Source organism: Tribolium castaneum, chromosome 2, assembly GCF_031307605.1.
Source record: "Tribolium castaneum strain GA2 chromosome 2, icTriCast1.1, whole genome shotgun sequence".
Taxonomy (NCBI): Eukaryota; Metazoa; Arthropoda; class Insecta; order Coleoptera; family Tenebrionidae; genus Tribolium; species Tribolium castaneum.
Genome location: NC_087395.1, coordinates 13,028,615 through 13,089,562, shown reverse-complemented (window position 1 = coordinate 13,089,562; position 60,948 = coordinate 13,028,615). Strand labels below are relative to the sequence as shown.

The 60,948-nt window shown below is 31.4% G+C and overlaps 1 protein-coding gene and 5 long non-coding RNA genes across 9 annotated transcripts; 3 read left to right on the top strand and 3 right to left on the bottom strand.

The window, feature by feature from the left end:
- The first annotated feature begins 4,823 nt into the window (after positions 1-4,823).
- sit (stuck in traffic) lies at positions 4,824-26,527 on the top strand. Of its 4 annotated transcripts, none has more exons than XM_064354832.1 (5): positions 4,824-4,945; positions 25,277-25,365; positions 25,414-25,601; positions 25,653-26,033; positions 26,165-26,527. In XM_064354832.1, exons 2-5 carry the CDS (start codon positions 25,299-25,301, stop codon positions 26,378-26,380), a joined length of 852 nt encoding a protein of 283 aa, XP_064210902.1. In that variant the 5' UTR covers positions 4,824-4,945; positions 25,277-25,298; the 3' UTR covers positions 26,381-26,527. The 4 variants fall into 4 exon arrangements, with proteins under 4 accessions (XP_064210902.1, XP_968563.2, XP_064210901.1 ...); XM_963470.5 differs by lacking the exon at positions 4,824-4,945 and adding an exon at positions 9,332-9,584; XM_064354831.1 differs by lacking the exon at positions 4,824-4,945 and adding an exon at positions 20,066-20,317.
- Positions 20,324-21,354, top strand: LOC135265380 (uncharacterized). Its single transcript, XR_010333021.1, has 2 exons — positions 20,324-20,738; positions 20,808-21,354. It is a non-coding gene; the product is annotated as an uncharacterized LOC135265380 (long non-coding RNA).
- A 1,440-nt stretch (positions 26,528-27,967) lies between the features above and the next one.
- Positions 27,968-34,240, bottom strand: LOC135265379 (uncharacterized). The gene is made up of 4 exons (XR_010333020.1): positions 34,123-34,240; positions 32,900-34,057; positions 31,448-32,770; positions 27,968-28,199 (listed from the first exon to the last, which is right to left on the bottom strand). It is a non-coding gene; the product is annotated as an uncharacterized LOC135265379 (long non-coding RNA).
- Positions 34,241-44,826: 10,586 nt separating this feature from the next.
- Positions 44,827-48,443, bottom strand: LOC135265442 (uncharacterized). The gene is made up of 3 exons (XR_010333100.1): positions 48,358-48,443; positions 48,124-48,305; positions 44,827-44,977 (listed from the first exon to the last, which is right to left on the bottom strand). It is a non-coding gene; the product is annotated as an uncharacterized LOC135265442 (long non-coding RNA).
- Positions 45,046-49,843, top strand: LOC135265440 (uncharacterized). The gene is made up of 3 exons (XR_010333098.1): positions 45,046-45,501; positions 49,455-49,533; positions 49,712-49,843. It is a non-coding gene; the product is annotated as an uncharacterized LOC135265440 (long non-coding RNA).
- Positions 48,445-49,263, bottom strand: LOC135265441 (uncharacterized). The gene is made up of 3 exons (XR_010333099.1): positions 49,088-49,263; positions 48,874-49,032; positions 48,445-48,820 (listed from the first exon to the last, which is right to left on the bottom strand). It is a non-coding gene; the product is annotated as an uncharacterized LOC135265441 (long non-coding RNA).
- Positions 49,844-60,948: the final 11,105 nt, after the last annotated feature.

Genomic DNA, 60,948 nt, shown 5'->3' with positions numbered 1-60,948 from the left:
CAGCAATTTGGAGGAAAAATCGTTATACGGTGTGAAAATTTTGTGGTGTGATGCCGGGATGGCTATCGCTAGCTCATGCATTATATCTTCCAACACATAATCGTGTCTTTTACTATTATCATCAAGAAATAATCAAATTTTACTTTGCATTAAATGAAACTGACATCAAATGTGACAGCATTGACAGCTGTGTCATTCGTAGTGGACAGTTTCCAAGGTAATGGTACGCTCAAAATTTATTATCCGTTCACGATTGTTTTAAATTCTCAGCAGGCGTAGATATATTTTTGTTAGGGTGGCCTCAGGTCCTGTCAGGTACTGTCTTTATGACGTTGTCTTGTCAAAAATTTGCTGTGTTGTCAGTTCTACTGCTTATTAATTTAAAATGTCGAAAATAATTTCTGTTGATAAGAAAGTGCATCATATCAAAGAGTGTCTTTGTGTCTCCTGACATGCAAAATTTCATAATAATCGCATAAACGATAACAAAAATATTTTCAAAAAAACAAGTTTTGAAAAATGTAATTTTTCAATTTTTTGAGGTGGGTCAGCAAATGCTATTCCATCTATTTTCATTTGTAGAAGGGTATTCGTGGTTAAAACAGGAAATATAAACTAATAAATGAGTTTATATTCTCACCTTAGGACGACCACTTTGTAATTGAAACGCGTAGTGTTTCAAATAAAGTTTTGGTGTGTCGGGTTTTTAAACTTTGTTTTATTTAATAACCGTTCACAAAATTTCTACACTATTCACTCCTTTTATGTGAAATAATTTTTTCATGGCCAACTGCTTTCAACTATTTTAAATATATTTTTTATTAAAAGAATATAAAAATATCAAACTGTATTTATATTGTTTTCAGTTCTGAAAAAAATAAGCCTTTCAAAAATGTCATTACCAACTGATTCCTATTTAAAAATACACCTTTATGTTATTACAAAAAGATAAAAGCTAAACAAAAAGATAAAAAAATCGCTGATAACATGATTAAATTTTCTGTAAAAGAGTGCTTGTATAATGTCTTTATTTCAAATGTGTATCTTTAATAAGAAGGAATATACAAATTTTTTAAGATATCGCTAAAATGTCAACTTTTGGTTATAAGTAAAAAACAACAGACGATGGCGCGATGCGGTTTTGACCAAAATTATTTTCTCAAAAAACGGAAAATGTGTCACTTGTTTTTTTCTAAACCTCTTAGTTTCGGAGATCCCCTATTCGGACATCAAAATGCAGCACCCTGTACAGGCTAAAAGTTTATAATAACAATAAGGTCTTTATTTTGTAAGTATATGTATAGGCGAAGTCTAGCCGACTATGCTATGCTACTTAACCTAGTACATATAAAATTAATCAAAATTCGTACACGAGAAAAAAAACAATAACAGTGAAGAGCAAAAGAGAAAGTATATTATCGAAAATAATAAAGGTAGTTTAACACTACAGCGGAATAGAATTTTTTACAAAAGCCCTTAACTTCTTTTGGCAGATTATTATAAAGAGTGACCGCATTATATGTAAAACATCTCCGCGACTTGGCTGTATGGAATCTTGGTAAGGCCAACAGTGTAGAGGTGTGACGTAAATTTAAGGGTTCCACATGGAGACTCTTTCTGAACACAAGTTTTTGGTATTTAAATAAATTGGTCATTTTCAGCTAGCCAAGCTCATTTATTTTATTTAAAATTCCAACATATTTCGAAAACCAAATACAAATCTACAAGACGTATTTTGAATTTTTTGGAGACGGTTACAATTAGAAATATCTAGACATGGAAAATACACAGTTAAACAATAATTTAAAATGGAAAGTACAAAAATTTCAACAAGTTTTTTACGTTGTTTAAAATTAATTATATTTATATTTGAATAGAGTAACCTAATAAGGGCCTAATTTCAAGTTGACTTACGACCGGCGCAAATCGGTAATGTTATAGCAACGACGCAAATCTAGCAATGTCATTCGTTGCTACGAAGCAACAGCGACTCGCGCAACTTTGCGACTAAACTTGAAATCAGCTCCTAAGAAATGAATAAGTTTTTCGCACTAAAAGTGCAGTCTTACTCACAAATCTAATTTCTTCATCAAGAATCACACCTAAACATTTGATTTCACTAATCATATTTAACGTTTGGTTATTTATTTTAACTTTAAATGTATTTTTAACTAGTTGTAACTCTTTTTTGGGGACAAAACATTTTTCTTGTGGGCTCGTCGATTAGTTGTAAAAAGTCATACGACATCATACATTACATTACATTTTTCTAATATTTTTGCCAAAGTTGGTATGATACTAATAGGTCTCAAGTTTGAAAACGTTGTGGGGTTTTTTATTTTGGGAACGGGAGTTACAAGTGATGTTTTTCAAACCGAAGGAAAATACCCCACTTTTAAACAACAATTTATTAAATGTGTTACATGTGGTCCTAACGCTGGGATGCAAAGTTGCAACATTCTAGCAGTAATATTATAACTTCCGGGCGCACAATGTTTTAGGTTATTAACAATATTTACAACTTCATCGATAGTTGGTACCTAAAAAACGAAAAATTTAAATTTTGATTATATTTATTAGAAAGATATTCTTGAGTAATATGCGGTTGACAATTATAATCAGAAAAAACAGTAACAAAGTATTTATTTATGGCATTTGGACTCTGAAGGTCTAAGGGAATGTGATTTTGAGTAATATTTTTAAAACCTAGCTTACGAGGTGCTTTCTAAAATTCTTTATGATTATTTGAATTACTGAAAGAGTTTAAGTAATTTGTCTTTGCACATCTTATTTCTCTTACAACAAAATTTCTAAGATGGCGATAGTGGTCCCATTCCTCTAATCTTTTATATTTTTTAAATTTCTGCAAGATTTTATTTCTCTTTTTCATATGTAATTTAATAGAATCCGAAAGCCACCAGGGTGTTTGGTAAATCTACTTGATTTGTATGGGGTATGTAAATTAAACAGTGATATTATATTTTTATTTAAAAATGTTACTTTGTCGTCAACATTGAAAATATAGTAAAGATTGTCCCAACAGAGAGAATTTAAGTCGCTAATAAAGTTAATGTAAGAAAATGTCTTAAAGTTTCTATATGTGGGCGAAGTTTTGGTGCATTAATTTTTAAAATATAAAAAACTGCTTGGTCGTCGGATATTAAATCAGTGTTTATTATTGTGCCTGAATTAAGTGTGAGATCTGGCTTATTTATAAAAATTGGATCCAGTAATTTTTGGCTAGATGAAGTTATTCTTGTGGGCTCGTCGATTAGTTGTAAAAAGTCATACGACATCATACATTTGGTAACAGGGTTGTCAAAAAGATGATCTGTATTAAAATCATCTAATGATACTACAATATCGTAAAAATATAAAAATATAAAAATATAAATATTGCTTATTCAAAAATAACGGAAATTTTGCGGAAAATTGTTTTACATTATTATTTTTGGATGACTTGTCTCGAAAATGCCTCATATCAAAGCTATAACCTACTTTCTAATGCTGAAAATTGCATAGACCCGTGCGCCTGTAGAGAAAGAAAATTTAGTGAAACCAACTGTACAGTGATTTTATTCATAAAAATGCAGATTTTCTAATTCAAGTCGTCCAAAAAATAGTGTTTACCATTTGTGTCAAAAGTAACTATAAAGATTGTGCTTGTTCATCTAGACTCGGCTGCGCCTCGTTCGTATAAATGTACGCGCATGCTATCAAATATACTATGTTTTTTTTGGTCCTCTTAGATTTTAAACATTATTTTAAAACACGTTTCCGATAGCAACGTGTTTTCACTATTTGAACACACGCTTCCTATGTTTTTTACGCATACTCTCGTTGCATAAGGACAGCCTTCGAATTTTAAGCTTCTGTTTTTGCACTCGTATCATTATCATCGAAGATATTTGAGTTGAGGCACTTAGCCTATGAAACTCATTTTCCACAATTGTTAATAATTGTTGGACCGACGGCTTTACGTGCTCTCCGAGACACGGACAGGTAGATGATCTGTGAAGTGTGGCTAAGAGAAAAATTCCCTTAGCCGATGCCGGATTCGAACCAACAACAGAGCGTGTGTTCGGGTTGAGAAGCATACGCCTCAACAATAATTATTATTAATAACTATTCTCCACAATCGAAGCGTTGAAATATTAAAGAGGTTAAGTGTGCCATATTAAAAAAAAAGTTATTTAAAGTAAACTTGTTTATACAGAGTGAGTCTGAATTCCTTTATACTCAGTAAACTGCAGAGTCTTCAGACTATTTCGCAACATCACGTAAATTCCATTTTGGGCAATACGCCCACATGAGAGCAAAAATGCTATGTAAAGTTAAAGCACAAAAGATGTGTACGCCACTGGTAACTACATTTAAAAGAATCGAGAAATGAAAAACTTATCGCGTACAACGCAAAAAAGCTGCAAAAATTTGTGTTATCGTTATCGCCGGTACGCCCGTACTACGGTGTAGATTAGTATGTTATTTTATTGGGTGGAATGAGTAAAATGTAGTAAAAGCTTTTACTGTAGTTTTATCTCTTTCTCTCTCATAAAATATGGATTAGGTCTATCTTTTACTATTACAAGTAAAAGCATTCACTTCACTTTATTCACACGGCCCAATAGTTCGGCTTTGATTTGAGTCAGTCAGTCACACTAATCCTGAAATAGCCGATATGGCCCAGTGTTACGGAAGTGCAGATGGTGTTGTTTTAAGGGTTCACACATTGTACCGCGAAAAATGTCCCGTGCGACCTGTTTCGTTTCGGTTTGCTTTGTACGGAATATAGTCCAGTCAAAATAGACATTTCAATTTACAAGTACCCGGCAGTTAACTCGTCAGCTTCTGATTTTTCAGAGCAAGGGTTGCAACCTTGCACCAAATCGAAGGTCAAGTCGCGTATTAGAAATCAGGGCGGACTTTGTGAACAATTTTTGTAAATGTAAGTGGAAAGAGTAATTTTTATACGGAATTTTGGCTTAGCTTGGCGTTTCACACGTTTTAATTCATTTAAAGCGTTTTTGTGTTATTCCATTGACGAAAGATAGTAGTGCCTCTATTTTTAAAGCGTTTTTGCAGCCATTCATGTTTTGATTTATCAGAACCTTCACAAGCGTCGCGTTAAAGATAGAAGAATTAAGGAAAATTTGACTTTACGTGCTTACAGTTTTTTAGTTTCTACACAAATTGAAGACACTTCAGTTTACAGATTACAAAGGGAATTTAGACTCACCCGTACAAGCACTTACAAGCAACACAACTCAACGCAAATTTATTGTAGTAGATTAACCGCAGAAATGCACATAGCTTTTTTGTAACATCATTCCCCATGGTACTATGACACAATCTTATTTTAGGAGAAAATGGCACTAAGCCCCTTTGATATTTCCACGCCTCAATCATCTACACCATAAATTACAATAAATACAAAACTTTTTAACCTGCTTTTGAAGAAAACACAATTCAAAATGCAACTGAAGTGCATCTTTAATCCAATGTTTTTTTTTGGAGAAGCCTCAATTCTTTATTTTTTATATTGGTAATCCATTTTGTTTATTTAAAGCCAACAGCAGCGTGTTTAAATCCAACTTTTAAAAACGCGCCTTTTTTAAAGTGTCCATGGCAACATCAATAACCTAAGAAACGTAAAGATAAATTGCAACTTTTTAATGAATTTTTGTTATAGTGACAATCACTTCCATGACAACGAAAGATATACTGATCTCACATTACGTTATTTCCAATTTTTGTAATATTAATATCAGTATTTATAATTTCAAAGTGTACCAATAAAAAAATAACATTAGATATTCGTGCATGGATAATTGGTCTTTAAAACACTTGCTAACATGGCTGTGCTGTCGTACCCGAAAAATCACGCGTGTTTTAGAGACCTCAATATCCACTTATACTTTATTATACTATTTTTATATTTGGACTAGTGAAGTGATTCTCTACAATAGTTATTTATTTATTATTTGTCTTAAAACAATACATAAAAACTATCCCTGTATTAATTTTAGCAAGTAAAATCTTGTTTTAATCGTAAATATTAATTAATTACAATAAGCACCTTATAGTAGATATCTATACTTAGGAATACACAAAAAATCATCATACTGGACAAAAACTACGAAGTTTAATAGCTTTTTTTGTGTTAACTTCAATAATTTGCCGTGCTAAAAAGCACGGCATGACGTCACAGTCGAGCAAGACAGGCGATGAGATGGACATACAAGATGCGCAATGTCATATCTCTAGTAGTTCATAGTATCATGGGCAAAAGTCACATGAAAAATAGTTATTTATTTACCGAATTTGAGTGTAAATCGGACGCTTTATTGCCGAGTGGACTGATTTTTAAACGTCGAATGATAACGAGAGGTTTATCATCCACGAAGTGAAATAAATGAACCGATTTACACGAAAACGAGTTGAATACAGTATTTTATTCTTCGAATTAGACTTAACAAGGCTTAAAATTGCTTTAAATCTTTTAAAAATAATTTGATGTTTTGTAATCTGATGTTTCGTATTAAGAAATGTCAAACAGTTCTCAAAACTTCCTTATGCATAAGAGAAACGTTCGACTATGTATTGGATAGACACACCATTGAGCGAGTAGGCAGGTTGCTTAAAACCAACATGTAAGGGCAAGAGGAAGCTAACTCCTTGTCCAGTGGCGGTTTGTAGACAAGAGGCAGAAAATGAAAAAAAAGTTTCAGAAATAACTTATGTATTGGCGTTTAAAAAGGGTAGCCTTAGTTAAAAGACTTCTAATTCTACCTTATGACATTCCGTCAGAGTTATAATATTCGGAAAAGCCGAAGTTTGACGAATATTAACGAAACACTTGGAAATATTTTAAATGAACCAACTAGAGAAGGGGTCCTTAAGGGTCAAATTTGCGTACCATGCGTCCCTTCTCCTTGCCCCACTTGGCTTCACAACAAATCTCACTACGCCCAGTCTATCCAATATTTGGTCGAAGAGAGACATTTTGAGAGTGTTGAAGCATTAACTAATTAGTACATCATCAAGTACTTAAAAAATGTAATCATTTTTCAAGTAGTATACAGGGTGTCTCAGCTAAGGCTTTCGAGCCTGATATCTCAGATATTTGTCAACGCAATTTTATGAAATTTAAAATGCAGATACTTTATAAGAGAAAGATTAAATTCCAATTAATGCAACAACTCAAGTCTTAAAAACGTAATTTTTACATGCCTTTTTAAAATGTTAAGCCTTGTAAGACTTATATTAAAAAAATTATCGTTAGTGAAAAATGATGTCAGAAAAAACTTGTTCGTGGAAGACGTCTGTTTCGCGAGAAAAATAAGAAACAAATTGTTAAACTTGGGTACAGATGCAAAAGCGTAGATCTCTATGGGACAAATGAGCACTACCATTGAATTTTGGTCAATCCTACTCGCACAAACGTAACTGTCACGCAATGGACATTTCACAATTATCTCTCATCCATACAAAGTTAAAAAACAATATTTTTGACTTACTTTTGGTACTGGATGCGTTAATTCTTTCAAAAATGACTAAAAGACTGAACAACAACTGAAAAATTCTGTACACATGAACATTCAGGACTTTGGAAATGTTTCGTACACTGCTGATTGGATTCTCTTCAAAAGTTTGAATTACAGCCCTAATTATTACTTCGTTTCCAGTGACGTGTTTTGTCCTCACTCGATTTAGTTCAGGTACGCTTCCTGTGTCTTCAAAGTATTGCCGATTCTTTGAACTTTAAACTTCATAAATAACATTTTACATAAAGTCTAACAGAAATTTCAGCCATTATTGTTGGTTTTTAAAGTAATTTCACCATATTAAAACAATTTTACTTTTCTGACAGCGCACACACTTTTGCCTTTTTTTCAGTAGTACACAAAATGCCGTATAGAAATGCTTCATCAATTGTTTCAAAAGGTGACTGCCCAAATTACTATCAAAATTTGGATTAAGTTTTTAACAACAAAATTTATTTTTTTCTTGGATCAGCCGAGCGATTTGGTTAATTTTTTGTGTGGCCATTTGTTTTTCGGGGTTTAATGATCCAACGGTAATTTGGCTTAATTTTAAATAAAAGAAATATGTTTTAAAATTTAATTTTTTAACTTGAGGTCATTTTTGCCCCTAAAATATGTGCATTCTAAATTTCATAACAATCCGTTGACAAATAACTGAGATATTAAGCTCGAAAGTCTTAGCTGAGACACTCTTTTTAATGACCGTAATAGAGACCGTAATAGATAAAATTACAAAATTTGATACCGTTGATAACTTTTATACGCCTAATCGAACTGCAAAATAAAATGTGGAAATTTTTAATCAGGGGCATGCCAAAATGGGGGCTGTTGGGTAGAAACTATCCTAACTAATTTGGCATAAGTTTTTTACACAAAAATGGTCTTTTGTGTTATTCGATACAACTCTGCGTTTTTGAGTAAAATTTGTGTAAACCTTATGTTAGAGACCATGAACATGTAAATCAGGGATGAACTGATAGCTACATGCAAAAATGTAATAAAGTATTGCGTGTTCGATTTAGGAAAACTTAAGTTTGTACTGTAGCTTCTTATTTAGGAAACATCTTTTAGAAATGAAAATAGTTTTAAATGATGTGCTTTTTCAATTTTCTGGGACACTATGTATGTTCACGAATTTTACAGAGAACATTTGACGACGTTCAGACTTAGTTACACAGCTCAAAATGTGTTTCTACAATAAACACATTTTTGATAATGGCTTTTTTTATAAATGTAATCTGTTTATTGATTTTGGGCGCCTATTAATATATTTTTATTTAACAGTAAAAATCTTGCTTGAGTTTTTAATAGTTGAAGTTTGCAGTGTTATATGTACCGTTGTGCTGTTCGGTATGTCACGTCACACTATAGTGCAGTAAAAGTGAAAGTTACATAGATAACTTAGATTTTCGTAAAAGTGAGGAAAGTTTAATGAAGCAGCTAAAATCTTAAATGGCTTGAAGATTAAATTTAAACATGGACAAATTCCTTACTTCATTATTTTCCCATTTTGCAAATAATTACATAAAGATTAGCAATTACAAATAATGATGTATTGTCTGGTCGAAAAAATTTTCATTTCGTAATTTGACTTATCGCCTCAAAAATAAGCAAGCAAGTTGCGTTAGAATACATTGTAAAAGACAATAATAAATCCACGAAAATGTCAAAGCTAGGTTAATTGTATTGGGTAAAAATTGGTCACAAGTGCATGATTTTAAATTAATTAGGTGGAAATAAATAATTTACGTCTGTGCACGTCATTATTACGTTTCGAGACCTCTTTAACTAGTTCGTTAAAATCACACAAGTGCGAACGACTACCGTGGCCAGTTTTCCAATAGAGTCTTTCTGTCTCCATGAACTTGAAAGTGAAGAAGGAGGACTCATGGTATAAGCCGTACTTCCACACCATACCGTGCATTAGTACACTTTCTGTCTCCGTGCTCGTCAGTTTAACTTACTTTTCCGTAATCGATGTGTAATAAATCAGTGGTATTTAACTCCAGACATATCTTTTGGGAGTAGATCTTAATTCAAGTGAGTATTTTTTCTTTTTTCATTCATCTATTTCAACTTTTTTTATCAATTTTTTTTTTACCAATCTCAGCAGTAGTTAGACAAACCTTAAATTAATGAGGTCTATCGAATCAAACAAATTTGGGTTTCATGCTTAAAATTTCGTGAAATAAAGTGAAATCACTGTATTCAGAGAAATGCTTATTGTTTTTGTGTCACAGTTAAGGAAACTTTATGATTTACAGTAAAAATAATTAATGTAAGTTCAAGATGTGTTTTTTGCGCAGGTAATTAGCGTAATTAAATCCGCAACTTTGCAGCAATAAACGATCATAAACGTGGTAGCAAAAATATTGGACATTAATTAAAACAGTTAGGTGAAGCGGACAAAACGGATTTTCATTGATTTGGAGTCTAATTGACTTACAAAAATACTAATTTGTAAATAATATAATTATATCAGTGGTTGAGATACAATTTGAGACTCTAAACAATCACTAAACTACAAAAAATGTATTCCAAAAAAAATCGTTTTAAAAAATTTCAGGGATAATTTATTCCCCCTCATAAAATAAATCGTCCGATTTACACTCAAATTCGTTAAATAAACAACTATTATTAAATTTATAATTTTATCGTTCAGACTCAATCTTTTAACCGAAAACCATTCATCGATGATTGAATAAAACGAAAACCGAGACTAACTGTCAACTTTTTTATTTATTTGTTAAATACACACTGTTCAGAAATTGTTGCTTATCAAGTCACATAAGAAATTAAAATGTAGATAATGTGCCGTTTAATTTAAATCATGAATGCAGTCAAAACTCCATATCCGTCAAAATAATGTAAAAATGCTTCAAATCTATCAACGAAAGAGTACCTACAGTACATCAAAAATCACGGTAATACAGGGTGTTAGGGAGTTGTTTAGCAATATAGTTGGATCCAACAATATTTGAGACTCATTATAGAATAAGCCGATTGGCCCTCACAATGGTTTATATCCCTTGCGGTAAAGATGCCATAAACTTTATATTTCTTAAGGCAGGCACGTTTCAAACGTTTGTCCGGAGTGATGGACCGTAGCAGTGTGTGGGCTCTCACCAAAGATATATTCAAAACAATTTCATTAATATATAGGTATAGTATTTCTAAAATGTTTGTTCACAAATAAATTAATCTAATAAACTAATTAATCTAATGAATTTCACAATTTTTGTCTGGATTAAATTAAAAGTTTACTATGAAAATTACTGAATATGGCTGAATATGGCGAATCTTCAGAGTGATACACTCTGTGCAACCCCGATTAAATAAAATTTATGTCATAAATTTTGAGAAGGTCTAAAATAGATTAACAAAATTTAGCTTGTATACAGGATGTCTCAGCTAAGACTTTCGAGCTTAATATTTCAGTTATTTGTCAACGGATTGTTATGAAATTTAGAATGCACATATTTTAGGAGGTGGTTTTTCAATTAGGGGCAAAAAAATGATCACAAGCTAAAAATGAAATTTTGAAACACATTTCTTTTATTTAAAATTAAGCCAAATTACCGTTGGATCATTAAACCTTAAAAAATAAATGGCCACACAAAAATTAACCAAATCGCTCGGCTGATCCAAGAAAAAAATTAAATTTTGTTGTTAAAAACTTAATCCAAATTTTGATAGTAATTTGTGCAGTCACCATTGAAAAAATTGATGAAGCATTTCTATGCGGCATTTTGTGTACCACTGAAAAAAACTGTCAAAAGTATGCGCGCTGTGAGAAAAGTAAAATTGTTTTGATTTGGTAAAATTACTTTAAAAACCAAAAACAGTGGCTGAAATATCTGTGTTGTTGCAAAAGGAATCAATATTGGCCTATGGAAAGTGTCGTTGGACTTTTATTAAATTTAAAGTTCAAAGAATCGTTAATAATTTAAAGACACAGGAAGCGTACCTGTAATTCAAGCTTTTAAAGAGATTCCAATCAGCAGTGTACGAAACATTTCCAAAGTCCTGAATGTTCAAGTGTCTATAGTTTTTCAGTTGTTTTTCAGTCTTGTAGTTCTTTTTGAAAGAATTAAAGCATCCAGTACCAAAAGTAAGTCAAAAATATTGTTTTTTAACTTTGTATGAGTGAATGGTTTCTTGCGTGACAGTTACGTTTCTGCGAGTAAGATTGACTAAAATTCAATGGTAGTACTCATTTGTCTCATAGAGATCTACGCTTTTGCATCTGTACTCACGTTTAACAATTTGTTTCTCATTTTTCTCGCGAAACAGACGTCTTCCACGAACGAGTTTTTTCTGACAGCATGTTTCACTGACGATACATTTTTTAATATAAGTCCTAAAAGGCTTAACATTTTATAAAGGCATGTAAAAATTACGTTTTTAAGACTTGAGTTGTTGCGTTAATTGGATTTTAATCTTTATCTTTTAAAATATCTACATTTTAAATTTCATAAAAATCCGTTGACAAATATCTAAGATATCAGGCTCGAAAGTCTTAGGTGAGACACCCTGTATATATAAACCAATCACAAATATTTCTACTATATTTTGTATGTGAATATGTCATGATCAGATGAGTTAAAAACCATCATTTTTCCACAAGGTGCATACTTTCTTCAATTTTTTTTATTAATCCACCTGTTGATAGTTACTGTGTGGTTGACGGTAGTTTTTTCCTTTTTGAGATTCAAATCGTGGCTAGCAAGTTCATTTGTGTGAGAGGTTCGAACTTCAATTCTGGCATACATTTTTTCGTTATTTTTTGTAAAATGTAATAACAAAACACAAATTGAAGTAAAAGAATTACGTAGAAGATCAAGAAGTTATTTTATCTCTGCCGTTTTGTACTGACAATTTGAAAGTACACGCCACAGTAGGTACACGCTAATTTTTGTCATTCTATTTCAGAGCTTCTCAAAGTTTGGGACTTAGTCATCCCAAATTTTCATTGTATGTGTTTTATGATTTTTAGAAATTTTACCCCCAAGGGGTTAACTATACAAATCCGTCATTTTTGAACTTTTAAATCCATGACAATTGGTATTTGGACTTTCGGTGAAAAATGAAGAAATGTGTGTTTTATAATTTTTCAAATTTCCACCCCTAAGAGGATTAAATTTTAAAATCCGTTATTTTTGAAGCTATATTAATGAAAATTGATGTGTAAGCTTGCGGTTAAAATGAAGAAAGGCGTGTTTCTGGATTTTTTGAAGTTCCACCTCCCAAGGGGGTTAAATATAAAAATATGTAAATTCTAGTAATAAAAATAGGTAATTGGGCTATACTTAAAAAAACTTAAAAAAAACGCGTGTTAAATGTTTGTTGGAAATTCCACCTTTAAGGTGTTTAAATGTAAAAATCATTCATTAAAGAAATGTGCAGTTCGGGTTTTTGAGAACTTCTACTCCCATAAGGGTTAAATACAAAAATCCGCCATTTTTGAAGTTATACCGGGTGCTCAAAAACCGAAGCACCAACTCAATGGAGTGTGGTAAAGAATTGCTTACATATAACGGTAAAAATAGTAAAAAAATTCTTTGCATTAAAGTTATTGATAAATAACGAATTTTAAATAAATGATATGTTGCAACATTGTCTAACAGTCGTGATCGCAATAGAATTTGATCAACAATAAAAATAAATTATTTTTGAAACGGTTTCCTAGGAAATAATTCCCAGCGTTGGCACATCTACAAACTGTGATTTTTTTGATGAATTTTAATTTTTTTAAATTAAAAAACTGCTAAAGTCTGATGGGAAATTTAAAAATAGTTATTCATCGTTGTGTTACGGAACGATTACTTAGTGTGAAACATAAAAACATTAAAAAATAATGAAAACTGAAAAAGTTAACATAATAAGTTTGTAGCTCCAGGTTTTTTAAAATATAACTTTAGGAATTTTTTCAAGATTCTTCCCGTGATCTACACATGCTTCTCAACAACGTACCACTGAGTTGGTGCGCCAGTTTTTGAGCACCCTGTATTCATGAGAACTCGATTTGACCTTTTAGCTAAAAAGGGAGAAGCATTTGTTTTGAGGATTTTTCGTTATATGAGGTATCAAAATTTGTATGAAAATCTATTATTTGCAAAGATAATATCCATGAAAAAATTGTTATTGTATTGGTAATTTGGGGCTTTCAGTTTAAAAGAAAATAACACGTATTTTAGGATTTTTGGAAATTTGATCATAATAAGGCTAGGTAGATAAAAAGTGTGTATGAAAATTTCTAAGTTTTTAGGTTATACGTAATTTTCGCCAAGTTGAGATATTACTTTTAACATATGTTATACATTGTTCTTAGAACTTTTAACCTCAAACATCTTAATAAAATGTTGATGTTCAAGAAGATACAACGATAATTACTTTTTTTTATTTAAGGAAGTACAGTTAATTAAATTTACAGAAAAAAAATTATAGGTGTTGATCAAAAAACCTGCCACAGTTGCCATTTAATTGGTCGCATGGATTTACTCTTGCAGTAATAACGAGCATATTGCTGTATTCTATATAAAAATGTTTGATTAAAAATTTAATGACGTTTGTAACAAGAAGATAGCTTTTTTAAAGCGCTCATCTCAAAGCGGCAGATAAACAGAAGTGGACTGTAGATTCCATTATTGTTTGGTAACAATCTATTAATCTCAACACTTATAAAACTTAAAAAACATCCATTTTTGTTAATAAACATTTCTGAATTTAACTAGAATATGTTTTTCTGAAAAATAGTGGATTATTTATTTTCATAAAAAAATTGGCATTGCTTTGAGTTAGTGAAATCATAAAAATCATAAAGAGCATAATTTCACTATCTCCAATTAAAATCAAAATTTGTACACTGTACAGAAATATTTCTCTGTAAACGCCGTTGGTGGATTTTATTAGGTATATTGACAATCCCATCTAAATAACGCTAAAAAGCATTAAATTAAAAAAACAACAAAATTATTTAAAATAATATCAGAAATGTGTAGAGAAAATGAAAAATCATTGTATGTTAATTTCAAATACTCTCTTTGCTCAAAAATATTTAGATGTTCATGAACTCTGTAATTCTAATGTGCTGTGCCGCTTAGCCCAAATGACTCGGTTGTTTGGTGTTCCTGAAGTTTAAAAAAAATTTAAAACAACTTTACCAATTTATACAAAAAAAGAGAAAAAGGTTTCATTATTAATTACAACATTCAGAAACTAGAATAAACTTTTGAACAAGGATTTCCATCATCAACTAGATAAAAAATAAACATTTATAATCAGTCTGAATGAAAATTTACAGAGATAAAGTCGCGGGTAACTGCTAGTATTTCATAAAAAAATACTTAAAATAATGTTGTTTTTTAAAAAGCTTTTATTTAAAAGATGCACTAAAAAGTAAAAAAGAATGTATATCAATCACAGGAGAATATTTTTTCTCACAGGTTAAAATTTTAAAATTTATAAAAGCTGTAGGAGTTGTCAACTGAAAAAAGTAATTCTGTAATGCCGTAGTTTTATAACTCTCAATGCTTTTATAAATTTTAGAGTTTTAACCTGTAAGAAAAATTATTCTCCTGTGATTGAAATGTATTATTTTTTATTCTTTAGTGCATCTATGAAATAAAAGTTTTTTTTATTAATACATTTTTTTAAAATTCTGGGTGTTAATTTCTTACATTAAATGAAGTCATTTTAAAAGTATGTGGTGGTAAATAGCTTTACTTTGTTTATAAGGTTTTAATTTTTTCATGGGACCCGTGTGTTCCATTGATATCATAAGACGTCTCCTAGTAGTGGTATTATAACCTAATAACAAATTAGCTGTGGATAAAACATTAAAATCACAATACTGTGCACTGGCGTAGTGACGACAAAATCCAGTATAAGTAAAGGGAAAGCAATAATTGCCCCATGTCATCTCATGTTTAATAAGGACTCTTCTTCTGTGAAGAAAAATCGAATGACAAAAATTATGTTTATTTAATAAAATTTCTGATAAATCCAGAGGGGTTCTTAATTTTTAATAGTGAGTGGTGTGTAAACCAACGTACTGTGTATGTTTGGTGTAAGATTTAAACCTAACCTAACTTTAACACCAATAAGGAACATTTGTTTATTACAAATGATTAGATATTAATATATTTCATATTGTGTGAACTGTGCGCTTTTTATTATAATGTGCATCTACCGTAACGTCCAAATGACCAACATACCGTCCATGTCATCACATCACCTAAAATTTTAAAACCCCTTTTAACCCCTTTAGGGGGTAATTAACTATATAGAATTGCATTGTCACGCAGATTACATAAGCATGTTAAATTTCAATTCATTGCGACTACAGGAACTCTTTCAAATTTACAAATCGAAAACCCAGAACCTAAAAAATTAAAAAAATAAAAAATAAAACAAAGGTTAAAAACCCGATACGCCAAACCTTTATTTGAAACACTACGCGTTTCAACCACAAAGTGGTCATCCTCAGGTGAGAATATAAATGGATGATTATATTCTCACCTGAGGATGACTACTTTGTGGTTGAATCGCGTAGTGTTTCAAATAAAGGTTTGGTGTGTCTGGTTTTTAAACTTTGTTTTATTTTTTTTCCACGCCAACAAAATCAAACAAGAAGCATAACCTAAAACTTCAAATTCCCATTTAACTCTTTTAGGGGGTATTTAACTACATATGATTGCATTGTCTCGCAGATTAAGTAAGTATACAAAATTTCAAATCATTGGGACAACTGGAACTCTTTCAAATTTGGCTCTGAAAATATGAAACAGACACACACACAACAGAGTGAGTTAAATTTAAAATATTTTAATAAGTTTTGTCCGGTAAGCAAACGGGTAAAGCACTACCCAAATTCGCATTCTCTACTATACTAATAATCAGAAATTATTTATTTTCTATTTACTCGTTGTTACTAGTTTCCATAGCTAGTTACATAAATGGCTAAATAAAAAATAAAACAAAGGTTAAAAACCCGATACGCCAAACCTTTATTTGAAACACTACGCGTTTCAACCACAAAGTGGTCATCCTCAGGTGAGAATATAAATGGATGATTATATTCTCACCTGAGGATGACCACTTTGTGGTTGAATCGCGTAGTGTTTCAAATAAAGGTTTGGTGTGTCTAGTTTTTAAACTTTGTTTTATTTTTTTTCCACGCCAACAAAATCAAACAAGAAGCATAACCTAAAACTTCAAATTCCCATTTAACTCTTTTAGGGGGTATTTAACTACATATGATTGCATTGTCTCGCAGATTAAGTAAGTAGACAAAATTTCAAATCATTGGGACAACTGGAACTCTTTCAAATTTGGCTCTGAAAATATGAAACAGACACACACTACAGAGTGAGTTAAATTTAAAATATTTTAATAAGTTTTGTCCGGTAAGCAAACGGGTAAAGCACTACCCAAATTCGCATTCTCTACTATACTAATAATCAGAAATTATTTATTTTCTATTTACTCGTTGTTACTAGTTTCCATAGCTAGTTACATAAATGGCTAGACATTTAATTTCAATAAAAAATGGGAGAGCGAGTGTTTTTTTCATTTTGTCGCTTTAAAGTTTTGCGAAAACGCCAACTTTGCGTTGCAAACTTGAAGCGCAAATATTTATTTGGATAGCGTTTGTAGAGAAAATAAATCTTGGACCAGTTAACAAACAAAAACGAATATTCCGAAATAGAATTTTTTACTTTTAGGGCTGTGTTCGGGCTAGTTAGTACGGGGTAAACGTATTAAAAATCACTGTTCCACCGAGGTGAGCGTGCCACAGGGGCCACAAAGAAGATGTCATTACATGGTCTCCCGGGTACATTTCGAAAACAGCATCTGTTTACAGTAAAACCGCTACAGCTTTTAATGGTTTATTAAAGGTTTTAGCCTAATGACTAGTGGGTGTGCGCAAATTCTATCGGATTCGCAGGGCATTGTTGTGCCGTTGCTAAGCAAACCGTAGAACCCATGCCTCTCTTTGCCGCCTTTCTACCCCTTCGATCCTCTTTAATCCCGTCCGACCCCCGTTGACTTCCTTCGACCCCCTTAACTTTATTTTTTCTCGAAACGCACCTTTAAGCCACTAAAAACGAAATAGCGACCTAATAATAGTGCACTTAGAGTTGCCTCTGACTGCCTATACATGGTGTTAGGAAATGGTCTCTCAAGAATTTCAGGGTGAGTCTATGCGGCAAAATGGGCACAAAAACCTTTATACCATTTTTTCCCTACGTGAATGGTTTTCTCAAAAATGAATAATTAAAAATCGGCCCCACTGTTTGAGAGCTTCTAAGGGGAGGTCCAGAAATCCGCGGAATGGGGGGGAAGGGAGGGGGGTATGTCCACTCTAATAATGGGGTACTAACTAGGAGCTAAAATGAATATTTATGTAAACGCTCAACCTCCTGGCAGCTTTCGTTTGGGAGATTTTGCAGTTCGTACAACGAAAACTGAAACGATGGAGCACATTGAACATCGCGCCGTAATAAAGTTCCTTGTAAAGCAAGGAAAAACTGCTCAAAATATAATGAGTGAGATGGAATCTGTGTATGGCGAGCAGTGTCCTGGTAAATCTATGATTTACAAGTGGTATGGTCTGTTTAAACAGGGAAGAGAGTCAATCGAAGACGACTCTCGCCCAGGACGGCCTGTAGACGTCGCCACACCAGAAATCATAAAAAAAATCGAAAAATTAGTAGTGGAAGAAGCCCGTCTGAAAAAGAAACAGCTTTCTGCATTAATCGGAGTATCGGAAACTACAATTTTGAGAATTCTGCACGACCATCTTGGCATGACAAAAGTCAGTGCAAGGTGGGTGCCACGAATGCTTACGCCACTTCAAAAACAGCACCGCATGACGGATCAACGCTCTTTTTGGAGCTGTGTGGTGAAGACTCTAAGCCAATTTTGGATCGTATTGTTACAGGGGATGAACCGTGGGTGCATCATTTTGAACCGGAATCTAAACAAGACTCAATGCAATGGCATAAAAAGGGTACAGCACCCCCTAAAAAGTTTAAGGTGTCGGAATCAGCGGGAAAGCTTATGGCTACCGTTTTTTGGGATACCGAAGGCGTGTTGTTGCTTGATTATAAAGAAAAGGGTGTTTCCATAACCGGAGAATATTATGACAGATTATTAGAACAATTAAAAGAGGCAATTAAAGAGAAAAGGCGCGGAAAATGGACTCGAGGTGTGTTGCTTTTGCAAGACAACGCACCTGTTCACAAGAGCCATGTTGCGATGACTGCCCTTCACAGGTTTGGCTTTCAATCGCTTGTCCATCCACCCTACAGTCCGGACCTGGCTCCCAGCGACTATTTTTTGTTCCCAAATTTAAAAAAAGAATTAAGGGGCAAGAAATTTCGGACTGATGAAGCCGTAATGGAGGCGATTGCGACCCATTTTGCGGGAAAAGAAAAAACATATCTTAGTGAAGGTATTTTCAAGCTCATTTCGCGATCTAGAAAATGCATAGAGCTTGAGGGAGACTATATTGAAAAAGGACATTAATAACATTGTCGTATCTACTGTTTTCCGCGGATTTCTGGACCTCCCCTCGTACATAATTTGATTCGTGAGTTAATGAATAAATGTAATGGGTTTGTTAAGAAACATTTGTTACTTAGCAACAAAAAAACGAACAATAACTTTCTGATAGACTTTCGCGACCAATGTCACGTTTCTGTTTTTTAAATGCCGCTGCATAATTCATCAAAACTTTCCAGATTTGCATTTTTTACCGAAATAGTAAATAATTTGTCGCTACATTAATCAACGCAAGCAAGGAAGCAAGAGACTTTATGAAGAACTGAACTATGACTGGAGCTTTTATAAACTTTACGTATGTACCTATTGACCAAACATTGATTAACACAGAATATTTTTTACTAAAGACTATTCGAAAATCACGCTTTTTTATTTATTTATATTAAACTATGCATATAAACAATAAGTTTTAATAAACTTCTGAACTACAAAATAAAACCAAAATAAATAAACAACAAAAGACAGAAGAACATGACAGAACTCTATGTAAATGGTGCGGATAGAGAAGAGCTGTTTTTAATGATTCTCATCTAGTCGTCTGTAAATTTCTCATGTAAAATCAGAAAATGCCGCTTCATATCGGGTGTGTCAAAAAGGTCGGATAAACTTTTTAGCACATGTTAAGTACTGTTCATAGACCCCGAAAAAATATTAAAAAAATTGGTATTATGTTTTTTTAATGGTATATGGCCTTTTTAACAGCTACAGAAAAACAACTTGAAATTAAAAATTCCTTTGTCAGATCACTTACGTATGGTATTAGTTATATGGTTTACATTGTCATAAAAGCATTTTATTGAAAATTTGTGTTCTACCTAAAGGAATAGTTTGGTGTTAATCAAGTTAAAGTTAGTGTACAAAAGTGCTTCAAATGTGCAGTAGCATATGACGACATTGTAATATTTCTGTGGAAACAACTTTGAGGATATTTTTTGGCAAAGTGTCAAACAAATGTGTCAAACTTTTTGATATTTTAAATCTTTTATTCTGAAACAATAATGTTTTCGGCAAGTGAATACTGCGACATGTATTTGGTTTATGGTGCAAGTGAAGGAAATGCTTTAGATGCGGTGAGACAATATGGCATCTGATATCCCCAGCGACGACAACCAAGCATTAATGTTTTTTAACGACTCGATCAGAGACTTCGAGAAAATCGCACTCCGATTCCGGAATATAAAGGAATACATCCTGGAAGGCCTCGCGTAAGAAGAACTGTTGAGACAGAGGGAGCAATTCTTGATGCGGTTGCCGTAAATCCAAGCATCAGTTGTCAAGTTGGTAGACTGTTAAACATTCCGTTTAAAACAGTTAATAGGGTGACGCGTGATGAAATGCTATATCCATATCATTATACAAAAGTCCAGTCTATATTGCCAGAGAATGGCTTTTGCTTAATGGACACTTGATAAAGATGTGGACTTTTTCAAAAAAAATTATGGGGGGATGAATCTTTATTTACCATTAACGGAATTTTTAATAGGCACAATCACCATTATTACGCAATAAATAATCTATTTTTGAATTTTGAAACGGGACGTCAGCACAGATTTTCGTTGAATGTATGGGCTGGAATAATAGGAAACCAATTAATAGGTCCTCATATTTTGCCAGAACGGCTAGAAGGTGATCAGTTTTTAAATTTTTTGCAATATAATTTAGAAAATCATTTATTGGATGATGTGCCTTTGGCAGTCAGAAGAGAGATGTGGCTACAAATGGACGGTGCTGGTCCTTATTACGCTGTACCAGTTCGAAGATGGCTTAACGAAAATTACGAAAATAGATGGTTAAGCCGCGGCAGTGCTACTCCTTGGCCGGTTAGGTCTCCAGACTTAAATCCTATTGATTTTTTTATGGGGCCATATCAGAGACATTAGAGTTTCCACCAGTGCCGGAAACTCTAGCCACTTTGCAAGAAAGAGTTTTTGTAGCCTTTAACTCAGTAACTCCGGACATGTTCGAACGTACCACAAATTCTGTTAAAAGACGTGCCGAAGCCTGCTTTTTAGCAAATGGCAGAACATTTCAACATTTATTATAAATTACGTTGTTTTTTTTTAATTTTACTGTTTATTAAATTGCTTTGTTCCTAAATTAGTTTTCCCTAATTGTTGTAAAAACATGTATCTATTCCGGTTCCCAATGAAACATTTGTACCTGATACTAATTTCGACTATCGCTATTGAGGTAACATAGCACAATGTTGCCGCTTTGGTCATTACTTTTTAAAGAATTACTGGCCACACGATGTCTGCACAAAAAATCCTTCAAATTTGTGATCTTTGAACTACTTTCCAGCTATGCTTAAAAGTTTATCCGACCTTTTTGACACACCCGATATAACTAATGAAAGGCATTTAGACATCGAATATTATCATTCTCTATTTATTAAGTCTTCAATTCGGAAATAAGCTTCGATAATAAAAGTGTTTTCTTGCACTGTGTAACAATTTAGTTGCATTTTAATGAAATTTTCAAAAGAAATTAATTGAATTTCTCAACTGTCAGATGTGACATTTATTGACAAAGGATTCAATTCACTTTTTTCAAAAGTGTGATTTTAAGCATTTATCAAACTTTTTGAGCAAAATAACCCTTCCTAGTCAGTAAAGAGTTGATTTAAATGTCGTTTCACACCTTTATAGTTTCTCGTTTTTTTCTTTCTCCAAAACCAAAATTGCGTCGTCAAGGGTAACAATATGTCGGGTAACAGTGACAAAGAAAGACCTATTGACGATTTTCACTTATTGACTATATACAGTATGTCTAGAAAGTCCCCCACCTCATTGAAGGAAAGTATAGATCATTTTTTTAAATAATTAACTGTCAGTGTCAAATTTCTGATAAAGACCAGACGGTATCACCCTAAAAATTGATGTCCAACTACTTTTGAAACTGGCTGTATTGTGTATTTGACATGTTGAATACCAGATTTAACATTTTTGAAAATTGGACGTTTGTGTTAATCAGTAATTCGTTAGTCTGAAGGTGGTCTAAAATAACTAAATGTGTTGTTGTACGTGTTTAAAACTGGAGACAGCTTGAAAAATTTGAAAATTGAATTTTTCAGGTAAAAAAATACACCAGCCTTAATTCAAATAATTTACTATTTATGATAATACCACCCTGACAGCTCTTAGACAGTTGATTAAAAAAAAATCGACTATGATTGGGTAGTCCCCCAAGATACCGAAAAATTGTTTTGAAAAAATCCACATGCTTTGTTTTTACATCAGAGCCTAAACAAATTATGGAAAAAGGCAAGATTGTTCAAAGATACACGTGAAAACTGAAATTAAAAATTAAAATCAAAGTCTTGGATTCCAGTAAAAGGTGTAAGACATTTAATTTCTAGTTTTTAAAACCATGGTTACGCCGTTGTAGTATTGTTTATAGTCGGATTAGTTCGCCGAATATTGTAATTTTTATTTTTGTTATTGAATGCAGCAACAGAGCGGAGAACAGCTTTATTTATTGTAATGATATTTTAAACAATTTAAAGTACGAATAAACACTGCACTAAAAAATTATAACAAATGCTCAAAGTTTTGGCGTGAACCGTTTGTAATGTTTCCTTGGTAAAAGGTCCAATCGACCAGTTCATCGCACTCTTTGGTCCAGTCTTTCAAAAAAGGTTTCGTCTGGATGCCTTCGTACGGCATACTGACAAGCGGCTTCACTTGCATTTCCAGCGTATTTACCAAACAGCAAACACAAGTCACAATATTCATAGTATGAAAACATTTTAATCATTCACTGACACTTTTTGAAACTGAAAAATTATCGCTGACAGACGAAACAAACATTTTAATGACTTATAAGCAATCACCGTAACCATGGTTTCATCTGAAGAATAATGGTTTATGCCAAGCGTTGCCAGATTTATTATCATTGTTGACTCAAAAATTTTGTTAGCATTTCTAAAAGAATCTGGAAAGGTTTCTTTAGTTTTGTTGTTCCAAGTCCTTTTATGCAATGCCATTTATACCACAAATGAATTTGGATTCGAAATAGAAGTGCAAACATCTTAATTTTTGGCAAAAAATTTTTAATCTTTATTTCATCATATCTTCATCAATAAAATATTTTTTTAACATTCTACTGGTTATCTAGGGCATCAGCCGAGGATGTAGTGTCACGGCGGTGCGCAACTTTCCGGACACGCTGTATTCGTATAGTATTTGGAAGTAAAATTACCGTTGGGGGCGCCCCTGAGCTACTGTAAATAAAAATGGCGGGAAAATTTTTATTCGAATATGTTAAGCGTTGTACGAATTTTGAGGCTTCACAATTCGTAAGAATATTGTATCATTGGTGCAAGAAACGAATATTGACAAATTACAGATTTATTGGAAAATTATTACAAACAGATAGAAAAGCCTACCTTTTGGAACACTTTATTCTTAAATGTATCAGCAGTTGTTAATCTTAATTGTGGTTTTGTAGATTTACCGAAGTATTTCAGGTTTTTTCCAGTGGAAAAACTCTAACCTAAAATTCACACACTTCACTACTTTATTGGTTTTTGAGCTCAACATGTGTTCGCTGTAATCCATTACTTATAGTCTTTAATTACAACTGTTTAATACCACTTTGTAATCAAAATTTACGATTTTTGTCACTTTTTATCCACTTTCAAATTGCAACAATAAACACTTTATACTACGAAAAACCGCAGAAACAAAGTCAAATCTAGTATTTACCATCACAAATTTTTAAAGTGATTTTCTCTGATGTACGTAATTAACACTATACACGCAAAATTGTTAAACAATTTATTAAATGTCAACTAAATGTGGAATTACGCAAATTTCGTTACTGTTTTCGACGTAGTTCAAAAGTCATCACCAGAGTGCGTCTAGTTAATTTTATTACCGAATAATTCTTTTTTATTGTAATGTTGCGCCCTTTGCGTAATTGGCTAGGGAAGTACATTCACTGTTGGAATAACTTTTTGCTCCGATTATAAGGCACCAACTACCTCAAAATATATTTCAAAAAAATTTATTCTTGAAAAATGATCACATTTTTGAAGTACTTGATAATGTACTAATTTGTTTTTTATAGTTAGACGCAAAACTTCAATACTTTTGCCCAACTTTGTCTACAATTTTTTTTGCAAAGTTCTCTAAAACGTTAAACTGATTTAAAATTAAATTAGTTGTTTAGACTCATTTATAAAAAATACATGATACATGAATAATTATACTACACACAATAAACATATTCATGTATATTTCAACAAAAATTTTTTTTTATGTCAGTGATAAAAGTGCTTACTTAAAATGTTTACTAAAAATGGTGCTTGTTATTTAGATTAAATGCAAGAACGGTTTCCATTTAAACATATTTTTATCGCACAAATAGTTAACTGTGAAGCTACTTTTTAACTATACTGTTCCTGTGCTTCGTCAAGTGTTCAGTTTATTATCAAAATTTTTGTAACTTGTTTCCAAAATTACGGTATGTTTTACCTAAAAAAATACTGCTTATCTTAACTAAACATTTCCAAATCTAGAGTTGCTCTTTGTCCTGTCAAGGGACAACTCTGGATTTTTTGGGAAAATGTGTTGAGAAAGCACACAATTAATTTGTTGTTTAAAATTACTTTGTATACTTATTTGTTCAAGACTCGTTACCTGCATCATCAGTTGTTCAAAATTCTTGATTTTGTTAACAGTGGGAATAATATAATACATTTTTATGTTGTGCGTAACGAACACTGTTTCCATTTATTATTAAAATTTAAACTTTTCGCAATAATGTACAAATTACAGAAACAAAAGCTAATTTATTTACGAAAGTCCTCAGGTCACGGATTTCACGAATATTAATTCGCACTTGTTTTATATTGGTTGAATGCCTGTAACTTCTAAACAAAAACAAATTTTGCAACTCTGTTTATGCGTACGTATTGCTACAGTTTCAATTGTATCTAAGGAATTGATCAGTTTGTTACTCGTCAATTAAGTTCTTCAAAAATTACAGCAATTTTTTTCACAACCACAAAAGTGTGACCTAATTGCATGCAACTAAATTTGTCGGTCAATTGTAACACCAACTGTGCAATAAAAAAAATTAGAATACTGTGTTAGGGAGTTAGGGTGTCCAAATTCATAAATAAATCCACGAATTTATTATTACTTAATAATATTTTCCAGATTTTTTGGGAAATTAAAGAAAATGGCAAATGGAACTGTAGATAAAACCTTTAAGGGGGTTTACCATTTCCTCTTCACAGAACTTGGAGGTATGTGAATACTACTGTTAAGTGATTTTTTATTACATTTTTTTCTAGATCCTCGGACAAACGATTGGTTTTTGGTGACCCATCCTGTGATTTTTCCTATTGTTGGTTTCTATTTGTATTTTGTAACAAAACTCGGCCCTCGGCTAATGAAAGATCGTCCGCCTTTCGACTTTAAATTAATTTTAATATTATATAACGCTTTTCAAGTGGTTTTAAGTATTTGGCTCTTTTGGGAAGTGAGTTGACAAAACACTTAAGTTGGCAATAATTAATTTTTATGTCATCAGGCGCTGGAGGGAGCTTATTGGGACAAATACAGTTGGAAGTGTGAGCCTGTGGACTTTTCTTGGTCACCTCATGCTTTAAGAGTGGCTCGAGGTGTTTATATTTTCTATTTAGCGAAAATATCTGAGCTCCTAGACACCGTATTTTTCGTTTTGCGAAAGAAGAACAATCAAGTGTCGTTTCTCCACTTGTATCACCACGCTGTGATGCCGATGATTAGCTGGGGAGTTGTGAAGTATATGCCAGGAGGGCATGCTATATTTATTGGGTTCATTAATAGTTTCGTTCACATAATAATGTACACATATTACTTGCTTGCTGCAATGGGACCCCAGTTTCAAAAATACCTCTGGTGGAAAAAACATATCACAAATCTACAAATGGTAATTACATCATATTAAGTAAATTATTGAGTACCTATGGGTGGTAAGCGTACCGTATCGTTTTCACCGTTTCACTCATAATTACTCTCTGTCACTATTGTCAACGGTTGTAATTTGCTGTTTTTTTGCAGATACAGTTCTGTGTGGCTTTCTTGCACAGCAGTCAGTTACTTTTCTACGATTGTGGATATCCAAGGTGGTCGGTATTTTTCACGTTGCCAAATGCTGTTTTCTTCTATTATCTATTTGACAATTTCTACAAACAAGCCTACAAATATGGAAGACGGATGGAGAAAAATGAAAAGAGCAATGGAATACAAAATGGTTACCACATAAAAACGCACTAATATTTTAAATGTTTGATGGCATAATTCTTATGTACATTTATACAAATTCACATTAAAAATTAACCAGGGAAATGGCGTTACGTACCTACTCAGCGTCTCAGCGAGGTGGTAAAGCCCGTTATTAACCTTTAAATGTTTGAAAATTAATCTTTTTTTACCCTCCGCCTTATTTAACATCATTTTGAAGTATAGACGAAGGTGTTTTGGAAATAAGCTACAAAACAAGCTTGTTTTGTTATATGAACACCTTATACAGGCGTATATAAAAACTGGGGAATTTGGAGTTCAGAGCATTGTAGTAGTCACTTTAGTAGTCCAAGTTTTAAATTAGCTTTATTTTGGAGTAAAAAAATTTTAAATTTTGCTAATTTTTTTCTGATTTTTAAGGACAAGTTCGAAAATTTAAGATTCTTTTTACTTCAAAATTAAGCCAATTTTTTAAATAAATTGTTTTACATTAGTATTTTTTATAGTAATCTACACCATAAATAGCAATAAATACTGATATTTTTTGCCTGCATTTGAAGTAAACCCAATTTAAAGTGCATCTGAAGTGCACCTTCAAACAGATGTATCTTTGTGGGGAAGCCCCGAATCTTTATCTTGTTTCTACATTTGGAATAGTGAAGTGATTCTCTATGCAACGCTTTGAACTAGGAATATGCCAATTTTTAAACACGCTGTATTTCTTGCATTCTTGGATCTAGCTATTAATAGAAGTGTTTTTAAGGTACATTGTGATTGGTCGATTTTGCTTGAAATAATTTGATTTTTTTTAAACACTCTTTTTTATTTTTTATTTATTACACAAAATTTAAGACTTTTAGAAAAGCAGGATTTTTACACCACTTTAAGGTCGGCGCGGCGTCCTGTGTAGTAATAAACCATATACAGGTGGGCGCGATTGAGGTACTTCTGATATCTTTAAAAACGCAACTAAATATAGACTAAACCTTAAACACTTGATATAATATTCAATTTAATTCAAACTAGTAATCAAAGTATGTAGCTGAAACTTCAAGATGACAGTTAATCAAGATAGGCCAATTAAACGATTTATTTATTGAAGACTTCAGTGTAATAGTTAATAGTAAATAGATGTTCAAATTGTCGACCGTTCGCACTTACACATGTATCGAGTCTGTTGAAAAAAGATTGACGGACGCATTGTAAAGTTGCTGGCGTAATAGCTCTACATTCACGTCATATACGATTTTTTAAATTTTCAACACTTTGAATTGGGGTTTCTTTTACTGCACCCCACAAAAAAAGTTCACCGGTGTTAAATCTGGATTTTGCGGGGGCCAAATATTGTTAGATCCTCGTCCTATCCAGCGATTTTCAAAATTTTGATTTAAATAATTTCTAACAATTCTGTGATAGTGAGGCGGCGCACCATTTTCGACCCCTAAATGTTATCTCTGTCAAACACACTATTAAAGTGAGATGCTATTATTTTGAGGGAGAACGAATCAGAGCTAAAACGAACACGTGCTTCTTGACGCAATTTCGGCACAAATAAACACAAAGGCAAGGTGTGTTTACCAGGAACCCTCAAGCAGTTCATAAATGAAACAAGGATTCACAAAACATTTATTTATTAAAAAAATATAAATAGGTACTTAGTTAATCGTCATCAGAAACACTATTCTATTCTTCTTCTTCACTCTCATCACTGCCTTGATCAAGATTAATAACTAATTAATTACCCTACATCATCCAAAAAAATTTGATTCGAATTTTTTTTTTAAATTAGCTCTTCACAATCTCGGCCACATTTCTGCTACTCTTCTGGTGTGACAGATGGTAGACTCTCGTCCTATAATTTTTAAATTAAAATTATTCGAAGAACAATACCCAACATGTTTATCGTAATAATTTTTCGCTTGAGCTCACACTAGTTCATTATATTGGCAATGATAAGTGTTAAATCTCGGTGGCTATGTTCATTTACCAATATTCCGATAACATACTCTTTCTTTGGCTTAAGCTCTTTAATTGTCATAAGCCAATCAGCCTTAAAATCGTTTTCCGAAAAAGCAATATTTTTTCCTTAGCCACTCTTTTATTTTCTCCTTTTTCCGTGCAGGTGTTGGAAATTTTTTTAATAAAGCAGAATGGTAAGAGGCATCATTCATAATAATTAGGCAGGGTTCAGGCAAAGCAGGTAAAATAGTTTTTAATGGTGCCCACTTAGAAAATGACTGGTGACATTTAGTAACAAGTGTTCAATAATTGTTCTGGTCGTGGTTTGCTGTGGTTTTCTGTTTCTAGCATGAACATATGTAGGTTGCGTTATAAGTTTACATGGTTTGCTGTCAACTGTTTAAATGTCTTATTTTTGTATTTAGGAGTTTTTGATCAAAATTACATTGCAAATTATGATTATTGTATGCAGACGTTCCAACTGCAACTGCGAGCTCAGTTGAACGTGTAAATTTTTGGCTGCATTTTTGGCCAGACACTGACAGCTGTTATCTGTCATTGTTTTGTAATGTTAACCGAGACAGTTTTTTGTGACAAGTGCCACACGTAGGCGATCTGACCAGAACAATTATTGAATACTTGTTAGTTTTGTAAAAGAATGTTACATTTTATAAAATTCCACCTTCTATTATAATTTTAATTAGGTAGTTTAATAAAAAAAATAATAAAATTGCACCCCAAATTTGAATGTACTTGTCGACAGAAATCCTTTTATATCTCAAGAACTGTAAACATTCTAATAAGGCAAATTGTATTTTAAGTTCTACTTTCACTGGTATCAGGCTTTCACCCTCTGAAATACCTGTTTTCACAACTATCAATTCACCCAGTAGTATTTTGGTTTTGAGGTTAATTTTATTTTTCTATACTTTATAGATATCACCGGAATTTTTTTTTGTATTTCTTGATAATACAACCCATTATTAATGATGGTAATTTCTGTGTCTTCCAGCATTTTAAAGCGATAATTAATAACATAAATTTAATGTTTAAAGCATAAATTTCAATAGTACTGACTTGCGCATTATAATACGCCTAAACAATTTAGGTTCTTTTGAGTCGTGTTGTAAAAGAACGATAGGTATTTTACAATGTGACGAAAACTGGTTAGGCGTTTTATAATACGCCTAAAATTTTCAGTCGCATTACAAAAAACCGACATTCATTTACAATTTGCCCAGTCGTTTACAATATGGCTTCGCTTTTTATAATACGCCTAATTTTACAATTAGCCTACGGCATCTGCAACTTTTGGCCCGATATACTGCATCATTGAAAATTTACTTTTTTTGTTGCTCTGCACTGAAAAGAATTTTGGGCGTATTCCATACTGAATAATTTGCTGAGCACATTATAATAATCAATGAAAAAGGCGAAATTATTTTTTTATTGATTATATGTCAACGTTATTAATTTTTAACGAAAGTGTTTCGTTTCACATAGAGCGTATTATCAGATCGTACGTATAGCCAAACTCCTTGTGGTCAAAATCAATTTTATCATATTAGAATAAAATGGGTAAGAATAAAATAAATAGAAATTTTGCGTTTTTCGGTATTTAGTTTAGATAGGATCTGTAGCGACATCTATGAGCTAAACATGAGTGAATCTCGACTGCGTATGTATACTAGCGGCTAGCCCCTGCCGGTCTACAAATGTTCGCTCAGTCGAAATGTTGCGAGCGAGGTCGGAACAGTACGAACGGAGACCATAACGGACTTCTCATTTCAGCTGGGCATATTGGAATAGTGGTTTTTATGGAAATATGTTGCGCGTGGCTGGGGCTTGGCCCCAGTTAACTAAAAGGAAACAAACCCCACGACCAATTAAACTCGAAAACGTGGAACTCGAAACGTGGAATAGTGTTTTTTTATGGAGCTAGGGTGGCGTACAGTTCATAAACATAAACACTATTCCACGTTTCGAGTTCCACGTTTTCGAGTTTAATTGGTCGTGGGGTTTGTTTCCTTTTAGTTAACTGGGGCGAAGCCCCAGCCACGCGCAACATATTTCCATAAAAACCACTATTCCAATATGCCCAGCTGAAATGAGAAGTCCGTTATGGTCTCCGTTCGTACTGTTCCGACCTCGCTCGCAACATTTCGACTGAGCGAACATTTGTAGACCGGCAGGGGCTAGCCGCTAGTCGTATGTATCATTTTGGTTTATAGCATTTTAGACAAGCGTGATTTTAATGGTGCAACTTTATAGGCATTTCCGATTTTGACAATGTAACGTTTTGATGTGTACTTTTTTATAAATGAACATTTTAGTCGACTTCGTTTTTACTTATTTACTATTTTAGTTCCACAAGTTTTTAAAGACATACGGTTTCCGCCCATTGCTATTTCGACCGTGCGCGCCGTCAGCTTGCAAGGACGGGTTTACGTTAAGCCACTTTTGGATGTCTACTCGTCCCCCTGTGCAGTATCTTGCGTTTGGCACCCAATTCTCTGATCAGCAGACTATGAAAACAGATTCAATACCAAAAAAAATGTGTAGGTTTGTGGGGAATTAATTTCTAATCATTTTGCTTTTTGTTTGGTACTGCTCCGTGGTCTATTTTTTGAGATATGTATAAAAGTATGAACAGATCATTTTGACAGTTCTCGGGGGCCGCCTTAAATAAAGAATATATCGATTCGTATTGGAAGACAAGAGTCTAAAACTAGCATAACCTTCATTTTAGGTTACATGATCCTCTTAATTAGAACTTTAAATTGTACCCCCCGCTTTTTAAAACCACCCCTAACTCAGAAACAAATTCCGATTTTTTTACGATTAGGCAAGCTTTTTCTTCTTTTTCCAAAAATTAAGGGTGCTATTTAAAATTTTAAAATGGGGGTGACTAGCGCCTAGGGAATGAAACCTAATACGTAATTAATTGGCTACGTTTGAAGGGAAAACACTATGTATTAATATTTTCGCGCCATGTAATTTTATGTATTGTTTAATAAAACCTGAATGTTTTTGTTGAAGCTGTCACGCCTTGCGTGATTAGGGCTTTGCTCAGGTGGTAGAAAAAAGGCGAATTTACAAAAATAGTTTATTTATACAAAATTAAAGAAAAGAAATACTTACGTTTTAAGAATTAAACACAGTGCAACCACTAACTCTAAAGGGCTCGTTCATACGTCACCACATCTCAAAAAGATGACGTTACGCAGATGTCGCTCACGCCCCGCACCCAACGACTGACTGTCCCGATTACGGGAATAATAATAATCGCAATTTTGTCCTCGTTTTGAGTGTGTCGTAATTTAAATCCAATTGCCGAACCTCTAAACAGCTAACTTGTAAGTTCCAATAATTGCATTACAAAATACTCCTGCGTGACATGTGCCCGGCCCTTCGAAATTGTCGCCCCGACAATTGTTCCTATATCTACCCTAACAATCACAACCTAAAAATTTTCCAACATCCCACATAACTGCCATTCTTCAGTTCTTCCGTTACATGGACCAGAGAAAAGCTTCAAGATCGGCGTAAAAAAAACTCTTCTATTTTTCTGACCCACCGTCGTAGAACACTGTATCCTAACGGCCCGATTTTGCTTTTTTTTGACGTAATATCGACTTTCTATCAGGAGCTTTGGCTATGTATCCTCTTCAATTGTAGATAGTAACTAATTGTCGACAATGTCCCAGGGAATGTCGATACTTTTAAGACTGTAAGGACATTTCTTCATCTTCTTCTTTTTCTTTCTCTTGGGTGTACAGCTGATGCCTTCTGGCAAGTTGGTGTTTCACAGCCAGAATTTGAACGGTGTCGTCAAGGGGTTATGTTTTACTGTAAACCTGCTGCGACAGTCTCGCTTCCCTTTCAGCCATCCCTGGTCAGTCCACACTTGATCCCTCACAAGTTCCGGGATTTATCCTCTCTTCGTGTCTTCTCTTGGGTGTTGGAGCGCAAAAACACCGACAAAAAAACAAGAAACATCAATTTATTTTTTTTATATCTAAGCATCCAATAAAATAACAAATTATTAAGTATTAACTCTACATTTCCAGAACTCCTAGGACTAAACAGACTGGCATGAATTTTTTTTTGGTTCCGATTTTAAACTCATCTGATTTGTTTATTAAGACATTTTGCCTAGCAGCGATTTTTCTGGCTAACCACTGTTAAACAAAACACCCCAATAAATGGTTTGGACGTACAAATTTACAACTTAAGTTAAAAAAATATTGTAATTAATTATGATATGGCCGTTACTTTGTGAGCTCACATTTTTACCTTTATTTTTTTTACTTTTTCCCTTGTGCACTTATCGTTTTTAAAAGAAAAAATGTGTTTTCGACGTCGCATTCCTAAAAACCTTAATAAAATCCCATAAAAGACTTCTATTCCTGGATTGGTCGCACCTAAAGTTTCATTGTTCCATACCAGCTAAAAGTGACAGTCCTAAAAACAAAATTATTAAAACTTTTCATAAAATTTTTCCTAATTATCTACAAATTACGTATCCAACAAAAAAAACCTTAATATTAACACCCTCTTTTTTTGTCAGATACTAGTAAATCTTTTCTTTACCCCAGTGCTCCAATTTTCTTCTCTTTTTACAGATTTATCTGTTTCTTTTCTTCTTTTGTAATCTAAACCCGATTCTAAATGAAATGGTTTCGTTCCGATAAAGCTATGAATACAATTCGGATTCCTCCACTGCATTTCATCACGTCTATTTTTTTTTGAGAAAATAAATTTCTTTCCACCATTTCTAAACCTATAGCTTGCGTATCTTTTTCTACAGTCGTCTATCTTCTTCTGATTAAACCTGTCGCTTTCAAATGTAGTCAACATTTTTTCATCCAACTGCACTTTAGAAAATTTTTTTGTTTCTTTCAAAAGGGATTTTGGTTTGTTTCTCAACCCAGATAATTCTCGCAATTGACTGATTGTTTTAGAAAAACCTATATTTCTTCTGGTTTCATATTTCTTTGTATAGAAATTTCCTTTTTTGCAAAATTGTCTCCCATTTCTCTTCACTAGGTCAAAGCCATATCGTAGGTCATGGTTTGTTATGGTGTTACGTTTAGCATCATCAGCAAATAGAGTAATATTCGCGTTGACTGTAGTTCGGGTCATTTTTGAGACGCTATGCTTCATACCTTTAACCTGCTTAGCAACAAAAGATTTGCTGAATTCGTGTTCTTTTGTGTCGAAATGTAAAGTTACTTTATCAAAACCGTTTCGCAATTTAATACTGCCGTCGTCAAAATTTACACAAGCTCTAAATTTATGTAAAAATTTCGTCCCCAAAATAACCGGCTTAGGCAATTTTTCGACCACAATGGCATCTATTTCCGTTTTGAAATTTCCTAATTCTTTTCACCTCCGAATTCCCTAAGAAAATCTTATTTCAAATCTAACCACTTTTTGTTGCGATTTTCATCTCTGCTTGTATAATCAGCCACCCAGACTGCTGCAGCTCCTTCCATAAAGCAGTCAAAATAAGCGATTTTGTGGGTGTTACTCCACCCATTTACAACTGCTGTCTTTTCGTAAATCCGCATGTACTGAATCGGATTTTCACCGCACGGATTAAAAACGGATGGTGACAAAAATTTGGGAGTAGCGACTACTCTGCCTCTCGTCGTTGCTTCCGAAATTGTTGTATTTATTTTTATTTACAATACATTAAACTTTCTTAAACTGAAATAATCAACCTCAACGCTGTTTACGACAACTTAACTAGAAAAAAAGCGAATTTACAAAAATAGTTTATTTATACAAAATTAAAGAAAAGAAATACTTACGTTTTAAGAATTAAACACAGTGCAACCACTAACTCTAAAGGGCTCGTTTATACGTCACCACATCCCAAAATGATGACGATACGCAGGGGTCGCTCACGCCCCGCACCCAACGACTGACTGTCCCGATTACGGAAATAATAATAATCGCATTTTTGTCCTCGTTTTGAGTGTGTCGTAATTTGAATCCAATTGCCGAACCTCTAAACAGCTAACTTGCAAGTTCCAATAATTGCATTACAAAATACTCCTGCGGGACAAATCTTTTTTTAAAACTATTGGTTTGTGTGCTAGAGTTGTCTCCTTCTTATGCCTCTGTCTTTTAATCATTATGCATTTAATTATTAGTGTGCATAAATTTGCATTGACGGCTAAAAGACCGGATGAGATCTTTTTCTATTTCTTTACTCCTAGTGGAGGGCCTGTTCTTTTTCACTGCGCTGTTATCAAGCTAAACAACATTATTAACTAAAAAGGTCATTACCACTGGGTTACAACCATGTTTCTACTTACCATGGCTTAGCATTTATTTTTAACTGACTTTTTACGGTATTGTGTACGCTTTTAATAAAATCGACTAACCTTTTTATTCTAAAAACTCTTTTGTATTGGAGCTGGTTATACAACAGGATTAGAAACACAGTTTTTAAATTAATCTTATTTCCGATTTTGATTGATTTTTAATAATAATGTCAAGCAAGTTTTTCACAAGACTCTTGCATTTAAACCTTGGTAACCGCCACTTTTCAAGATATAAGAATCACCAACATTTGGTAGCAGTAACCAAAATTAGACAATTTATAAATAAAATAAACGCAACTAAAAAGTAAGCCTCGTTCAGGTCCATTATTAAATTAACTTAATCTCAGTAAATTCCAATGCATCACTTTTTTTCTACCGTATTTAAAACAATGTTTTCATGAAATTGTAGTTAGTTTATTCAACACGTTGGTACTCCCGTGTGACCGTTGTTGTTGACCAATCAGAAAGTCCAATTTTTTGAGTTGAATTTAATCAGCTTTACTAGATAGACTCGTTTGTGTCTCGTCCGACAGCGAATATTTGTAAGTTTGTCTCAGGAATGGCAAAGTGCAATTGATTGACCAAAAGAATGAAAATAAATGTGTTTTCACCGAGTAGGTTTCAATTTACAAATTACTATAGATTAGGATAAAAAACGAGGTACAAATAAAACGTTTCTGTTCTCAATAGTTCCGATAGTGCAGCTAGAAGGCGCAGTTTAAAATTTTAAAGTGCAATATTTAAACAACGGTTAGCAATAGTCAAACAAAAAAATACAGACAGATAAAGCATTAAATTCTTAATAGTAAGAAGTAAAAAGAATGCAAAAATATGCAAAAAAAATCAATGTTACCAATTTGCATTCTGCCTCATATTTTTCAAAACGCTTCGAGTACGGTTACAAATACAAGAAAAATGTTAGGATGAAAGTTGTAGAAATGAAAATGAAGCTTATTTTGTGTTATATGTAAGAGATCATCTGTGATCTGTGTTTATACGCAATGTATGCCATTTTATAGTTTTTAGGCAAGAAATTGTCTAAAATTAATCACTCATTTTAAAACTGGTATAAAAACATTTATTATAATCGGCGTTCATTAATAAAAAACCTCGCAGCATGCGTTGAATTTTTTACGTATTTCTTAGCTAATGCCTATGGTACAAATTTGGCGTTGTATTGTTGGTTGCCTATTAAACCAGAACCTGACATTTTTTCGTTACCTCCAGTTTCCACCAAAACGAGCTTGGTTTTTGTGTGATTTTCTGTAGTTGTTGCTTCTGTTTTACAAACATAAAAAAACAGTATTTTTCAATACTAAATTTCGTGTTTTGTTGATTTGTAATCATGGTGTATACCAGTGAACAAAAAGCCTTTTTGTTTGAAAGTTATTTCCGAAATGGAGAGAAAGTGAACGGTGTTTGGAAATATTCAATTTAACCGTGCCTGGAGGAATTTCGAGAAGCTTTTCCTGAGGTTATCGTCTATGAAAAATTTAAAAACCCTCTTCACTGAAATGTGAGCTTGTCCACCTCGCGTAAAGAAGGTAGTGGAAGACCAACTGAGCGAACAGAAGAAGTTATTCATGCTACACAGGAAATTTTGGAGCAAGACCCAAAAACATCGATTGGACATCTGTCTCAACAAGTTGAACTTTCTGTTGGTACCTGCCATAAACTTCTACGAAAGGATTTACATATGTACCCGTATCGTGACCAATCTGTTCAAGAGTTACAACCTGTGGATTTCCCTAGGAGATTACAGTATTGTCTTTCTTTCAAGGTTGAGTGTTTTTTCGTAATGGTAGGGTTAAAACTACAGTTTGATGCAGTTTTCAGGAACATTAACTGCAGTACGTTATCGCGAAGAAATTCTTACGCCTTTTATCGAAGAGCTTCACAATGATGAATTACGAGAAGGTTTGATTCAACAAGATGGTGCAACAGCGCATTGCACAGCAGAAACTTTAGACTTTCTGAGAACGTTTTTTGATGACAGAATAATTAGCAGGAATACAGCAAATGATTGTCCCCCAAGATCATGTGATTTAACGCCTTACGGCTTTCATCTTTGGCCACGCATTAAAAATTCAATTTTTGTTACACCAATTCCAACTATTTATAAATTAAGACGACGCATTCAGCAGAAAATTGATGAAATTAACGAAAATCCACTTGAACTGAGTAATGTGTTAAACAGTGTTCGAAGGCGTTGTGTTATGTGTGTTGAGCAACAAGGAACACATTTCCAACAGTTTCTATAGTTAATAAATAAATATTTTTTCGAAAATGTGTTATTTTTTAATTGTCAAAAAGTAAGGTTATGAAATCTTTCAATTTGACAAGTAAGTGCACGAATTAACATAGTGCACAGACACAAAACAATTGTTATTTATTTCAAAGCAACCTTGAGTTTTTTTTTAAATGAACGCTTGATACAAAAGTTATAATCGGTTTTAATAATAATAATATTTGTAATAATAATATTAATAATAACAATAATTATATTAATAAGAATAATGATAATAATAATAATAGTAATAAAAATAATAACAATAATAATACTTTTAATAACGAATTTTCTTCTAAATCAAGGCTTAGTTTTTCTAAGCAAAAATAAAGCTTATTATGTGTTATATAAGCGTTTTCTCATTTCAATGAAAGAGATCATCTGTGATCTGTGTTTTTAGACAATGCAAGCCATTTTATAGTTTTTAGGCAAGAAATTGTCTAAAATTAATCACTCATTTTAAAACTGGTATAAAAACATTTATTATACAAAAGTTATAATCGGTTTTAATAATAATAATAATAATAATAATAATAATAATAATAATAATAATAATAATAATAATAATAATAATAATAATAATAATAATAATAGTATCAATAATAATAATAATCCAACACTATATTAGAGGAGAAAGAAGGAGACATGAAAGTTTCTAAAGTCTTCAGAGCTGTCTTTAGATGCTGCATTATCGTCTTTGTCTCAAACATTTTTTACCAAAATTAAAACGCTTAATTTTTCTAAGCTACAATAGCTTTATATCTGTTTTATGAGTGTTTTTTTATTTATAAACAAAGATTCGTCTGTGAACCGATATTCTCGGTAGTCATTTTTTAGTTTTAAAACAAGAAATTGCCTAAGAAATAGAATAAATTTTCTCTCAATTATAATTAATTATTATTAATTAATTAATCTAATAATCTAATTAATAATGTTTAAATTAATAATATTAAACCGATTGAGTGAGGTTGGTAAATAAAAATAAAGATTATTGACAAAATTATATTAGAAGATTTAATTAAGGTTACAGTTTTTTGGTTTTTTGCTTATATCTCGAAAACAGTTACTACTATCAATTTTTATCTTTCTACAAAAATTAAAGCTGATAAAATTTCCTACAAAATAGTTATTTGCATTTTTCTTGTAGGACCAACCATAAGCGAGTTATAGAGTTGGATATAAATAATCTTTAAAAAAAATTTGCTTTAAAATAAAATGTTTGAAAAACTGAAATTAAACTTAATTAATTGAGTCTAACACTTTAGTAGAGGAGAAAGGAGGAGAAATAAAAGAGAATGGCTTATTTGGAATGATTCTATGCTTCCAAACGAGTAAAGTTTTATTAAACAGATGCCAAACATCATGTTTTGTTCTATAAAGACATTTTATATTGCAGTTTGTATTAAAACGAAATATTTTTGTTGATTCTTTGTTAGAAGCAGCAAACCTAACAGTAAAGAATCTGAAAACTTTGTATTCGGACACAAACCACCAAATTTTGTATCAGTTTAGACAAAAACGGTTGATTTTCGACAATATTTTGCTTTGAACAAGAAAACTTATATCGAACAGACTAAAAACGTCTTATTTTAACACAAAACAAAAGATTTGCGTTATAGTCTTGACGAGAACTGTCCATTTCAAACGATGCTATGCTTTGAAACCAGTATACTTTCATTGAACAGAGGCAAAACGTCTTATTTCGCCTTTTAAAAACGATTTATGTCACAGTTTGGATTAAAACCAATTATTTTCGTCAATTCATTGTTACAAACAAAAGAAACCTTACATCAAAGAAACTGAAAACCTCTTATTCAGGCACAGAAAATCGAATTACATTTCAGTCTGGACAAAAACTGCTTATTTTAGACGATCCTTTGTTTTGAACACGAAAACTTACATTAAAAAGATTAAAAACGTCTTATTCTGGCTGAAAACTGCAAATTATATATTACTCTGGATAAAAACAGTTTATCCTGATTACTCCTTTGCTTAGAATAGAGTAAACTTGTATAAAACTTAATGAAAACTTTACATTTCGTCTCAAAGAAATAATTTACGTTATAGTTTTGGCCAGAACTGTTAATTTCAAAGTTTGATATTTATAGAAAAGATACTAGTACACTTCGTTACATCACTACTGATTCACATCATTGTCCTCAACATAAAATGGCTAGTTTTAATTTTTTGATTCACAGGCTCATTAATTTTTCCTTGAATAACGCAAGGTTTGAAAAGGAGCTCAAAATTATTAAAGATGCAGCAAGGTGTAATGGTTTTGAGACAAGAACAGTTGACAAAACTGTTCGAAAAGTTAAATATAGATACATGATGAAACAATTCACGACTTTTACAAACACACCCGAGAAGACAAATTTTATCTTTACCTTATACTTCCTCAGTCACAAGAGGTTTGAGTAGAATTTAGAAAAATTTTGACTTGCAAGTTGTTTACAACTCAGGCACAAGTCTCAAGAGTTTTCTCGGAAGTCCAAAAGATAAAATTGGATTTTTGAAAAAATCGGGGATTTATGAAATTAATTGTTAAGATTGTGAACAAAAATATATTGGGCAGACACGTCGATCAATCAACATTAGATTTAAAGAACATTTAGCACATTTAAAATTCAACAGATTTGAAAAATCACGTGTTGCTCAACATATTTTTGAAAATAACCATAGAATTGATAGCACTAACTTAAAAATTCTTAGAATAGTTAATAATTGTAAATTTCTTGACGCTTTCGAAAGTCTTGAAATTTTTAAGAATAGAAATAGGCTTATGAATTCAGACAACGGCCCCATCCCTTTTTCTCTTCTATACTTATTAGTCGGGGGTAGGAAAAGTGAAAGTCGGCAAAATTAGTATATAAGGCAGAACATTGTAAGAATTAGTTTAGTTAATATTCTCACTTGAGGATGACCACTTTGTGGTTGAAACGCGTAGTGTTTTTAAATAAAGGTTTGGTGTGTCGGGTTTTTTAAACTTTGTTTTATTTAGTTTCCACGTCAAGGAAATCCAACAAGAAGTATTTATATATAATTAATTTAATATACATATTTTGAAGACATTTTTTAATAAACTGTATGCATGGAGTCCAACATTTCATTCTATCATATCATCTGAGTCATCTTTAGATGTTGAATTGTGGTCTTCAACTGGAAAGCCCGATCAAAGAAAGTTTTTTTTTCTTATTTTGCACATTTTTTTAGTTGGGAGATGCTTTACACGCACTATTGCCATATAAATACTTATATTATACTAATGTTTAATTATATAGTGTAATGTAGACACTAAACTTTAAAAGCTAGTAACTCGCTGACGGTTAGTCCTACAACAATGAGGCTAGAACTTTTTTCTAAGAAGTTTCATCAACTTTAGTTTTGGTAAAAATTGTTTAAGACAATGACGAAAATGCACTATCAAAAAACAGCTCTGAAAACTTTAGCGACTTCCATGTCTCCTCCTTTCTCCTCTACTAAAGTGTTAGACCCAATTAATTTAGTTCAATTTCAGTTATTTAAACATTTTATTTTAAAGCAAATTTTTTTTAAAGATTATTTATATCCAACCCTATAACTCGTTTGTGGTTGGTTCTACAAAAAAAATGCAAATAACTATTTTGTAGGAAATTTTATCAGCTTTAATTTTGGTAGAAAGATAAAAATTGATAAGAGTAACTGTTTTCGAGATATAAGCAAAAAACCAAAAAGAAAACTGTAACTGTTACTGAACAAAAATGTAATTCAGTTTTCAATGTTTGAGACGAAGACGAAAATGCAGCATCTAAAGACTTCAGTGACTTCTATGTCTCCTCCTTTTTTTTCTAATAAAGTGTTGGACCCAATAAATTTAGTGTATTTTAAATCACAAGACATTTTCTGTTAAAGCACATTTTTTTAAATTATTAATTATTTTTAAACTTATATCTCGCTTATGGTTAGTCCTATATAAAAAATGCAAATAACTATTTTGTACAATATTTTATGAGTTTTAATTTTGGTAGAAAGACAAAAATTGATTGGAGTAATAGTTTTCGAGATATAGGCAAAAACCCATAAAAAACTTCTTTAAGCTATTCCCCCTCTTCGAGCTTGCCCCTTCAGCCTCAGGAAATTTTGATATACGTCTACCCAAGTGTAAAGAAATGTTTAAAAAAAAACCCAACTCTCTATAAAATTTTTTGAACGATTTGCCTAATTTTACTGGGGTAATAATCATATTAATAACATATTTGTTCACAAATGAACCTTTGCTTATAAATAAGAAAACACGTAAAAAGCTATTGTAGCTTAGAAAAATTTAGCGTTTTGTAGGAAATTTTATTAGCTTTAATTTTGGTGAAAAGATAAAAATTGATAGGAGTAACTGTTTTCGAGATATAAGCAAAAAACCAAAAAACTGTAACCTTAATTAAATCTTCTAATATAATTTTGTCAATAATCTTTATTTTTATTTACCAACCTCACTCATATGGTTTAATTTTATTAATTTAAACATTATTAATTAGATTAATTAATTAATAATAATTAATTATTATTGAGTGAAAATTTATTCTATTTCTTAGACAATTTCTTGCTTTAAAACTAAAAAATGACTACCGAGAATATCTGTTCACAGACGAATCTTTGCTTACAAATAAAAAAACACTCATAAAACAGATGAAAAGCTAATGTAGCTTAGAAAAATTAAGCGTTTGCTTATAAGCAAGTTTAGTACTATTAGTATTATTATTATTATTATCGTTATTACTATTTCTATTAATATTAGTATTATTATTAGTAGTAGTATTTTTATTATTTTTACTACTATTATTATTATTATTATTATTATTAAATACCGATTATAACTTTCTTATATAGTGAATGTTATACCAGCTTAGCCGAATGTGCTTAACATTAGACAATTTTTTGCATAAAATCTAGAAAATAACTTATTTTGACTGAGAACCCAGATTATAAATGATCATTTTCATAGAAATGTAAAAACGTTCATATAACACTCATATAAGCTTTATTCTTGCTCAGAAAAATTAAGCTTCTAGTTTTAAAAACAATATATTATAATAATAATAATTATTGTTTTTACTATTATTATTATTATTTTTATAAAAATTGTAATGATTATTAATATTTGTATTACTTTTACTTCTATTATTACTATTATTATTATTATTATTATTATTAAATACCGATCATTGCATTCCTATACTGAATATATACCAGTTTAGAGAAAAGTGTTTAACATTAAACAATTTCTTGCCTAAAAATTATAAAATGACTTACGTTGTCTAATAACACAGATCACAGATGATCTTTTGCATAGAAATGAGAAAACGCTCATATAACACAAAATAAGCTTCATTTTTGCTTAGAAAAACTAAGCTTTGATTGAGAAGGAAATTCATTATTAAAAGTATTATTATTATTATTATTATTATTATTGTTATTATTAATATTATTAAACTATTATTATTTTTATTACTATTATTATTTCTATTACTATTATTATTATTATTATTATTATTATTATTATTATTATTATTATTATTAAAAACTTATATTAAACAGACAGAAAACGTCGTATTCTGTCACAACAGAGCTAATTATGTATCACTTTAAATAGAAGCAGTTTATCCTGTTTGTTTCTTTGCTTACATAAGAGCAAACCTTTATAAAACGTAACTAAAACCACATAATCTGACAGAAAAAAACGAATTACGTTAAAGACTTGACGAGAACGGTGTATCTCGGACGATTTTATGTTTCGACACAAATATATTTTTATTGAACGGATGCAAAACCTTATATTTTGCCTTATAAGAAAAAAAATTTCAGTTTGGATTAAAACACATTATTTTTGTTGACTCAGAGTACGAATTGTTCATCAGTTTAAACACAACGGCTTATTTTGAAGGATCTTTTGCTTTGAACAAGAAAACTTACATGGAACAGACTAAAAACGTATAATTCTGGCATAAAAGAGCAATTTATGTATCACTTTGGATAAAGGCAGCTAATTCTATTCGTTTTATTGCTGAAAATAGACTAAATTGATAATAAATCTAACAAAAACGCTGTATTCTGGCACAAAATACTAATTACATTATAGTTTTGACGAGAATGGCTTATTTGGAATGATTCTATGCTTCCAAACGAGTAAAGTTTTATTAAACATCATGTTTTGTCCTATAAAGACATTTTATATTGCAGTTTGTATTAAAACGAAATATTTTCGTTGATTCTTTGTTAGAAGCAGCAAACCTAACAGTAAAGAATCTGAAAACTTTGTATTCAGACACAAACCAACGAATTTTGTATCAGTTTAGACAAAAACGGTTGATTTTCGACAATATTTTGCTTTGAACAAGAAAACTTATATCGAACAGACTAAAAACGTCTTATTTTAGCACAAAACAAAAGATTTGCGTTATAGTCTTGACGAGAACTGTTAATTTCAAACGATTCTATGCTTTGAAACCAGTATACTTTCATTGAACAGAGGCAAAACGTCTTATTTCGCTTTTTAAAAACGATTTACGTCACAGTTTGGATTAAAAACAATTATTTTCGTTAATTCATTGTTACAAACAAAAGAAACCTTACATCAAAGAAACTGAAAACCTCTTATTCAAAAACAAAAACTGCTTATTTTAGACGATCCTTTGTTTTGAACACGAAAACTTACATTAAAAAGATTAAAAACGTCTTATTCTGGCTGAAAACTGCAAATTATATATTACTCTGGATAAAAACAGTTTATCCTGATTACTCCTTTGCTTAGAATAGAGTAAACTTGAATAAAACTTAATGAAAACTTTAAATTTCGTCTCAAAGAAGTAATTTACGTTATAGTTTTGACCAGAACTGTTAATTTCAAACGATTTTATGCTTCGAATCGAGTGAACTTTTATAGGGCAGATGCAAAACCACATATTACCACATAAAGCGTTATTTTAAAGCGAATTATCATCTTTTGCAACAAGATATTTCACGTCAAAGAAGCTGAAAACTTCGTATCCATGCACAAAAAACGAATTACGTATCAGTTTAGGCAAATACAGCTTATTTTAAACGATTCCTTGCTATAAACAAGAAAAATTTTATCGAACAGATGGAAAACGTCTTATTCTCGAAAATAAGAGCAAATTATGTATCAGTTTTAACAAAAACGGATTACTCTGTTCGATTCTATGCTTTGAGTAGGGTAAACTACTATAAAACGTAATGAAAACTCTATATTCAAGCACAAAAGAACAAATTACGTTATAGTTTTGACGAAAAAAACTTATTTCGGACGATTACATACTTCGAAGTAAGCAAACTTTAATTGAACAAGTGCCAAAGGTAATACTTTGCTTTAAAATAACAATTTATGTGGTAATATGATGTTTTGTATCTGTCCTATAAAAGTTTACTCGTTTCGCTCCATTAATTCGTTCGAAATAAATTATTTTGCCACAACAACAACGAAAATAATTTGTTTTTGTTTAAACTGTGACATAAGTCAGTAGATAGGGATAGCCGGTTCTAGAACCACCTCCACCTCTCTCTACTGCGCATGTATAAAAATTGAGTCAGACGCAGACGCAAGCGCGTAATGATGCAAATATATATATGTAGTATAATAATAATAATAACAATCGTCGCCATCTTAGAAGTTTGAAAGTCGGCGGCGGTCATTTGTGTTTAATGGTAAATTGGCGCCAAATTTAAATTATTTCAAAATTAATATTTGAAATTAGTCGGCCATGTTTGTAAAAAAAAATGGCGCCAAAATTTTAATTTATTTAAAAATCAATATTGGGTGTAATGTTGATTGTGTAACCGTGGTGTAGCTAGCGGTTATGTGACAGATTTTAATTTGTGGTTTTGTTTGAAAAGTCAAATAATGCGTGTTTGTAATGTTGTTTGCCTAACTTGTCTGTTGCGCACTAAGTTTATTTTATTATTTGTTTAAAATATAATGCAAAAAAGTTGTTGATGTTCCTTCCATGGGGAGTCGAACCTCAGGTAGGTAGAGTGGATAGTGCTGTCTATTTTGGAAACCTGAAACAAATTCACATAAGCTATTTGGTTAATGGATAATAATAAAAACAATAAATTATTTTAATTGTTTATTACATCTAAATATAAGTACATACATATTATAATACATAAACATTATAATACAATAACTAAAATACAAATTAAATATTATTCCTGAGTTTGAGGAGGAATATTTTTATGACCCCAAGATAATGTTCTACCTTCAGAATTGTTTAACATGTAACGTTTATCATCTTTGAAAGATAAAGCAATTTTTTTCTTTAATTCTGTGTAAATGTTATGAAGCTTCGAACGAAAGATATTCATTTCTTTAATAATTTCAGTGTTTGGAACAGTAACTGCGTTTTGGTAGTCAATTTTATGTAATTTACTTCTAATTACATTGTGTTTAATAACCTTAGCTTTTTTAGATGATTCACCTTCAACATCCACATAATATGCTTTAGCACCTGTTCCTAAAAATTCTGATATTACACGCCCTTTATATTCATCTTTCATCTTCCCGATGACAGAAGACGATACAGGTATTCCATGAATATTTTCTGCTTTATAATTTGAAGTGTCAAAACGCTCTATATTAGATTTAATATCATCATAAATATTTTTACAAAAAATTTCAATTACTAAACTATCAGTATCGGTATACAAAAGCGTTGCATTGTTACCGTATTTAAGTTTTATGAAATTATAATAAAAATCATACATAATAGTTTTACTGATATCTAGAATAGTAAAACCTACATACAGAGGTTTATTATAGAAAACTTTTTCGTTTTCTAATTGAATAGCTACAAAATTTGGTGTAAAGATAGATGAATTTTTAAAATTTGGTCGTGCAATTAAACTTTCAGCACCTGGTTTTCTACCTATATTATTCCATGATGTAGCCAATTTCACGTTTACTCTTTTATCAATTGATTCCATGGTTTTACCAAAAACTGAATTATTCATTAATTTAAATACATCTTTTTCTAACGCGTTTTTTGATTTGTTACGCATTTCTGTATTAAAATCAATATATGTTTTTAACCATGGTGATTGATTAAAACTTAAAACACGGTGAATATTCATTAATTTTAAACCACTTTGTATAGCTTGTCTTAAATTTCGATAATGTAAAACATAGTGTACTTTATTGTTCAAGGGTGCGCAAAGTTTCTCAGTTTTACTAGAGGGAGGAATAACTTTTTCAGGACAAAATGGTAAATCGTTGTGAAGATTATGTAATTCAGTACTTTGAATATATAACCTACATCAGCGTTATCTGTCAAATTGAGAATTAAGTTTTCATTGAATTCATTAGGATTTTCCCATCGAAAACCGCTATAAGGTAAATATTCAGACATTGCTGCTCCATACAAGTTGGTTGCATCAAGGTACATTATAAAAGAAGTTGGTTTAGAAGGATCATGATTTGATAAAAACTTATTATTTGCTACTGCTTTACGTTTTGAACATTGACAAAGTCCTCCTCTAATAGATTTTCGAAAGAAATGTACCATGTCTATATCAGTTAATAATTCGAATTTAATTCCAGTCATTTTTAACATAGCATCCCAGCCTAATGAAGGTGCTGTTAAGTAATGGGCTGGATCTAGTTCATAAATTTTGAGACAAACCTTTCTGAAATTTTCAAAAATGTCTGTTACTAGCAAAACATCAGACTTTAAATAAATGTCGGAATAATCACCTAACGTTTTACAATCAAATAGATTCCAGACTTCCTGTGCTCGCTCATAATCATGTTCACTGATATCAGTTTTATTAAGATTATCATAAAATTGTTGAATCAATGGTAAACTGGTATCATCTAACTTATTAAAACAATCCAAATATGAATATGGAAAAACACCTTTTTGTCTTATCAAATTAAATTGGTTATCGTCCGGAAAGTGTTTCCGAATGGTTAGACATTCATCAGAAGTTAAAGTTTGAGATAATTTATCTAATGAAAAAAAAAGGAAACGGAACGAATCTACGAATCTAAGCGTTATAAAAATATTGTCAACTGTATTTGTAGTCGTGTTCATGACCTTATCAACTAAAAATTTTTTTGAAAATGTAATATATTTTTCTTTAGTTTGAGCAATGCAATTAATGATGGTCTTTTCTGTGGCTAAAGCTTTAATAAATAAATGACTATCATAATTAGTTAAATTATGACAATAAACAGGGATATATTTTGGAATCTTATAATTTAAATTACAAATAGAATGTGCAGGTCCTAAAAATTTACCTGTTAAGTGACAATGATCACAAACTCTATCACAATTTAGACTTCCGTAATCTGTTTTGAAAGGTTCTTTACATAAATGACAATGGGTAGATATTTGAAAAACCAATTCATTTAACGGAGTCATTTCAAGTGGTACGATATGTTTGAGGTGATCGTGATAAAGTCTATTTACATCATCTTGCAACCATTTCACAAAAATTTCAGGAGCATCTTTTCCTCGATAAGTCCGATAAATTGATAAATTATCATTATATGCACATTTCATGTAATAACCGAAACTATATGGTTCATGTAAATGTGTAACAATTGTATGGATATTATCGGCTGAATTATCATTGCGTAAAGGTTTTAAAATAGATTCAAAATCGAAATAAAATACAAAAGGAACTTTAAGAGATTTATCAAAATTTTGAAATGTTAATTCATTACCAGGCACTTCTTTACCAAATTTATTTATAATTAGATCAGAAGTTGGTAATGTAGTGACAACTTCATTACAAGCATACTTACGATGTTTAACTAATTTTTGTTCACTCGAAAAAAATAATAGACAACCGTTACATATAAATTTAGCATAATTATGTTTGGAAAGTTGTGAACTTATTAATCGAGAAATGTTGCTTATCAGACAGTAATGTTTGATCATTCTTTCATCGTCTACTATAAGTAAAAAATTTACATGAATGTCTCGTTCCTTAGAAATTAAATAAAAGGGACCTATAATATCTGATACCCATTTACCTTTTTCATGATCAAAACGCTGCTCTGTTCCATAGACATTTACACTAATATTATTAAATGCTTCAAATTTAAAAATATCAGTTAATTTAACCGGAAATGAAATATCTGTAAAATCTAATTCCTCTTCAAACTCACGATAAGCATCAACTCGATGTCGATTAACATCTACTTCAGTTGAATGAAGGTGTGCCAAAACAGACCATTTGAAACATTCATTATCATCATTTTGAATATTGATAACCGTTTTCCGCTTCGTTATGTCCTTCGGTAATGGTATATATGTAGATGCACGTAGTGAATTGAATTTGTTAATATTAAGTTCCAAAAACAAAATTTCCATTAAAATCCAACCTAAAAAATTTAATACAATAATATGTTTATAAATAAAATTGGTATTACTTACCACTATCTTTTTCCAAGAATTCACTTATTTTGTTTTTTATGACGCTACATATTTCTTCCAGTTCCACCTTAATATTTGTCGATATTTAGTGTTGAATGATTTGATTTCGATAATGTCTTTAGGAGGTAAAATATATTTAGCAAAAAGTTCGAAACTAATTTTAAGTTGGTTAAATTCTCTCAGTTTTCTAGTTATTAAAATGATAAGTTTATCTTGATTTCTTTCAAAAAAATTGCACACTTCCAAGTCATCTAGTTGTGAATTTTTCAATCGGTATGAGGTAATTCTTGATTTGAAGGCAACTTCATATTCTTCAACGAAATCATCATCATCATTAATTTTGGCGGAGATGACACTTTTATGTTTTAAAGAACGTAAATGGTTTAATCTGGATCCTCTGTAGTGACTATTGCATATTTCACAAAATTGATGAAATGAACATGATGGAGCGTTGTAGTAACTTCTAAAAACAAAAACAAGTTATAATAATAATATAAACAATATTTACAAAAATACTTTGTAAAGGTGTTCTAGTTGTCAGGCGGGCTTTTTTAGGAGTCATATCATCCGAATCCATTGAACACAATGATGAATTTGTAATATGACGCTTATAGTTATCAAATCTCGTAAATGACGTTTTACATCCGGGGCAAGTGAGTTTAGATAATTTATCACCTTAAAAATGCCCTTAATTAAAACAATTTCTATAACGTAAAATGTATTTACTTACTATGTTTTTTTACATGACGTGTTAAAGCATCTTTGCGAGTAAACTTGTTATCGCATTGAGAGCACTTCAACATGATTGGTTGATTACTTTCATACACGTACAGTAGAAGTAGAAATGAATTAATCGTTGATGCGATATGATTTTATATTCCATAAACTTTGCAACCGGATATTGTGGTTCCTTACATAAAAATTCAAAAAATTCAAAATATAACTGATAAAAATTTAACGTTTTTAAGGAAAAAAACGTTGGACAGGAAATATGATAACAAAAATAATCAGAATGAATATTATTTTTTATTATACATAAAACAAACTACATACTTAAACTAACAAAGTCATACACCTAAATAAATTTTTAATTGCAGTTTTTAAGCCAAACCTAACGCTATGAACATCATAAAAACGATCCAACATGTACAAACAATTCCAAACATTACTAAAAAGGTAGGAATATGATTAAAACAATTTTTTATTGAAACTACATCATGATCATGATCATTAAGTATAAGCCTCTTCCAATCAGTATCAATATAATTACTATTGGTAAAAACTAGTCTTAATTTAAAATATATTACAGGGTTTGCTGTAGAAACATTTTCATACTTAAATATTTCTATTGCAGTATTGCTCAAATAACCCAAATTCATCTTCTTCCATTGGTAATCAACATCGTTGAAAAATAAACTTTTCCAGAGAGGAGACCATCTTGTGTTGTTAGGACTTTTACTAGTAAAAATAAATAAATATAAATATGCGTATGGTGGTAATGCCATCACCCAAGTGCCAGAGTTTTCAGGTCGCATCTACAGCCTCTGACCTGACCTAACGACCACTAGTAGTGACCGGGACCGACGGCTTAACGTCTCCTCCGAAAGACGAGTTAGTTGCGATGATTTGGCATTACATTATTCGGTCACCCATCCAAGGAATGACCGGGGTGAGAGCTGCTTAACTTCATAGATTAATTATAATCTATGAAATCAGCTGACCTATGCAACTAACTAGTTTTACTAGTGAAGACGATGTATATATCTACAACATCTAACGGTTTTTGCACATACAACACATTTTGTATAAGAGTAACAAACAAGATGAGTGATGAGTTTAAAAGAGGCATTACACTTGAAACGCAGTGGGTTGTTGTTGTTGTTGTTGTTGGCTTCTTGTATCATCTAAAATACACGAAACACAATTATTTATTGATGAAGGTGGACCAAACTAATCTTCGTCAAAACTGTTATAATAATGTTGTAAACATGGTAGATTCAGCTTTTATATCATGATCTTGTTGATATGTTTCCGGTAATTTATGAAAAATATTCATCAACTGGCACGGTCCTAATTTCAGTAGTTCCAGTTTCATTAATAATCGAATATCGCTTATGGTTTTTTCAAAATGCAGCACTTTTTTTATATCAGGTTCTACACTCGTTGCCATCTTAAATGGAACTAAATTAGACGTTAAATAATTATATCGTATATATATTTCTTATTTATTACGTAATATCTTTCATTTCAATCCAACTATTCTGATTATCTGGTAAACCTAACCATTTCACAAATAATTTAGTTCCTTTACGTCGAATCACCTTTTCAACTAAATAAACGTCAGGATATTGAGTTTTTGATAATTCCCAAATATAAAAAGCTCTTTTGATTGGTTGACCTTCTTTATCTTCTAGTAGAAATGTTACAGGATTGGTTAGATTAATCTTACTGATTTTAAAAATTTCCGTTGACCAATTGTGTGTATATCCTTTTTCAAATAACATCTTCTCTTTGCTAATTCTTACGAAATCTCCGACTTTAAATTTTTTTCTGTTTTTATCAACAATCTTTAGATGATCATATGCTGTTATGTCTCCTTGATTCGAAGCGTTTATCTCTGTGGGTTTCCTTCCTGTTGTTCGATGTATTGTAGTATTATAATTTTTGGTTATCTCTTGCAATTTATTTATCCATTTATGTGTCGCAAATAACGTAAAATATCGATAAATTTTTGATTTTAAAGTAAGTATAACTCGTTCAGCAATTGCTGCTTTTTTAACGCTATACGTACTATAGTGATTAATATTATAACGTCTCATCAAATCCTGAAAAGTGGTATTATAAAATTCCTTTCCTTGATCTGACTGTAAATTCTTTGGTATTCGTTCTTTTTCATTCTTTAGTATTGATTCCATAGCTCTGCTAACCTCATTAGCTGATTTCGATTTCAGTGGTCTGGTTCATAAAAATTTAGAGAAACAGTCGATTACAACTAAAATATATTTAAATCCTTTATTATGATAAGATAAATTTTGCATTTCTGCTAAATCTATTTGCCATAAATCATCCAATCCTTTAATTATAGTACGTCTTCGTTTAAAATTCTTGCGTGCAGGTTTAAATATCTCGTTTACCAATTTTTGCTTTACATCACTAACTTGCTTTTGTCGAACCATTGCTTATTTACGGTACACTTCTCTACAATTTCCATGACGATCTGACATTTCACCTGGAGGACACTTGTTTTTATTATGAGGCATGGGTTCTATCTTTGGACCTTCTTCTTCATTATTTTCATATGAATGTGTTACTTTCTTTTTCTTTGATATAGGTACATTTTCAAGTTGACCTGTATCACCTGCTTTAGAACGTTTGGAAATGGTTTCTGGTTTTATCTTAATACTATCGCTTCCTTCAAAGCGTTCTTCAAGTTTTTTTATTCGTCTGGTTATCTCATCTAAATTATTCATAAATTTTTTCCACTTGTTATCGATTTCAAAATTTATACTTAAATGTTTGTTATGCAATTCTGATTCAATCGTGTGAGGAATTGTAGCAATTATATTATCAATTTTTCCATCAAGTATTTTGTACTTAACAGTCATGGTTATGTTTAACTGATTAAATTTATCCATACATATAGCATCTGCTTTATGAACATTATTATTTAAATCCGTTAAAGCAGCTATTACTCCTTCCATCTTTTGGTATATTTGTTTACTTACTAAATCAATATATACTTTATTCGCACAATCTTTGTCTTCTGTTGAATCATTAATGTTACAGATTCTATGATGTTTTAAATCAAGGTCACCATCAGCAGTGAAAACAAAAGGTGATGGTGTAGATTTAAAAAATGCATTTGATGCTGATAACAGTTTACGTTCGAATAGATCAATGGGTATTTCAACACTGAGGATTAACCAGAAAAAACTTAAACCTTATATATTACACCACATTCCTTTAATTCTTCTTCAATTGATAAAATTTCATTCAGATGGGAATTGTTACCCGCTTTTTTCGCTGTATGTAATAATGCTAGACGTGACACTAATTCATTTATGTCATCCCAGTAAACATATTCTACACGTTTATTAGTGAATAATCCTTCACCAGTAAACGGAGATTTAGGAAATGAAGTAAACATTGGTTGCACAATTTGAGTATATTTTACACCTCTATGACCTTTTAGTTGTTTTGTGGGATCATTATTTTTTCTATGTGTATTAGAAATTTCAAGTATTTTTTTGTATGCTGACCGATCCTCTTTTGTAATATGAGTATATTTATCTTCAGGGTTTTAAAAAAATATTAGTCTGTATAAACCAGGAGTACCAGGAAATGATTCATTATCTAAAATTAAATCACCATTTTGACTAATTATTAATTCATGTTTACCCATAAATAGTTTATTCTCTTTTGAATTATACCTGGGACCAAATGTCTGATCACTGGTTTTCTCTAAAACTGCTTCTATTGCATTTCTCGCAACTGGAGGATATTGTTCTAAAAATTCATCTAAAATATGTCTGCTATTAATTAAATCATACACAGTGTCAGATTTGGTTTCTTCATCTTCTTCTTTTATTTCTGGTATTGACTCATGTATTTCTTCTGGTTGCCGTAGTGATGTACTAGGTTCATATGTTTCTTCAACTGGTAGTTCAAGTTCTTGTTTAATCTTTTCTTTTTTTGGTAGTTTAAGAAATTGTTTCCTTTGCTTTTGAATATGATGTTTTGGTCTTTTGTGTTGTTTTTGTTGTTGTTGCTGTGGTGGTGGAGATTGCTTCTCCAATTTTATTGAAATTTCTTCTAAAGGATTTATAACAGTCTGAAAAAGTTTTTTAATTGACTCATCCGCTTCACTGCTGTTTAACTTTATGGCTATATACTTCTTTCGAATTGAATCAGCTGCTTTTAATATATGTCTTTTAAGGTTTTGATCTGGTTTGGTACTCATCATTCCCGCTTAATGTTATAAAACTAACCGAACAAATTAGAATTATTGTTTATATAACTTCTTATTCTACTGCTATTATAACAGGTCTCAAACTGATATTAACCGATCTCAAACGGATCAGGAACTGCTTTTTAACAGACATTAACCGGTCTGAAACCGATATTAACCGGTCTCTAACCGATACTAACCGCTCTGGAACCGGTATTAACCGATATCGCACCGATACTAACCGCTGTGAAACCGATATTAACCGGTCTGGAAACGTTCTCAAATAGATATCAATCTACACTTGAATAAAATGATCAAACCCTTTTCTATATCGACCCTTATTTAATTCATTATCTTTACATATAACCAAAAAACCATATTGGTTTTTCCAACATTCCTGACATATTTCACAGAATTGTTCGAATTTCATATCAGCATCAACATGATCTTCATATACATGTTTTAAATTTAACAGATCTTGTTTTAATATTACCAATAAATTTGCATTATCTCGAATTAAATGTTTCGGTATTTTTGTATATGTTTAATAGAGATAGAAACTATCAATATTTTTATGCCGACCCATGCAAAAGTAATCCCTTGTCTTAGCTTGATTATACATTATGACATCATCAAATATAAAAATAGAGTTATTTTTTGCATCTTTTGGATCTAGCACGTCTTCATTATGTTCATACTGGTTATATTCCATTCCTTTAATTTTTTGTAGCACATCACTAAGCAGTTTATATTTCGGTTGATATAATGATTTACAATAAATATATATGTTTTCAAATTTCAGTCCGTTGGGATCAAACAATAAAGACAATAATATGTTAGTTTTTCCTCCACCAGAAGGTCCACAAATTATACAATGTATTGATTCGGGTAAAAGTGTACCATGTCGATGAGACATTTTATGTTTATTATCAACATTATTATAATCATGATTTATGATAGGTAATTGTAATTTTTGCTTTAACACTTTCATTTTCATACTAAACTAAAAACATTTATAAGAAGGTTTATATAGGGAAAAAGTTCAGTTAAATGTTGTCTTTCAAAGGGGAAGGACTATTAAATACTGCAATCAATAAATTACCTTTTGAATTACATTTACCAGGATATCAATATTGCGGACCTGGTACAAAACTTAAGAAACGGTTAGAACGAGGTGATCTTGGAATAAACAAGCTTGACAGCTTTTGTAAAACGCACGACATAGCTTACGCTAATTCCAACGATTTAAAAGATAGACATCAAGCGGATCGAATTTTAGAAGATAGTGCATGGTCACGTGTTAAGTCTAAAGACGCATCATTTGGTGAAAAAGCAAGTGCCTGGTTTGTAACTAACGCAATGAAAGTCAAAAGGAAATTAGGTATGGGAATTCAAAGGAAAAAATCGAAAAGGAAGACAAAGAAATCTAGAAAGAGGACACAGAAAAAACAACAACCTTTTCATAAAGCTCTTTTATCAAATTTAGAAAATAAGGGATATGACAATATAAAATCTGCATTATCAGCTGCTCGTATAGCAGTTAGAAAATCTGGAGGTCGTAATCGTATAAAAATTCCTCGTATTATACCTATAAAAACAGGAGGATTTTTACCATTGTTACCATTAATTTTGGAGGACTTAGTGCCTTAGGGGCTAAGGGCGGAGGTGCTGCTGCTATAACTAAAGCTGTAAATGATGCTAAAGCAGCGAAACAGAAATTAGATGAGAATAAACGTCATAATAAAGTACTGGAAGATATCGCTATCGGGAAGGTGGGAAGTGGTTTATATCTTCGAAAGCAACCACGAGGTTATGGATTGTATTTACGTAAATTTCCAAAAAACTACCAATAAAACTGCCTAATAGGGCACTAACTGATAATGATTTAAGAAGATATGCTAAATTATTAAAACTACCCAAATTTAAAGGCGTTTTTATGAGAGATGAATTAATTCATATGAAACCTGATAAGACAGAATGTGCTATCATTAATTTGGACTCTAAAAAAGGATCCGGAACTCATTGGGTTTGTTATAGAAAAACAAATAAACAGGTTGATTATTTTGATAGTTATGGAAATCTAAAGCCACCTCTAGAATTAGTACGATACTTAGGAAATTGTAATATTTACTTTAATCATGATCGTTATCAATTTTTATCATATAACTGCGGACATTTATGTTTGATGTTTTTACATAATAAAAGATGAGACAATCATGTATTTTATTCAGTCATGTATAAGACATTCTCCCTAACAGGTGTTGAAAGTACGCTGTCTGAACACTATGGGCCACCCATTGACCTTGAAAAAAATTCGAATTATTCTATAACTTTAATCGGTTTTTATACTAACAATAATATACCAAATATAGAAGAGGGTACAAATAAATTTTATTATTTAGCTCCGAACACTACTGAAGAAAAAGTGATAACATTTCCGAAAGGTGCTTATGAAATAGCTGCTATAGAAGAATGTATACAAATAATTCTTAGTGGACGATCTGCAACTGATGCTCAAAAACAGAATACATTTTCATTGAAGGCTAACGAAAACACATTAAAGTGTGAGATATTTAGTATTTACGACATTAATTTCGCTCACGAAGATAGTATTGGTAAATTGTTAGGTTTTTCTAACAGGAAACTTAAAGCAAGGCAATTACATGAAAGTGATTTACCTGTTAACATAATTAAAGTTAATTCAATACGCATCGAGTGTAATATTGTAAGAGGTTCTTTCTACAAAAACAAAGAATCTCATATTCTTTATGAAACTGCTTAAGTCTTAGTCCAGCTGAACAGATTTTTGTGGAACCATTAAATCCTATTTATTTACCTATCATTAATAGATCCAATATACCTAACCTAACTATTGATATTGTTGATCAAGACCATCGTCCTATAGATTTTAACGGTCAAACAATCAATATTCGTCTTGCTCTGAAAAAAGAAGCATAAACATGGGTTTAGTGTTTCAAAATCAATATAAAAAATCATACAATCCATCAAATTATCAGTCAGTATCTTGTCGTCAGTCAACATTATCACATCAGAGCGTGCAGATTCTTAAACCGTTAGGATATAATGTCCGCCAGCAAACTTCAGGTTTACAGTTCACCGGAAATAGACGACAGCATAAGTAAAGAGGAAGAACATACATATAGTCCGCAAGTAAGATCTTTCGATAACAATGATGAAATCGAAATTATAATTAATCAGAGAGATATTTGGATTTCTCTCTTTGAATTATTTATACAAGTGGATTGTGAGTTCATACCAGATCCGGTACTGGAAACTGGCGGTGGAAATGTAACCTTGACTAATAATGCAGCGGAATATTTATTTGAGAATGTAAGCTATGAATTGAATAATGTTGAGTTAGATAATGTACGTGAAGTCGGAACAGTATCTACAATCAAAACTTTTCTGTGTTATGGCAAAGATGAAGTAAGAGCATTAACTCTCGCTGGATGGAATGATCAAGAAAGTCAACAACTGAAGACATTTAATGAAACTGATAATACGTTTTCATTTAGAATCTCTTTATCTTATCTCTCAAATTTACAATTTGATTATCATCGGATAGCTAGCGGTCATCAAAAATTTCGATTAATACGAAGTCGTAACGATGCTAATTGTTTCATTTCTACCGGAACGAGAAAAGCGACACTTAAGATTAACAATATTGAATTAAAAGCAAAACATGTTTATCCAAATGATGAAATTAAATTAACTATATTAGAAGGGATCAACAAAGATCGTGTTATATCGTTACCGTTCAGAAAATGGGAAATTCATGAACTTCCATCAGTTCGACAAACTAATAACGACATCTAGAGAGTTAAAACATCTACTCAATTAGAAAAACCAAGATATATTATCGTTTGCTTTCAAACAAACCGAAAAAATAATCCAAAGTCTGATGTTACTCTATTTGATCATTGTGATGTAAGAAGCGTACGTTTATGGTTGAATTCAAATGTTTATCCATATGAAACATGGAAACTACAATTTGCTAAAAATAAATATTTAGAAGCATATCAAGCTTACGTTGATTTTTATAAGGAATTTAATGGAAAAGATCGTGCTGAACCTATATTAAGTTATACAGATTATAAAAAAGACCGATATTTGTATTAGATTGTTCTAAGCAAAACGAAGCAATTCGAAGTTCCACCATTGATATCAGCTTAGAATTTGAAAGCGATAATAATTTCCCAGCCGATACAAGAGCTTATTGTATTATCATTCATGATAGAATAATGCAGTACTATCCGTTAACAGGAATAATTAGACAGCTGATATAAGGATGAAAAAAAGTGTTACTATAAGTGATAGTGCTCCGGAAGTACATAATCTAATAGTTTGGTCATATGCTTATCAAGATGCTAGAAAAGGAAACTTTTGGATACAATGCGCTGCAGACAGAGAAAGGTTTAAGTTTAGAATTAATCAAATGAAAAATATTTTAAAGAAGATCTTAAATTCTGCTCATCGTGAACAAATTTTTCAGTCTAGATTTAAGTGTTCAACATGAAGGTAGTAGTGATTGATGTTCAAGGATTTTATATACCTGAATTCATCGTTAAAGAATTAACAATATTTGATGGACATTGAACTGGTCACTATTTGTTTAAATCACCGGTGCCGTTTCGTCAACTAAGTGCTGATGTAAAAAATCAAGTGAAATATTTAGAATTAAATCATCATCTATTACGTTACAACAGTGGAATTATCGACTACGAAAATATTTATAACATACTAGAAGAAAATATTATCGATATTATTTAAGTAAAAGGAAGCGTTAAAGAGGATTTTTTAAGACAATTTTTCGATTCAAAGGACTTTTACCCTAGGATCATCAATTTGGAGGAAGCAAACTCTTGTCCAAAATTGCAACCACAACTTCCGCTATGTATGCATCATTACTTAAAAACTAAAATATGTATCTGTTGTCTTAATAATATACGGTTTATTTATAATTATGTAATTCAGAATTTACCGAAATAAACGTTTAAAGTTTTAATCTCGTTTCCTTCTCCTACTTCATTAACCTGCCCTCTCCACTCTAGTTAAGATTATAAAAAGTACTGTTTCCGGTTACAATGTTATTTTAGTTTACTACAAACCATGGAAATAAGTAAGTAATTTTTTTCTCAATCTTGCTTTTAAAACATTTTTTCTTTATAAGAGTTTTTTTAATTTTTTTTCTCAAACTTGCTTTTAAACATTTTTTTCTTCATAAGAGTTTTTTAGTTTTTACTCAAACTTGCTTTGAATTTTTTTTCTTTATAAGAGCTTTTTCTGAAACTTTTTTATACATTTAGGTGAACAACGAATCATAAACGTCCTTCGACGTGTCCTCCCGCAAAACCTGCGGCACGTCCCAACCATAACACAGATCAGCAGAGGACCACCTAACTTACCTTCAGATTTTGAAAAAAGAACATATGGCCCATATACAATTGGATATAAATTCAAAAACAATCTGTTAAGTGTGTGGTTCTACTACTAAATAAATAATGAATCATCAACCTGTTTTTTTATTTGTTTTTTTCATTTTTTAATTACATATGAACAATATAAGGTAAGATAATTCAGTTGCATGTGAGTTTTCAATCAAACAACATGTGTGTTCTTACTTTATATCTATTGATTTCAACATCGATTGTTACTGCTGATAACATGAATAATAGTGCAAGTGATGAACAAGATGTTGTCAACTTTTTATCTAAATATGGGTATTTGAAACCTCTAAACAACAACGACATCAATTCAAGCAATTCTATCAGATATAAAGAAAATTATAATGAAGCCTTATTTAATTTTCAAGAGTTTTACAATCTACCAGCAACAGGTGAAATTAATCAAGAAACTCTGAAATTAATTAAATAATCACGTTGTGGATTACCTGATGCTGTTTTATCAGATTATACATTACATCCAAAGAAGTGGTCTCATTTTAATATAACGTGGCGTGCACATGTGGGTGATAGTCATATTAAATCTTTAGTACGAAAAGCTTTTTCAATTTGGGAAGAATTTACAAACCTAAAATTTACTGAAACTCCTCATAACAGATATCCTAATATCTTTATAGCTTTTACAGCAAGAAAACATAAATATTTTATTCATCAACGTGAATGTTCATCTGATTTCGATGGACCTGGAAACGTTCTTGCTCATGCAGATTTTCTTAATGATATAAACGTTACGGAAATTCATATCGATAATGCAGAAAGTTGGCCTTATTCAACAACTGTAGATGCATCATATTCAGATTCACCTAGTTTATTAAATGTTATAATTCATGAATTAGGACATACGTTAGGATTAGAACACTCCTCTGTTAATACATCAATAATGTATTCTTTTTATTCAAATTCAAGGTCTAAATTAGACCAAGATGATATTTGGGCAATACAGAACTTGTATGGTATTAAACCAAAACAAAAACTCACTTTTAACGTTTCCACAACAACAACAACAACAACAACAACGCAAAAATTTCCACTAACTACATCAACCCCTAAAAATGTAACTGTTCTTCCAAAAATAACAACAAATTTCCAGACTTATGTAGTTTACAAACAATAGATAAATTTCAAATAGTTAAAACACATTTATACATCTTTTATAAAAAGTGGGTTTGGTTAATTGAAATAGGTAAAAATTCATATCCAAAACCTTATTTAATTACTGTGTGGTTAACATTTTTACCAAAAGATTTTGAAGAAATTACAGCAATTTATCATAAACCCTCAACAGATGATATAGTAATTATTGTAAAAGCTGAAGTTTATATTTTTTCATTATCTACTTTTAGACTTAAAACTAATTATCCGAAATTTATAAGCGAAGAATTTAAAATATGGAGTCCAATTTCGGCAGCGATAACAACTTACTCAGGTGGTATTTATCTTTTTCTCAAAGATAATACATATATCACATTATCTAGTTGCATCTCTGGATATAATGTTCCTGGTTTAACAAACGAATTATTTGAAGGTGTTCCTAATAAAATAACAGGGGCATTTAGATATTTAAACGGGAAACTACTTTTTTAATGAAAATAATTACTTTGAATATGATGAGTTTACTAACAGTGTCACACAAGCGGGACCTAAAACTTTATCTATATTTAACTCATCTCAATTGAACTCATCTTAATTCAATTGAAAAATATGATAAGTAAGCTGATCTCAATTAATGAATCTAATAATTAAAATATGGAATTTTTTAAAATTTTTTTATCACCCATGAAACTGCGTTTTTCCTAGTTTACTTTTTAGCGAACTCTTTATTAATCTATTCCATATCACTTAATAAAAACCGCTGCTTTTCCTCATTTTGGGTTTCCTTCAGATTTATTATAGAGGGTCACAGCTTAATTTGCGGTAATTCCATATCCGTTTTATAATAATAATAATATTATTGAACTCAATTTTTTACATTTTTTATTTGAATGTGAAGCGTGAGTTCTTGCTTATAAGCAAATTCAGCACTATTAGTATTATTATTATAAATGTTATTGTTATTAATATGATTATTACCCCAGTCAAATTAGACAAATCGTTCAAAATATTTTATAGAAAGTTTGAGTTTTTTTTTAAACATTTCTTTACACTTGGGTAGACGTATAT

What these genes read in the sequence shown, in the direction of transcription:
- sit (XM_064354831.1), top strand. Translation starts at nt 20,193, where the DNA reads ATGGCATCTGATATCCCCAGCGACGACAACCAAGCATTAATGTTTTTT. An exon ending in CCTCTTCACAGAACTTGGAG is followed by an intron (nt 25,366 to 25,413) that starts GTATGTGAATAC and finishes ATTTTTTTCTAG; the next exon opens with ATCCTCGGACAAACGATTGG. An exon ending in ATATCACAAATCTACAAATG is followed by an intron (nt 26,034 to 26,164) that starts GTAATTACATCA and finishes GTTTTTTTGCAG; the next exon opens with ATACAGTTCTGTGTGGCTTT.